This window comes from Salmo salar, chromosome ssa12 (genome assembly GCF_905237065.1).
Source record: "Salmo salar chromosome ssa12, Ssal_v3.1, whole genome shotgun sequence".
Lineage (NCBI taxonomy): Eukaryota > Metazoa > Chordata > Actinopteri > Salmoniformes > Salmonidae > Salmo > Salmo salar.
In genome coordinates, this window is record NC_059453.1 from 86,110,694 (window position 1) to 86,181,863 (window position 71,170).

The window sequence follows — 71,170 nt, forward strand, 5'->3', positions numbered from 1 at the left end:
CCACCCTCTATCAGCCTATTGCGGACATTCTGAGCACTGATGGAGGGTTTGTGCGTTCCTGGTGTAACTCGGGCAGTTGTTGTTGCCATCCTGTACCTGTCCCGCAGGTGTGATGTTCGGATGTACCGATCCTGTGCAGATGTTGTTACACGTGGTCTGCCACTGCGAGGACGATCAGCTGTCCGTCCTGTCTCCCTGTAGTGCTGTCTTAGGCGTCTCACAGTACGGACATTGCAATTTATTGCCCTGGCCACATCTGCAGTCCTCATGCCTCCTTGCAGCATGCCTAAGGCACGTTCATGCAGATGAGCAGGGACCCTGGGCATCTTTCTTTTGGTGTTTTTCAGAGTCAGTAGAAGGCCTCTTTAGTGTCCTAAGTTTTCATAACTGTGACCTTAATTACCTACCGTCTGTAAGCTATTAGAGTCTTAACGACCGTTCCACAGAGGTGCATGTTCATTAATTGTTTATGGTTCATTGAACAAGCATGGGAAACAGTGTTTAGAAACTTTACAATGAAGATCTGTGAAGTTATTTGGATTTTCACGAATTGTCTTTGAAAGACAGGATCCTGAAACAGGAACTTTTCTTTTTTTGCTGAGTTAATTTTTTTATTCATTTTTTTTCATTTCTGGATAGCCAGGGGCACACTCCAACACTCAGACATAATTTACAAAAGATGCATTTGTGTTTAGTGAGTCCGCCAGATCAGAGGCAAAAGGGATGACGATGTGTTGTCTTGATAACTGAGTGAATTGGACAATTTTCCTGTCCTGCTAAGTACTTTTGGGTGTCAGGTAAAATGTATGGAGTAAAAATTACATTCTTTACTTTAGGAATGTAGTGGAGTAAAAATGGTCAAAAATATAAATAGTAAAGTACAGATACCCCAAAAAACGACTTAAGTAGTACATTAAAGTATTTTTACTTTAGTACTTTACACCACTGGATTTCTGTTGGTTTGGTTGACATTTCCTTTAGGGCTTTGACTCATTTGACACTACATTGCAATCTCTTTCAGGAAGAATTTGGTGAGTGCTTCTTTTACAAATTGATGTGCTTTCATAAGTGTTGGCAGTCACACAGTGCCTCTTCTCAAATGTAAATTGAAAGTACATAAAGCTGCCATGCATTACATAAGTCACATTTCTTGTGGTTCTTAGATTATCCTGCTTGTAAATTGGGTTTTTGTGCAAGAGAATGGCAAATGCAGGACTTTTATTGGCATAATTTTTTTATGATTGCAACTTCTATTCATATTTTGAAAAGTAGAAAAATGCAAAAACTGAATCACTTGAAAAATACACGAGTAATTATATAAATTAATAGGAAATGTAGAATAACCATTGTATTGGAAATACACATGTTGTTTTGTAAACTACTGGCTTGGGGTAATTGACGCATTTTTATACAGGGTACAGACTGAAAATAACAGTCAGCTCAGCTGTCACTAAACGCATGTGTGCTGTAGGATGTTATTCTGTCTGTTATCTTAAAAAAAATGTCAAATGGAATAATGTGCAATATATTCCTTCCAACGGAGGCCAGGGTGGCGCTAAAGAATCCCATTGGGTCTCACTGGGTGAACAGCGTCACATGCGATGTTATTCTACCCAGATTTTGTTGATAATTCACCTCATTCCCGAGTGTCATATAATTCCGTAACTAGAGCATTATTATAGAGATTGTTATTTAAAGTGGCGTATGGAGCGAAATAGCTGTTAAATCTGCCATTGGTTTCCGGAAAAATCAGCAGTTGAACCATTTTGCATAGTATGTTTACAGTGGGCAAGATGTCCCTTATCGCAATGGCTCTGCTGGTGATCACCGTCCTTCTCTCCGCCTGGCAGGGTAAGTATTGACAATGCTGCTTGGTTTTTCTAACAGGCCGCACTAGGCTACATTTCTTGATACATTCTTGAAACATGTGTAAAATGTATCCATCCATACATTGTAGCGGTCGAATCCACTCGACACCTAGGGCTAAAATGGATCCAGATGATGTCTGAACGTTCCAAGGGGTGTCCAAACATAGAAATAATATACATTCATTCTATTTCTATGGTCCAGACAGTATTAAAGCATTTTTTGTTTTCCGCCTGTTTTACTAATATTTATTATCGACCTTTTGATTTTTTTTATTAAATGAATGTGGATTTTTGTATTTAAGAATTGCTATCAAGATATGGTGGTCTCAAATATGAAACGCACGATAGCCAAATATTCCCTAGCCTACGAAGACAACTGTTATTCTGTTAAAGGCCTAACGTTATGTGTTATTTAATTTCGTAATTTTATCTCTAATAGACTTACCTGTTTATTGAAAATTATTTATGTGAAATTTATGAATCACAAAATAATCTGTAAATCAAACAATATTAGAACCCATTGGTGTCAACAATACATCATTGGCAGAAATTATCAGGGGAACACATCTAATTTTAATTTGATTGGATGAAATCAACTGATCAATCAATTAACTATTTAATACATTTTATTTTTATTTATTTGATTTATTTCACCTTTATTTAACCAGGTAGGCAAGTTGAGAACAAGTTCTCATTTACAATTGCGACCTGGCCAAGATAAAGTAAAGCAGTTCGACAACATACAACAACACAGAGTCACACATGGAGTAAAACAAATATACAGTCAATAATACAGTAGAAAAATAAGTATGTACAATGTGAGCAAATGAGGTGAGATAAGGGAGGTAAAGGCAAAAAAGTTCATGGTGGCAGAGTAAATACAATATAGCAAGTAAAACACTGGAATGGTAAATTTGTAGTAGAAGAAAGTGCAAAGTAGAAATAGAGATAATGGGGTGCAAAGGAGCAAAATAAAATAAATAAATACAGTAGGGGAAGAGGTAGTTGTTTGGGCTAAATTATAGATGGGCTATGTACAGGTCCAGTAATCTGTGAGCTGCTCTGACAGCTGGTGCTTAAAGCTAGTGAGGGAGATAAGTGTTTCCAGTTTCAGAGATTTTTGTAGTTCGTTCCAGTCATTGGCAGCAGAGAACTGGAAAGAGAGACGGCCAAAGGAGGAATTGGCTTTGGGGGTGACCAGGGAGATATACCTGCTGGAGCTTGTGCTACAGGTGGGTGCTGCTATGGGGACCAGTGAGCGGAGATAAGGGGGGACTTTACCTAGCAAGGTCTTGTAGATGACCTGGAGCCAGTGGGTTTGGCGACGATTATGAAGCAATGGCTAGCCAACGAGAGCGTACAGGTCGCAGTGGTGGGCAGTATATGGGGCTTTGGTGACAAAACGGATGGCACTGTGATAGACTGCATCCAGTTTGTTGAGTAGGGTATTGGAGGCTATTTTGTAAATGACATCGCCAAAGTCGAGGATTGGTAGGATGGTCAGTTTTACGAGCGTATGTTTGGCAGCATGAGTGAAGGATGCTTTGTTGCGAAATAGGAAGCCAATTCTTGATTTAACTTTGGATTGGAGATGTGAGTCTGGAAGGAGAGTTTACAGTCTAACCAGACACCTAGGTATTTGTAGTTGTCCACATATTCTAAGTCAGAACCATCCAGAGTAGTGATGCAGGACAGGCGGGCAGGTGCAGGCAGCGATCGGTTGAAGAGCATGCATTTAGTTTTACTTGTATTTAGGAGCAGTTGGAGGCCACGGAAGGAGAGTTGTATGGCATTGAAGCTCATCTGGAGGGTTGTTAACACAGTGTCCAAAGAAGGGCCAGAAGTATACAGAATGGTGTCGTCTGCGTAGAGGTGGATCAGAGACTCACCAGCAGCAAGAGCGACATCATTGATGTATACAGAGAAAAGAGTTGGCCCAAGAATTGAACCCTGTGGCACCCCCATAGAGACTGCCAGAGGTCCGGACAACAGGCCCTCCGATTTGACACACTGAGCTCTATCAGAGAAGTAGTTGGTGAACCAGGCGATGCAATCATTAGAGAAACCAAGGCTATTGAGTCTGCCGATTAGGATGTGGTGATTGACAGAGTCGAAAGCTTTGGCCAGGTCAATGAAAACGGCAGCACAGTATTGTTTCTTATCGATGGCGGTTATGATATCGTTTAGGACCTTGAGCGTGGCTGAGGTGCACCCATGACCAGCTCTGAAACCAGATTGCATAGCGGAGAAGGTGCGGTGGGATTCGAAATGGTCGGTAATCTGTTTGTTGACTTGGCTTTCGAAGACCTTAGAAAGTCAGGGTAGGATGGATATAGGTCTATAGCAATTTGGGTCAAGAGGTCCCCTCCTTTGAAGAGGGGGATGACAGCAGCTGCTTTCCAATCTATGGGAATCTCAGACGACACGAAAGAGAGGTTGAACAGGCTAGTAATAGGGGTTGCAATAATTTCGGCAGATCATTTTAGAAAGAAAGGGTCCAGATTGTCTAGCCCGGCTGATTTGTAGGGGTCCAGATTTTGCAGCTCTTTCAGAACATCAGCTGAATGGATTTGGGAGAAGGAGAAATGGGGAAGGCTTCGGCGAGTAGCTGTGGGGGGTGCAGTGTTGTTGACTGCAGTAGGGGTAGCCAGGTGGAAAGCATGGCCAGCCGTAGAAAAATGCTTATTGAAATTCTCAATTATAGTGGATTTATCGGAGGTGACAGAGTTTCCTATCCTCAGTGCAGTGGGCAGTTGGGAGGAGGTGTTCTTATTCTCCATGGACTTTACAATGTCCCAGAACTTTTTTGAATTTGTGTTGCAGGAAGCAAATTTCTGCTTGGAAAAGCTAGCCTTGGCTTTTCTAACTGCCTGTGTATATTGGTTTCTAACTTCCCTGAAAAGTTGCATATCACGGGGGCTGTTTGATGCTAATGCAGAATGCCATAGGATGTTTTTGTGTTGGTTAAGGGCAGTCAGGTCTGGAGAGAACCAAGGGCTATATCTGTTCCTGGTTCTAAATTTCTTGAATGGGGCATGCTTATTTAAGATGGTGAGGAAGGCATTTAAAAAAAATAACCAGGCATCCTCTACTGACGGGATGAGGTCAATATCCTTCCAGGATACCAGGGCCAGGTCGATTAGAAAGGCCTGCTCACTGAAGTGTTTCAGGGAGTGTTTGACAGTGATGAGTGGAGGTCGTTTGACCGTAGACCCATTACGGATGCAGGCAATGAGGCAGTGATCGCTGAGATCCTGGTTGAAAACAGCAGAGGTGTATTTAGAGGGCAAGTTGGTTAGGATGATATCTATGAGGGTGCCAGTGTTTACGGCTTTGGGGTGGTACCTGGTGTGTCATTAATAATTTGACATTATATATACATAAATGACATTATATATACAGTATATTGCACTAAAAGTGGATTGACTTAATTCAATTCACATGGTTTCATATGACATGGGCTCAAAGAGATTAATCTGTAGTCCCTTGGGCCAGAAGGAAATTACATTAATGAAGGAGGAATTTATTAATATGGGTTTGGAGGGACCTATATGCAGAACCTCTGAACATTTTTACTGTGTCATTCTCCAACCTTCTATTTCAAGTGTAATTACACAGTAGTTATTCGGTGAGATGTAGAAGATGGGCTGTTTGGTGTCTAACTAAATCTATTAACACCCCTGAGTGGTCTCAGGGCGAGTGTAATCAGCTTTCTATTGCCTCTGTAAGCCCACCCTTCTAAGTGTGTCTGTCTGTCTCTGCAGTGGGTGCCATTGATGACTGCTTGTGGTACGTGGATAAAAATGGCACTTGGCACAACGGGGTCCCCTGTCCCCTCATGACCTTCTGTTGTGGGAACTGCCACAAGCGCTACTGTTGCTTGGATGGCCTCAAGAGGATCACTGAGAGGGAGCAGAAGCGCTGCATGCTCTTCCAGTTCAGGTGTGTGTGTGTGACTGACTCCGTTCAGATGTTATTTTTCTAGCTGTTGCGTGTTAGTTATATTTTGCTAATTGACTCTACATTACTCCCCTCAAACCATATAAACTCATAGCAACTCATATAAACTCACAGCAACCCACAGAAATGCATAGAAACTAGGATTAGGTCCCCACTGTCCATATACCTTCATTTATTATGATCTAAAAGGCAAATCCGATACTCTGAGAAGATTTGTGAATAGCTGAGCTGTGGCAGAGATGGGACTTCAAAGCTGTTCATAAACCCTGAAACTTTGGGCTCACAGAGTTCCTCTGGAGGAAGACAGTTGGTAGTTGGAACACTGATACTTCTCTACTTAATGTTAGAATGAGGTAAAACATTTCTTGCTATTACTCTGAGTGTTTTTAGAAAGAATCAAACGTCTTCCCATCCATCCCTCCCTCCCTCTCCTAGCCCTACCACCATCGCCGGCATGGCTTCGTCCATCCTGCTCTTCGTGGCTATCATTGCTACCATGGTGAGCTGCTTCATGTGCTCCTGCTGTTACCTCTACCAGCAGCGACAGCAGCGTGGCAGGACGCACTATGATGGTAACATGTTGGGTTGATATTAGCACAATGTGTTGATGTGATGAAGTACTGTATATAGTATATTGCAGTTGGGTGTGTGTGGAGTTGCAGTTGGGTGTGGAGTTGCAGTTGGGTGTGGAGTTGCAGTTGGGTGTGGAGTTGCAGTTGGGTGTGGGTGTGGAGTTGCAGTTGGGTGTGGAGTTGCAGTTGGGTGTGGAGTTGCAGTGTGGGTGTGGAGTTGCAGTGTGGGTGTGGAGTTGCAGTGTGGGTGTGGAGTTGCAGTTGGGTGTGGGTGTGGAGTTGCAGTTGGGTGTGGGTGTGGAGTTGCAGTTGGGTGTGGAGTTGCAGTGTGGGTGTGGAGTTGCAGTGTGGGTGTGGAGTTGCAGTTGGGTGTGGAGTTGCAGTTGGGTGTGGAGTTGCAATTGGGTGTGGAGTTGCAGTTGGGTGTGGAGTTGCAGTGGAGTTGCAGTTGCAGTTGGGTGTGGAGTTGCAGTGGAGTTGCAGTTGCAGTTGGGTGTGGAGTTGCAGTGGAGTTGCAGTTGCAGTTGGGTGTGGAGTTGCAGTTGGGTGTGGAGTTGCAATTGGGTGTGGAGTTGCAGTTGGGGGTGGAGTTGCAGTGGAGTTGCAGTTGGGTGTGGAGTTGCAGTTGGGGGTGGGTGTAATTATAATGTCAGGCGTAGTTATGTGAAAAGGATTTGAGAAAAAGTGAAAATGGGGGTGGGGATTCATTGAATTAGTGAGATCCCAGTGTACTGTATTTCCATATTGACTCACTGATAAGGAAGCTCACTACAACCTTTATGCTTCAACCTCAGCCCAGCACATCCCTATGGCCCCCTACCCCGTGGAGCCCATGTATGACGCTTACGGCAAGCCGCTGGTGATGGGACATCCTGATTATCCACACTCTGGTTACCCAATGGCACCTCAGTACCCTGGCATGCCACAGCCGTACCCCATGATGTACCCCGGGCCGTACACCCCGTACCCCATGGCAGACCCTGGCTACCCTCAGGGAGGTAAGAGGACAACCACACTCTGTTATTAATACTGACTGACATAATTTTTGATTGGTTGATTGATTTTTAGACTAATGCAATATCAATGTCTGAAGTTTACGCAAAATCATGAGGCTAATATTGATATGGGTTGTATTCATAAAGATCTAGAGCCAGATATTGTATTTTATTTAACCAATAAGGCCTGAGGGGGTGTGGTATATGGCCAATATACCACGGCTAAGGGCTCTTCTTAGGCACGACACAACCACAGCTAAGGACACAGCCCTTAGCCGTGGTTTATTGGCCATATATCACAAACCCCAGAGCTGACTTATTGCTATTATAAACTGTTTACCAATGTAGTCAGAGCAGTAAAAATACATGTTTTGTCATACTTGTGGTATATTTATTTTTTATTTTTAAATCGTCTGATATACCACGGCTATCAGCCAATCAGAATTCAGGGCTCGAACCACCCAGTTTATAAATAATAATTGACCTTTTTACTGTTGTGTGTTACAGCACCCCCTCCTTACTCCCCACCCCAGTACACCCCCCACCCCAGTCACTGATGGGATGATAACATGTACATGGTGGGAGATGAGAGGAGAAAGACAAAGGAAGGACTGCGTCAGAAAGAGAAGGCGACCACGAGACAACTCGGCTCTCCTAGTGGTTGTCCAGTGAAAGATAACCAGAGGCACTTTCCTTTATTTACTACATCCTTCAATGGAACAGAGCATGTGTTGAGTTGGGTTTTCCTGTCAGTCCTGACACTGAACTTGATTCCTACTGACAGTCTGGACAATGTCACACCAAGTGAAGTAACCATCCTGCATCCATGCACTCACTCTCACATCCATCCATCACAATTAGGGTAACCCATTCTATAAAGTCACACACTACCGTTTGTTTGACATTCATTCTCTGTTGAAGACGTTTGACTTGAGCAATGGTCAACATCTATTTTCACAGTCTGGCCACTACCAGATTAAAGCCAACATGAGGTCATACCTGCCTGCAGATAACACTGTGTGTGGGAGCTGATTGTAGAGTCGTATGTTGAATAAAAGTCAGAATGCTCAGAGTTGATTGCTCCTCTCGCTCTATCGGATCCCTTTAGCCAGCTCTTACTGCAGGTTCACATTCTGTGGGGATTTCTTTGCCCTCTCACGCTTAGCTTGTCTTTCCAAATAGAATATCATTAACTCTATTCATATTAGAGAGTCAGTTATCCAGGTTCTGCTACGTCCCAAGGTGTCATTGTAATCAGTTGTCAGAAAGTTTATTTATTAGTGGCATCTGTGTAAATGTTTTTCCTGTAATATATCAGGTCAATGTATATTTAATAACTTAAATAACAAATCTGAGCCTTATGTCATCGTGAATTCAAGATAAACAATTTCAATACGTATTTTGTAAAATATATTTTATGTTTGAAGGTTTACATATGAACAAATAATGATCGTTTTAACATACTATCGCAACTTTTAAAAACATTGTACCATTAAATGGTTTGAGCATTTGTTTTACAGGTTATATTTCTGGTTATTACATTTCTCTCTGAGCCATCGTTGTGCACCTTGTGTGATGTTAGAGCTGCACAGTAGGACATGACGTGTAGGACATTATTACCAGCAGGTGAATGGCTCATCCAGGTCAAATGTGTTGGATAAGGTGACATTCTATTTTACCATCACTGAGATTCTTGATACATTTTTCCATTGAAAACACGAGTTGTTTCAAAGCACACTGAGAATCTTGGCATGAAAAAGGTGGAACAATTATGCAAAATATCTAGTGATTCAGCTACTGTTTATGTGTCAATGTAAAACAATGACATACTATTATTTATAACCACTATTGTTACTAGGTCACAATTTGAATGACTTGATTACTTTGGTATTTATTGTCAACATGTAAAGTAATATGCACACCACAATACATACTTGACTTTATACTGGGTTTGCTGATGGGTTTGCTTAATGAATGCACTTATTTTATTGTGTACATTTAACATTTTTACCAGCGTGTAAATCAAATCTGTTACTAGTAGAACGGTTACCAGATATTACTTGTTGGTTGTTTAATGGATGTTGTAATATATAATAAGTGCTGTTTTTTCTAATAACATAAATTATAACTTTAGAATGTAAAATGCTGTAATAGCTGTCTTTAATTGCATTTCAAATACTCATAGTTAAAAAAATAACATTTTTTATTCATTGCCTTGCAATCAATGATATCATTACCTTCATTGTGTAAAACTTTAGTTTACTAGAAGGTTTTGTTGATGACGCCATCAAGGCGGTTTCTGATTGGAAGGCAGAAAAGTAAATATGTTAAGCAGGGGCGATTTTAGAATATAAATCTTGGTAGGGCAAATAATTAGTAAAAAAATATATAAAAAATGTATGCATGCCAGCAAAGCCACAACGCTCAACAATACATTAATTGCACTATAACGGTGACCACGAACTGTTAGGGCCTACATTTAAAAAATAAATCTTTTTTTTTTTGATTTTATTTAACTAAGCAAGTCAGTTAAGAACAAATTCTTATTTACAATGACAGCCTACCTCAGCCAAACCCGGACGACGCTGGGCCAATTGTACGCCACCCTACGGAACTCCCAATCACGGCCAGATGTGATTCCACCTGGATTTGAACCAGCAACTGTAGGGTCACCTCTTGCACTGAGATGCAGTGCCTTAGATCGCTGTGCCACTCAGGAGCCAATAAAGCTGTCCCAACAACAGTCCGGATACCTTACCAATGCTATACCTGGCTATCAGCGGAGTAATTACATATTACATCATTTGGCATATTACATCATCAGCAGCATACAATATATTTTTGGACTCACCTTGTGCTGTGCTCAGTTGAACAGGAAGGTAGCACGACGGTCCTTCGTGGGCAAATTTTGTCATCAAAGTCTGGCATTCTCTGTATTTATGGTGCTTTCAAGACAACTGGTAACTTGGAAAAAAATCAGGGTCGAATCATGATGAATTCAGTGATCTTCAGGTCGGAGCTCTAGAAAGAGGCCTGAGTTCCTGACTTACAATTCCGAGTTGGATGACTGTTCAAAATGTATTTTCCCAGTCGGAGCTCGTTTTTTCCCCAGAGTTCCCAGTTGTCCTGAACTCAGATTTCCTTGTTCCGAGTTTCGAGTTGTTTTGAGTGCGGCAGAATTCATGCTGGATTGACAGCATGGCCAATATTGAATGTTTATCCTTTTAAGCTTGGAAAAGAGACCCTTAAACCCAGACTTGAGACCACACACCCACTCCACTGAATAGCAGGCTAGTGATTGCTTTGCAATGCTTGCAGTTAGCCACTGATTCCTTCCAAACCACTCATTGTTGAATTTGTGATTTCCAACTTGTTGTGTAATGTTAATGTCCAATGGCCGATGAGCACCAATATGTTTTATGTATATTTTCAATTAGTTATTTCTCTTCATATGACAACGATTAAAAATGATTTGCCAGTAGATTGTCGACTTGATTTATGATGACTGCTAGCTAAGATTTTGAAACTATGATGTTGACATGATCAGTCAAATCAAAGCTACTGTAGATATAATGTCATTTTACGTCCTTGTATCTGTGGCCAATGACCTTGAGCCTTCTTGGATGTGCACTTCTAATAAACTATATGGCAGCATCCAAGGGGCTTGAATTTTTGAGCTCAACCCTTAGATTGGGCGGTGACGTAGTATCCCCATGAGTGACGAACACTGAGCCAATCACGGTGCAACTAGAGAACATTACCAACCCTTATGCTCCGTATTTTCCGCTGGTTGCCCCACCACCGCAGAAAGCACTGAGCTAGGCTGAAACACCTGCATTTTGGAGCTGCCTTACTCAAGCTTTATTATGTCAATGATTATTTATTATCTTTTTACACTGTTTGCAAACTGATATGTGACACGTATTAATGCCAAAATAACATTCCAAACAGGCCACAAATGATATTTGTTTTTCTTTAAGATAAAAAGGTGGGCAGCCCCGCCCTGAATTACGGGTTGCCACTGATGTTAAGTCAATCTATCACTGAATGTATGAAAGGGGTCATGATAATGATGGTAGTGTACTATTGTGACCAGTAGATGTCCTCAATTTGTTACTTTTCCACCAAGTGAAATATCCCTCTTCTTTTAGTTCAAAATGCGATTTTTGAATGTACAGTATTTCAGCACAGTGTTAGACTTTTCGTGTTGGAACAATGTTTCATATGTGTTTTTCTAGTCATTAGCTCGTTATTAGTTATCTCATGAAACTATGTAATAAAACACCTCAATAGCATGGACACATCGCATAATACAAATTCAACTTTACAAGTTTGTTTTCATGAAGTCTGTGTTGATTAAACACAGAACCCTCTTGAAGTAATGCTGTAATCATGAAAGAGGAAGTAGCTCTGTGTTATACTATGCTTTGGCATTTCTGTAAACCACCGCCCTTCCCTTTGCCTTTAAAGGACTATGTACCCTACACTAAATATGGACATGCAGTTTCACAGGATTTCAAAGAATGTCCCAGCCTCACACACCAACTTTCATCATAGGCTAACACTCCATACTGGTACCTGACTGCAAGCTGAGTCTCTAGTCCTCCCTCTTAGCACCAGAATTGATGCCTCTGGTGGCGTCTCAGTGAGAGAGACACCACCTTCGGCCCATGGGGATATTCTGCAAGCTCCTACACTAGGAAAGAACAATATTCTAAAGGAGATACCATACAACTCGTAGGCTACAAACCCTTTACATCTGTTCTGCTCCGAGGGTATTTTCTTTGAGTGTTCTCCAGCCAGAGGTAACCATGTCCAGGAGGAAGGTTAGGGGACTGACGCGAACGGGCCGGCAGGTGAGCGAGGACCCTGATCTGGACAACCTGCTGTCCAACCTGTCCCCTGAGGAGATGGAGGAGTTGGAGAAGGAGGTGTTGGTGATCCCGGACCTGGATCCCAACGAGGGAATAGTCATAGAACAGCCTGCCACTAACGCTGTCCGGGACCGGGATGCTAAGCTGGACAGCCGAGAGCGTCCAGGGAAGCTCAGCCAAAGGGAACAGTCTATTGAGGTATGATAACTGAACATCAAGTCAGTGGAACCCCCACAGTTAATGTTTATTATGTGTGAGACTGAGATGGTCTAACGTCTGCCTTCTGAGATGCTTTACTGACACAATCTGTCACTTTAGGTGTTTATCCTATGTTTATCTACCTGGTTTATCCCTTAACTGATAAATCTGTTGAATCTCAGCGATGTTGACAAAACTGATAGTGGTGGAAGTTGATCACATCCTTTCAGATCGAGACTACTTTCAACCCCCTCACATCAGCTCCACCCGTTTCACGTAACTGTTATACTATAATACTATAATAAAACACATTTTGGTTAATAGGACTGGCTGTTGGAAGCCAGAGAAACAAATTACAATTCACAAATGTCTAATAGTTCATTTAGGTTAGTGTTTCTTGAACAGGTATTTTGATGATACTTCTGACATTTACTCCCCTGCCAACGGGACCTTGGAAAAGATTCCAGCAGCTCATGCTCCACATAAATCATCCTCCACTGCTGCTAGTTCTAATGCCAGAAAAAACATTATTGTATACCCCTCAGAGGCTTTCACATTCTTCGCTCAAGTCTCTTTTGGTAAACAGAGGAAATGCTTAAAGATACAGAGATGTCAGATTGTAGTAGCTTTGTAGTTTATAGGTCAAATATTTGTTGTTTTTGTAGCTGACAGCTTTAATGTTTCCCCTACCAGGTAGGGGGAAACCGAGCCATGAGGTTGGAAGTGTATAAAAAATGGGCACTTCAGATGATTGAGCCTGGGCTCTGTGGAGCTTCTTAATCCCGGCCTGATAGAATTCCTTGGTTGATTGTTCCTTACCGCCTTTTAAGGACACATCTGCCAGGGCCGCAGCCTTGCACAGCAAAACAGATGGAGCAAGGCTCACAAATCAAACACTTAGCTGCTCTGCAAATGTATTCTGCACTATAAAAAGGCTCCCCCATGCACACTGTAAACACATGGTATATAATGTCAAGTTTACTTTACATGCTGTGGGATTATATCATAGTTTATGTCATACTGTGCTCTCAGGGAGCCAATATGTTATTCTTCATAAATAGCCTTGAAATAAAACTAGACTGGTATTACCAAGACTCGTTTTAATATTTAATATTAATATTTCTAGAGAACATGAATGAGCAAATGCATGTTTTTGTGTAAATCATTGGTAAACAAAGGCTTACAGGGTTACATAATCAAGGATACAGACTGATTTGGATTTGGAGCTGGAGCTGGAGGACAGGCCTGTGATTAATCATCTTAATAGGGCTGTTGCTGGTTGACATCATAGAATGGTGGCCATGCGGGGATGACCATAACAGGCAAGGCACATTGGCAAATTAAACACACATGAAACACAATATCTTGATTCGAATTGGATGATACCGTAGAAACAATTAAGAAAAATGTACTGAGTTATAGTTCATAGCAGGAAATCGGTCAATTGAAATAAAATCATTAGGCCCTAATCTATGGATTTCACATGACTGGGTATACAGATATGCATCTGTTGGTCACAGATACCTTTAAAAAGAAGGTAGGGGCGTAGATCAGAAAACCAGTCAGTATCCGGTGTGACCACCATTTGCCTCATGCAATGCGACATCTCCTTCGCATAGAGTTGATCAGGCTGTTAATTGTGGCCTGTAGAATGTTGTCCCACTCTTCAATGGCTGTGCAAAGTTGTTGGATATTCCCAGGAACAGGAACCCGCTGTCGCACACGTCAATCCAGAGCATCCCAAACATGCTCAATGAGTGACATGTCTGGTTTGTACGCAGGCCATGGAAGAACTGGGATATTTTCAGCTTCCAGGAATTGTGTACAGATCCTTGCAACATGGGGCAGTGCCTCAAGACCATTGATAAAATGCAATTGTATTCATTGTCCGTAGCTTATGCCTGCCCATACCATAACCCACCGCCACCATGGGGCACTCTGTTCACAATGTTGACATCAGCAAACCACTCGCCCACACGACGCCATACACGTGGTCTGCGGTTATGAGGCCAGTTGGATGTACTGCCAATTCCACTAAAACGACGTTGGAGGCAGCTTATGGTAGAGAAATGAACATTAAATTATTTGGCGACAGCTCTGGTGGACATTCCTGCAGTCAACATGCCAATTGCACTCTCCCTCAAAACTTAAGACATCTGTGGCATTGTGTTGTGTGACAAAACTGCACATTTTTAGTGGCCTTTTATTGGCACCAGCACAAGGTGCACCTGTGTAATGATCATGCTGTTTAATCAGCTTCTTGATATGCCACATCTTTCCGGTGGATGGATTATCTTGGCAAGAAGAAATGCTCACTAACAGGGATGTAAACAAATTTGTTCTCCAAGTGTGGGAGAAATAATCTTTTTGTGCGTATGGAACATTTCTGGGATATTTTATTTCTGCTCATGAAACATGGGACCAACATTTTAATGATGTGTTTATATTTTTGTTCAGTATATTACTGTTTGGATTGTTGTGTGGATTCTTGAAAGTCTTGTCAATGTGTACAGTATACTGTTCAGATTAATTTCATTGTGGAAACATCCCTATGTAATGTTTCTTCTCCTGCAGGGAGAACCCAAGAAGGAGAGCCGGAAACAAGAGTACCTGAGGAAGATGGGCCTGAGTCAGGAGGGGAAGGAAGGAGGAGGGATCAGGAGGCAATCAAGTATCTCCACTGAACGAGAGAACAAGATGGTGGAGAGAAATAACAAAGGTCCGGACTGTACTAAAGAGGACAGAGCCAGCCTGTCTAGTAGATACAGGAGAGAGGAGAGCAAACAAAAAGACGTGAAAGAGACCACTAGAGAAAGCTTCAAAAGAGTTGAGAGTAGCGACGCTGACGTGAAAGATACAACTAGAGACAGATTCGGGAGAGGGGAGAGTAGGGACATTGTAGAGAAAGAGGATGCCAAAGAAAGAGAGAAAATTGAGGATAGCAAGCTTAAGGAGAAAAGAGACAATAGATTGAGCACCAGTAATAAGACAAAAGAAATGATCTCGAAGTTACAGGAGAAAAAGGAAAAAGAGGAGATCAAGGAGAAAGAAAGAAAGGAGGAGAGTAGGAAAAGAGGTGAAAACAAGACAAGGGGACTTGTGTCAAAGTTGGTGGAAAAGCAAAGTCACGTTGAAGAGAGTAAACCAGAAGATAAGAAAGCCAGAGTGGAAGAGAAGGACAAGCCCAATAAAGACAAGTTTGACTTGAAACTTGAGCGTCAAAAGTTGCCAAAAGAGGAGGAGAGCGGAAGTGAGAAGCAAGTGGAGAAGGAAGATCCTAAGGTGAAAGTGAAAGAAGATGGTAAGGATAATGAGAAAGACATGGTGTTAAAACGCAAGGACAGTATGAAAGCGAAAGATAGGAGTATCACAGATAAGGAAACAGAAGAGAAACAGGGAAAAGATTTGAATGAAGGACTAAAATCCATCAAGGGTGATGAACAACGTGGGAACTCTGTGGCGAACAAGAGCACACCTAGCAATCCCAAAGTAGAGGAGGAAGAAGACGAGGACTCCAGCATGTTCGATGACCTCATGGAGCAGGTTCGCAGCAACGACCCCACCATGACCGAGCTCAACGTCAACAACTCTGAGGTCATCAAGGCTAAAACACTCATCCAGTTTGCAGAGGCCTTGAATAAAAACACCCACATTAAGACATTCGCCTTGGCCAACTGCCGTGCTGACGACCACGTGGCCTATGCCATCGCGGGCACCTTGCGCAGCAACACGTCTATCACAAGCATCAACCTGGACTCAAACCTTCTCACCCCCAAGGGTATAATGGCCCTGATCCAGGCCTTGCAGAAAAACACTACACTCACCGAGCTGCGCTTCCACAACCAGAGGCACATCTGTGGGGGAAAGACAGAAATGGAAATGACCAAGATATTGAAAGACAACACCACCCTCCTGAAGCTGGGCTATGGCTTTGAGCTTGCCGGCCCACGCATGACCATGACCAACATCCTGAGCCGCAACATGGACAAGCAGCGACAGCGGCGCCTACAGGAGCAGAAGCTGGCCCAGGCCAATGGTGAGAAGAAAGGGGCACTAGAGGTCCCCAAAACTGCTGGAGGATTCCTCCGGGGTTCCCCCAAGGCTTCCCCTAAACCCTCCCCACATCCCTCACCAATGGCCTCGCCAAAGTTGACTCCTAAAAAAGGACCAGGAGTGGGACCTCCTCCACCCCCTCCTCCTGGAGGACCACCCCCACCTCCACCCCCCATGCTGGACATAGACTCCCTACGCAACTCCCTGACGCCTGCATCACAGAGGAAGATGGATGATAAGGCCAACAAAACCGGTGTTAACTCCAGGGACCAACTGCTGGACTCCATTAGGAATGCCAATATGAAGAAACTGAAGAAGGTAAGATGGGGAAAGGATCAATTGCTGATAGACAGAAAGAGTTGTAACACATGTATATATTTATATGCCTATCCATACACCATCCCCTCTCTTCCTACAGGTTGCGGTACCAAAGCTGTTGCAGTAGTCCTCTGGAATCGAGACCATAACCGAAGAAATAGGAACCACACAGGTGGTCTTGAACGTGGATCAAAACTCCTACACATCCCATGCATAGACAGACACACAGTCTGACCACTGTGCTGCGAGGTTGATAAGGCAGGCAAGCAGAGAATGAACAGATGATTTCTATTGGATGCACGGCTTCCACTGTGCCGTGAGTTCTCTCCTTAAGCTATACACTGGACTGCAGGGACCCTGTGGAGCGAGTTTTTCAGCAGGACGTGCCCTGAGGTCCTATATGTCTGCCTTTGTCTGTGTTGATACTTTGCCTGTTATTTGCACTAGATTATGAAGTCGTTCATATGGTATGTTGACAAGCATATGTGGCATGATGTGTACAGTATAATGTGTGGGCGTGGTAACTGATAAGCAGGTCAAACAGTTTTCTGTAAATTCTATACAAATCTACTTTAACATTCATTGAAAAATTGGACTGTAATTTGACAGTTTATTTATTTGTGGAGGGAATCACCTCGTGGCTTGTGACATAGAATTTTGACAAAACTGCTGATTCTCCATGGTATATTATCAGGGAATTAAAATGGGGTTAGACTTCGAAAATTCACAGGGGGAGGAGAGAAGGTGGTTTGTAATGTGTGTCATTGCCAAATCTCAAGACTGACATCTCAGGCAAAGTTTTCACATAAAAAGCAACCTATAATCCCAGTCTTCTTTGAACGATTCAGTAAGGAAGTTCAGTCTTATTTGGATGTAAGTATGGTCGCCCTTTTAGTAATAACAACGTTATGTATAAAGTTATTTTCATACATTTTGCTTAAAGTGCAAAAAATTATAATTCTAACAGAAGAAAAAAAACGACACTGTCAAAAGCAAAGAGAACAAATCACAGAATACTATTTACAGCAACAACAATGCAAATATATTCTAGGCTGGGCGTCTTACGATTAAGGATGTCAAAACAGTTTATTTTATTAACATGTCAGAGCAGCCTTGTTGAGCTATGCAATACTAGCTCCTGAGTGGTGCAGCGGTCTAAGGCACTGCATCTCAGTGCTAGAGGTGTCACTACAGACCCTGGTTCGATCCTGGGCTGTATCACAACCGGCTGTGATCGGGAGTCCCATAGGGCGGCGCACAAGTGGCCCAGCGTCGTCCGGGTTAGGGGAGGGTTTGGCTGGGGTATTCTGTCATTGTAAATAAGAATGTGTTCTTAACTGACTTGCCTGGTTAAATAGAATACAAAATAATAATACATTTTAAAAAATAATAATAATTGGATGTGTTGTTGTACAGAGTGTCTCACTGCTCTAAAAGTGACTATTGACTATTTGTATGCATAATGTGGTTTCTCTGTCATATTAGACTTCACTAACTTTACTTACAGAGCTTGTATACCTTTAATAAAAAGTACTGATATGTTTGCAATTGAAAGTGTAATATAATAAACTTTATTTTAACAACTTTGCAATGAAGTACAAAAAGAATAAAGGTAAAAATACATTGTCTAATAATAAGATACAGGATGAGGTAATATCTGTCCATTATTTGATAGTACAGTACTGATACAAAGAAAATGCTAGGGATACGTTTACTGTATTTTGTTTTAATGTTAAACATCTATTAAAAAAATATTTTCCTTTCAGGGGGACATTCCCATTTTTTAATCTTAATACAATTTCTTCTGCTTGAGAAGTATTCAGTAGGCTATGTCTGTCTATTGCTTGGTTGACAGAATCAGGAATAATGTCCAGCATCTATATAAGATATGTTGTCTTGGTAGAGCCCTGTAACCTGCAATGATATCGAAGCTTTGTGACCGAATGGACCATTCTGTGTGCCATGCCGAGTATACAATGTCAAATGGATCCTAATAAAATGTTTGTGTACACACACAGAGAGCACTGAAGTGTTCCTTGGGAACAGAAAGCTAATGATCTAATGCGCTGTTGTGTGTATACTGTAAAGTCAATCTGATTTCCATTTCTGTACACATGGCTGGCGGACAAGACTAAATGGAATGTGAACTTTAGCTGGAGAGTACAGTACAGTATACTCTACAAGTTCTCTCCCACAAGATCATGTCCTTCACACAACCAACAAAAGAGAGAGGACTGTCTACTACCAGTGATTGACTTGGGTGGGAGCTCACTGGAGCGGAGTACCGGCACCTCAATGTTTCTAATGCTAGAGCTCCTGCACCTCTTATAGAATATTAGCTCAAAAGTGCCTAAATATAAACAGTAACGGCAACCCGAAGGAGTACCCGGCACCTATTTCAGTCCAAGTCAAGCACTGCTACTAGTTCTGACAACATTTGAGAAGTTGTGAGATGGCTCCTTTAAGGACATCATGTTCAAGGCAGTGGAAAAGCATTGCTCTCTCTGGCCAGTGCACTTGGGGTTGAGAGGGATAGCAACAGGTCAGTTTACATCTCGACTGCCTGGCCTAAACCTCTGCATCCATGAAATGCCTATATTTGGTCATTTCTCAATGAGGAGTTGCACTGTGATTCATTCCTTTCTCGTTCCTAATAATGGGAAGTGGGCCAGCGGTCTGTCTGGCTCTCCCCATGAACGCTGGTCTGATGGGGAGTGGGGTAGGGAGGAATCTGAAAATTATCAGCTTGTGTAATAGCCCAAACAGTGGGCTATTCCTGAAATGATCAGCTTGTGTAATTACACTTTATAACTTGGGCCATGAGTTTTTCCATATGATCTGACAAGATTGACATTTTAGCAGACGCTCTTATCCAGAGTGAATAGAGCCTTACTCAAGGGCATGTTGACAGATTGTTCACCTAGTCTTCCTGGGGATTTGAACCAGCAACCTTTTGGTTACTGCTCTTAACCGCAAGGCTACCTGCCACCCCAGATTGGATGGAAAATCTGACCTGTAGGCCTAGAGTCTTTGATGTGATTTGACCGTTTTTTCCTGGTCAGGTCACATGCTCAGGAAAAACTTGGGGTACTAATAATTGAAATTAGATTATAAAGAAAGAGTTTGGTCTTTGGGGAGTCTTTAACCAAAAATAGTATTTGGACAGCTAGATGACAAACTAGTTTCCAGAAAATCTATTAAAATCTTAAAGGGCCAAGAGTTTTTTCTGACCATAATAGGGCCCAGAGTTTGTCTTGACTTTCTATTTTAGTGAAGAGTTATCGACGAAGATAAAACTACAGACAGTACAGTATGAAGCTAGAAACTGCTTCTCCAATTGAAATCCCCGATCGCGATTTCATGGCAACGTCACGTTGGCTAGCTAAACTCATGCGAAGAAAACGTAGTCGGGTCTAACCATGGACTGTGGCCGTGTTCGAGAGCATACAAGCCATAATGTATCACGGGTAAATTGTGACTGACAGAATGATCTACAAATATTAATGAGTAATTATTTATGACGCAAGGTGATTTGCAGATCAGTCAGCCGGCAGCCGCCTGCACTGTCGGCTGCAATGTCGAACAAGCCAATTAAAAAGGGTCTAATGGTTGTTCCGCGCCGAACTGCGCAAGTGCAAGTTGTCAAATCAAAGGCACTCCTTCGATATAAAGTTGTTTTTTATGAAAAATGTAAACGTGTCAGTTTGTCATGTTCACAAGATCAAATCAAATCAAACTTTATTTCTCACGTGCTCCAAATACAACAGGTGTAGACCGTACCGTGAAATGCTCACTTACAAGCCCTTAACCAACAGTGCAGTTCAAGAAGAATTTAAGAAAATATTTACCAAATAAATAAAGTTAAAAATAATAAAAATATAATAAAAAGTAACAGAATAACATAACAATAACGAGGCTATATACAGGGGATACCAGTACCGAGTCAGTGTGCAGGGTACAGGTTAGTTGAGGTAATTTGTACATGTAGGTAGGGGTGAAATGACTATGCATAGATAATAAACAGCGAATAGCAGCAGAGTACAAAACAAATGGAGGGGGGGCATTTGATTAATTGTTCAGCAGTCTTATGGTTTGGGGATAGAAGCTGTTAAGGAGCCTTTGGTCCTAGACTTGGCGCTCTGGTACTGCTTGCAGTGTGGTAGCAGAGAAAACACTCTATAACTTGGGTGACTGGAGTCTCTGACAATTTTATGGGCTTTCCTCTGACACCGCCTATTATGTAGGTCCTGGATGGCAGGAAGCTTGGTCCCAGTGGGCTATACGCACTACCCTCTGTAGTGCCTTACGGTCAGATGCCGAGCAGTTGCCATACCAGGCGGTGATGCAACTGGTCAGGATGCTCCCAATGGTGCAGCTGTATAACTTTTTGAGGATCAGGGGACCCATGCCAAATCTTTTCAGTCTCCTGAGGGGGAAAAGGTTTTGTCGTGCCCTCTTCACGACTGTCTTGGTGTGTTTGGACACCAAGGAACTTGAAACTCTCGATCCGCTCCACTACAGCCCTGTTGATGTTAATGGGGGCCTGTTCGGCCTGCCTTTTCCTGTAGTCCACGATCAGCTCCTTTGTCTTGCTCACAGTGAGGGAAAGGTTGTTGTCCTGGCACCACACTGCCAGTTCTCTGACTTCCTCCCTATAGCTTGCCTCGTCGTTGATCAGGCCTACCACTGTTGTGTCATCAGCAAACTTAATGATAGTGTTGGAGTCGTGTTTGGCCACGCAGTCGTGGATGTACAGGGAGTACAGGAGGGGATGAAGTACACACCCCTGAGGTGCCCCAGTGTTGAGGATCAACGTGGCAGACGTGTTGTTGCCTACCCTTACCACCTGGGGGCGACCCGTCAGGAAATCCTGGATCCAGTTATAGAGGGAGGTGTTAAGTCCCAGGATCCTTAGTTTAGTGATGCGTGGGCACTATGGTGTTGAGCGCTGAGCATTATTGGAGTAATAGTATGTTAAACTACATAAGACATTGTCTCAAATCTAAGTTGTGCATTTAGATTTTGAGAAAATGAACAACTGGGAAGCATTTTTCACTTCTCTGATTCGCCTTGTTTGACATTGCAGCTGACAGTGCAGGTGACTGCCGACTGACTGATCTACAAATCACCTCGCATCATAAATAATGACTCATTATTATTTGTAGATCAGTCAGTCATAATTTAACCATGATACATCACGGGTTTGATGCTATCCCTCTCGGAACAGTAGAGTGACTTCTCAAACCCATGCCTGGTCTGCTTAGTCTGCTTCGCAAGCGTTCCTGGATGTTTTGCGATGTTGCACTTCTGGGTTTATAAACTCTGTGATAAAACATTAAATTAAAATGTAATAATGCAATAGCTACATTATTTATTTAGTGATGACGTAGTCGTTTCTCCGGTTGTTGTTGGCAGTTACATCAGGGGGAACACACAGACACAAAGTCAAAAGTGGCTATATAGTAAAACATTTATTTTTGGTTTTAATTTAAGGTTAGGGTTAGGCATAAGGTTAGTAGTGTGGTTAAGGTTATGGTTAAAATCCCATTTTATGAAGAGAAATGGTAGAAATGGGCGGGGTTTATGACTTTGTGGCTGTAGTAACTAGTGACGGAGGACCATTGAAATAACAAAATGGAGGAATACGCACGGGAGCCATGGTGAGTCTTGGTAGCTAGCTAGCTAAAGTACAAGACAGCTTTACCGGTCTTGTTATTATGGTGTCCTAACATCATATATAAGCTGTTAAAATATACAATCAATATATTGTTCATCAAAACGAATATTTTAAACCCCCAAATCCGAAGATATTCAGCTAAGCTAACGATGCTAGCTAATTAAATTAGTTATCTAGCTAACGCAGCTAGCAAGCAAGCCGTGTTCGTTGTTGGGAAGCACTCTTCAATGACCTTGTTGAACGTTTAAATGTTGGTGGTGGTAACGACGTTAAAATCGTATAATTTCACGCATACGTTGTGTGAGCAACACTATTCACCACAAATGAGTTGCTTTAGATATTTCCCACGTTCACGGTTCACAAGTAACTAGCTAGCCCTGCTACGTGACTAGCCTGCTAACTATGGATTGTGGTTGCTCAATCATTTCATAGTGTGTGATGTAATGTCTGCATGTTCCATCCACATGAGAAACCATAGCTACCTAATATATTAATATATCATATTAAGGGTAATAGTAACTAACTAGCTATCTCACTAACGTTATTCTACTCGTTAAGGTAGCCTAGTGGGGCGGCAGGGAGCCTAACGTTAGTGGTTAAAGGTTGCTGGATATAATCCCCGAGCTGACAAGGTAAAAATATGTCGTTATGCCCCTGAACAAGGCAGTTAACCTACGGTTCCCCGGTAGGCCGTCAATGTAAATAAGAATTTGTTCTTAACTGACTTGCCTAGTTAAAGCTGAAAAAAATGTGATATGCCAGCTAGCAATTGTAAGGGATAGCTAGCTATTAGTAGTTTGTAAGGTATGTGCTGCTAGCACAGCTTAGCTACGTTTCAAGCAACTACATTAGCTTAATCAAATACAATGTATTGGTCACATACACATATTTAGCATATGTTATTGCGGGTGTAGCAAAATGCTTGTGTTCCTAGCTCCAACCGTGCAGTAGTATAACAATACACAAATCTAAAAAGTAAAAGTGGAATTAAGAAATATTTAAATATTAGGACGAGCAATGTCGGAGTGGTATTGACTAAATAGAATACAGTATATACTATGAGATGAGTAAAGCAGTATGTATCTATGGTTAGCCTACCGGTATCTACTCAGTGTGGCAATCAAAACATTTTTCATGCATTTTAAATGCACTCTAGCTTCGATCCAATAGTTTTTAGAGTTTTTACATTGTGCTGGACTCTCCAGCACAGTGTAAAAACTATCTTGGTTGCATCAAAGTTAAATGCACCCATGACCCTGAAGGAAAAACTGGTAGAGATCTGTGGTGTGGTTATCTGTGTTTATTGAACACTGTGTTTTTGCAGTCCGTGGAGAATTGTGGACGACTGTGGAGGTGCTTTCACCATGGGGGCCATTGGAGGAGGGATCTTCCAGGCAGTCAAGGGCTTCAGAAATTCACCTTCAGTATGTAAAGCCATGTAAATAAATTCACCCATGTGAAAAATTAAGTTGACAGCTATGTTTGATACAGCCTTTGTAATTTGAAGGAACAGTTACATTTTAACTTATGAAAATACCTGTCAATTACAGCCCTTGTTTGACTAATAATTTGGCACTTTGCTGAATGAGTTGGACATAGTGAGGCGTGACTCTGGAGAACCCAAGGTGGTATACAGTAGAGGTCGATCGATTATGATTTTTCAACGCCGATACCGATTATTGGAGGACCAAAAAAGCAGATGCCTATTAATCGGCCAATTTTATTTATTTATTTGTAATAATGACAATTACAACAATACTGAATGAACACTTATTTTAACTTAATATAATACATCAATAAAATCAATTTAGCCTCAAATAAATAATGAAACATGTTTAAATAATGCAAAAACAAAGTGTTGGAGAAGAAAGTAAAAGTGCAATATGTGCCATGTAAGAAAGCTAACGTTTAAGTTCCTTGCTCAGAACATGAGAACATATGAAAGCTGGTGGTTCCTTTTAACATGAGTCTTCAATATTCCCAGGTAAGAAGTTTTAGGTTGTAGTTATTATAGGAATTATAGGACTATTTCTCTCTGTACGATATGTATTTCATATACCTTTGACTATTGGATGTTCTTATAGGCACTTTAGTATTGCCAGTGTAACAGTATAGCTTCCGTCCCTCTCCTTGCTCCTACCTGGGCTCGAACCAGGAACACATTGACAACAGCCACCCTCGAAGCAGCGTTACCCATGCAGAGCAAGGGGAACAACGACTCCAAGTCTCAGAGCGAGTGACGTTTGAAACGCTATTAGCGCGCACCCCGCTAACTAGCTAGCCATTTCACATCGGTTACACCAGCCTAATCTTGGTAGTTGATAGGCTTGAAGTCATAAACAGCGCAATGCTTGAAGCACAGCGAAGAGCTGCTGGCAAAACGCACGAAAGTGCTGTTTGAATGAATGCGTACGAGCCTGCTGGTGCCTACCACCGCTCAGTCAGACTGCTCTATCAAATCATAGACTTAATTATAATATAATAAACACACAGAAATATGAGCCTTAGGTCATTAATATGGTCGAATCCGGAAACTATCATCTCGAAAACAAAATGTTTTTCCTTTCAGTGAAATACGGAACCGTTCCGTATTTTATCTAACGGGTGGCATCCCTAAGTCTAAATATTCCTGTTACATTGCACAACCTTCAATGTTATGTCATAATTACGTAAACTTCTGGCAAATTAGTTCGCAACGAGCCAGGCGGCCCAAACTGTTGCATATACCCTGACTCTGCGTGCAATGAACGCAAGAGAACTGACACAATTTCACCTGGTTAATATTGCCTGCTAACCTGGATTTCTTTTAGCTAAATATGCAGGTTTAAAAATATATACTTCTGTGTATTGATTTTAAGAACGGCATTGATGTTTATGGTTAGGTACAGTCGTGCAACGATTGTGCTTTTTTCGCAAATGCACTTTTGTTAAATCATCCCCCATTTGGCGAAGTCGGCTGTCTTTGTTAGGAGGAAATAGTCTTCACAGTTCGCAACGAGCCAGGCGGCCCAAACTGCTGCATATACCCTGACTCTGTTGCAAGAGAAGTGACACATTTTCCCAAGTTAAAAGAAATTCACGTTAGCAGGCAATATTAACAAAATATGCAGGTTTAAAAATATATACTTGTGTATTGATTTTAAGAAAGGCATTGATGTTTATGGTTGGAGCAACATGTACCGAAGCGATTATATGCAACGCAGGACAGGCTAGATAAACTAGTAATATCATCAACCATGTGTAGTTAACTAGTGATTATGATTGATTTGTTGTTTTTTATAAGATAAGTTTCATGCTAGCTAGCAACTTACCTTGGCTTCTTACTGCATTCGCGTAACAGGCAGGCTCCTCGTGGAGTGCAATGTAAAGCAGGTGGTTAGAGCGTTGGACTAGTTAACCGTAAGGTTGCAAGATTGAATCTCCGAGCTGACAAGGTAAAAATCTGTCGTTCTGCCTCTGAACAAGGCAGTTAACCCACCGTTCCTAGGCCGTCATTGAAAATAATTATGTGTTCTTAACTGACTTGCCTAGTTAAATAAAGGTGTAAAAAAAAAACGCCGTCCAAAAATAACAATTTCCGATTGTTATGAAAACTTGAAATCGGCCCTAATTAATCGGCCATTCCGATTAATCGGTCGACCTCTAGTATACAGTCGTTCCCCGTCTTGGGTTTTCTGGTGATGGTTGGTTTGGAGGACAGCTGGCTCCAAGTGAACTACAATCCCAACTCATTATTTTGACATTTAGAAACATTGTTAATCCGTGCTAAAGTTACGCTTTGGAAATCTTTGGAACTTTCATATAAGCGAGAAAGAATGTTTCAAATACAAAAGATATACATACTTTGCGCAGTTTAGCAAAGTTGCACCCGACTGTTACACTATGACACATCCTCTCACCTTGCGCTTGCATTTCTATTGTTCCATTCCACTTTTCTGTGTTTTTTAAAATACAGCCGGGTGCAACGTTCCTAAACTGCTTACAGTAAGTGTGCCTTTTGTATTTCACATTTTGTTTCTCGCTTATATGAGTTAAGTTCCACATTTTTCCTAAACGGTATTGCACATTAGTTCTATTTGCGTTTTAAACAGAGCATTTGTGCAGCCTTCTGTCATTTGCCACACATGGCTAATGGAGACCTCTAATGGTTCAATGGAATGAAATTGGAGTCATGAAAAGGGGTTAGGTGAGGCGTGATGAATGAGGAGTTTTGATGCATCTTCTTTCTGTTCTCAGGGGATGAGCCACCGATTGAAAGGTAGCATGACTGCCATCAAAACCAGAGCCCCACAGTTGGGGGGTGAGTGCACATTCAAATTGAAACGTATTTGCCATATTAGGTCCTTATTTTATTTTCTGAGTGTAATGCATTGTTGCTTTCTCTGTCTGAAACCATGTGGATTCTGTTTTTATTGTAGGTAGCTTTGCAGTATGGGGAGGACTCTTCTCCATGATTGACTGTGGGTTGGTAAAGGTAAGGGAGAAAGAGGACCCCTGGAACTCCATCACAAGCGGGGCCATGACTGGAGCTATCCTCGCAGCAAGAAGTGAGTGACCCCAGCAAAGATCACTTTTTATCTGACTTACATTTATCTGCATGTCCAGCCCTTATATTTAGACTCCCAATTAAGTGTTTTACCATTTTCTTTACAGGACAACCAGGGCTACAAGTAGAACACAAAACAATTTTACATATATAATTGCATTCATGAGTTTTATTAACAAGTGTCAATAAAAAAAACAAGGTCAACCAAAGCAAAAACCTGATAAAAATGAATTTATATGAATGCTGTAAGTACAGAAATTGTTTGCTCACTGGGAAATTAATATCCAACTAGTCAGTGACAAATTGTAGGAGTTTGTGACGGCAACTGTGAGTTTATTACAGTATTATAGACACTAATATGATCTTTTATGTAGATGAACCCCTTCTAATGACTCTTGTGTAGTGTGTGAGCGTCATAGAGCAAAACATGTCTCTTCTTTTCATAGCTAGATTTTAATAGTTTGTGGCTCAAACCATTCAGACTCTACAGAAATGTTTGTAAAAAGACCCGGCTTTGGGATCCGCCCTTGTCTCACAAACACTGCTCTAGCTCAGCTGCCGTTAATCACACAGACTTACGCCGGCATAATGGTGGGACTCATTTGGTTAATAATTCTCATTTCAAGTCCACAAGCGACAGCATTGCTGTGAAGGACCTTCATATTTTTCTCCATCCCACATCATACTCGCAACAAAACGCCCCCGTACTGTATCTTATAAGAACATTTGCACCGTTTGTTCCTTGTTTAACACAGCTATGTATTTTCCCATGCTTATTCCCCTCTCAAATATACCCACTACCCACAATATGTGCATTTCAATTCTGAACATTTGCGTAGGCATAGTGTTTTTTCACTCAATGTGCATTCAGAAAGTATTTGGGCGCATTGACTTTTTCCAAAGTTTGTTACGTTACAGCCTTATTCTAAAATGTATTAACACTTTTGTTTCTCATCAATCTACACTCAATACCCTATAACGACGAAGCAAAAATCTGGTTTTTAGAAAATTATGCTAATTTATAATATATATATATATATATATATATATATAAAAAAATATATATATATGACATTTACATAAGTATTCAGACCCTTTACTCAGTATTTTGAAGCACCTTTGGCAGCGATTGCAGCCTCGAGTCTTCTTGGGAATGACGCTACAAGCTTGGCACACCTGTATTTGGGATGTTTCTCCCATTCTTCTCTGCAGATCCTCTCAAGCTCTGTCAGGTTGGAAGGGGAGTGTCGCTGCACATCTATTTTCAGGTCATTCCAAAGATGTTTGATCGGGTTCAAGTCTGGGTTTTGGCTGGGCCATTCAAGGACATTCAGAGACTTGTCCCGAAGCCACTCCTGCATTATCTTGGCTGTGTGCTTAGGATCGTTGTCCTGTTGGAAGGAGAACCTTCACCCCAGTCAGGTCCTGAGCACTCTAGAGCAAGTTTTTATCGTGGATCTCTCTGTACTTTGCTCTGTTCATCTTTCCCTCGATCCTGACTAGTCTCCCAGTCCCTGCCGCTGAAAAACATCCCCATAGCATGATGCTGCCACCACCATGCTTCAACGTAGGGATGGTGCCAGGTTTTCTACAGACGTGACGCTTGGCATTCATGCCAAAGATTTCAATCTTGGTTTCATCAGACCAGAGAATCTTGTTTCTCATGGTCTGAGAGTCTGAGGTGCCTTTTGGCAAACTCCAAACGGGCTGTCGTGCCTTTTACTGAGGAGTGGCTTCTGTCTGGCCACTCTACCATAAAGGCCTGATTGGTGGAGTGCTGCAGAGATGGTTGTCCTTCTGGAAGGTTCTTCCATCTCCACAGAGGAACTCTGGAGCTCTGTCATTGACCATCGTGTTCTTGGTCACCTCCTGACCAAGGCCCTTCTCCCCCAATTGCTCAGTTTGGCTGGGCGGCCAGCTCTAGGAAGAGTCTTGGTGGTTCCAAACTTCTTCCATTTAAGAATGATGGAGGCCACTGTGTTGTTGGGATCCTTCAATGCTGCAGACATTTTTTGGTACCCTTCCCCAGATCTGTGCCTCGACACAATCCTGTCTCGGAGCTCTGCGGACAATTCCTTCGACCTCACTGTCAACTGTGGGGTCTCATATAGACCGGTGTGTGCCTTTCCAAATCATGTCCAATGAATTTAATTTACCACCGCTGAACTCCAACCAAGTTGTAGCAACAGCTCAAGGATCATCAATGGAAACAGGATGCACCGGAGCTCTATTTCGAGTCTCATAGCAAATGATCTGAATACTTCTGGTTTTTGGTTTTAATACATTTGCGAACATTCGCTTTATCATTATGGGGTATTGTGTGTAGATAAGAAAAAGATTGAATCCATTTTTAGAATCAGGCTGTAACGTTACAAAATGTGGAAAAAGGGAACAGGGTCTGATTTGCACTGTAAATGTTGTGTTTTGGTTTACTGTCAAGGCTAGTCTGTTTTTCTGATTTCTCTACTGTTCTCTTCAGATGGACCTGTGGCCATGGTGGGCTCTGCAGCAATGGGAGGTATACTGCTGGCGTTGATAGAGGGTGCTGGGATCCTGCTCACTAGATTTGCTTCATCACAGTTCCCAACTGGTGAGTGTCACTGAGCTATGCTATAGATGATTCTCAGGGCTGCAATGAAGGCTTATAGAGAATGCAAATGACTGCCCAGTTGTCTTTTCAATAGACTATCCCTGATCTCAACTCTTCTCCTCTTTATACAGGTCCCCAGTTTGCTGAGGAGCCAGCCCCCATGCCTGCCCCTTCCTTTGGAGGAGACTACAGACAGTACCAGTGAGAGGTCCCTCTCAGTCTCTAGGCCTTTTTGAATTCCTTGCTGAAGTTACACTGGGGAAATGGAGGACAAATACTACACAATACGCACTTGCACCTAACATTATGGACTGGGTCAGAACTAAATGGCAAATTCACCCCCCCCCCGGAGCCTGTACAGATTTGCCTTTTACCATCCTCAGCCTTGTCAGTTGTGCGTAGTTCACCCTACATTGGTTAAAATATCTGAACTGGAGACGAGGGAAAAGTTTGTGGTTGGTACAATCATACATGCATGTAATACCCTACCCTGCAAGTGTGCCAGATACACTGGAGCTGATGTTGAGCCAAGGGCACTGCCATGGTTATGTCAATATCAAGTCAAAGATGGACTCTTCCAAACTTGTATCATGTTTTTCGTATGTGTGTATATATAGGCTTTCCTGCATGCATTTGACATGTTTTGCTTATTTGCCTTGTTGTTCATCATATCCTGTGCTTGTGCTCGCCATTTTATAAATTTAAAATGTAAGTGGGCATTTTATGAATTGCCTTTATTGAATGGTATAAAAGGCAAACAATTCATTATGCTGTCCCTGAAATCTTAAGTTTTATAGTGACTTATTTATTTTTTTAGTAGTTGATAATTATATGCTTTTATAAATTTACACCGAGGCACAAATTACTGCTGGCAAATGATATTTGAGACAGAAGGATGATGAACAGGACAAACCTCACCAATTACTCAATGGTCCTCATGCAAGGGGTTGATACAACGTATCTGTATGACAGATTGAATTAAACAAGAATAAAATTGGTCAAATACAATTATTTTGTAGCTTTAATTTAACCTTCAAATTATCACGCAGTGCAACTTCATGCGTATGCTCATCGTGTGGATTGTGCGGCTATTCTTCCTGGGGTCCATACAAATCATCAGTAGTGTCTAGGCTCAGTTACATATAGTATACACTGGGTGTACAAAAAATTTGACATCTGCTCTATGAGACTGACCAGGTGAAAGCTATGATCCCTTATTGATGTCACTTGTTAAATCCACTTTAATCAGTGTAGATGAAGGGGAGGAGACAGGTTAAAGAAGGATTTTTAAGCCTCGACAATTGAGACATGGATTGTGTATGTGTGCCATTGAGGGCGATCGACAATCGATTTAAGTGCCTTTCGACGGGTATGGTAGTAAGTGCCAGGCGCGCTGGTTTGTGTCAAGAACTGCAACGCTGCTGGGTTTTTCATGCTCAACAGTTTCCCTTGCGTATCAAGAATGGTCCACCACCCAAAGGACATCCAGCTGACTTGACACAATTGTGGGAAGCATTGGAGTCAACATGGGCCAGCATCCCTGTGGAATGCTTTCGACACCTTGTAGAGTCCATGTCTTCATGAATTGAGTCTGTTCTGACGGCAATACTAGGAAGGTGAACTTAATGTTTTGTACACTCAGTATATATGTCAATATACACAAAATATTTAGGTCAAATAGGGGATTGCATTGTGCCGTGAGGTGTTGCTTTATCTGTTTTTGAAAGCCAGGTTTGCTGTTCACTTGAGCAATCTGAGATGGGAGTTCCATGCAATCATGGCTCTATATAATACTGTACGTACGTTATGGACTGTGTAAAGAACCCTGGTGGCATGTCTTGTGTGTCAGTGTTGTAAGTTGACTGCAAACTATTTGGAATTTTCAACACTTTGTTTCTTAGAAAAACAAAGAAGCGATGCATTCAGCCTATATACTTTTAGCCAAGAGAGATTGGCATGCATAGTATTGATATTGGCCTTCTGATTACAATGAAGACCAAGACATGCTGCTCTGTTCTGGGCCAGCAAACAGTTTGCTAGGTCTTTCTTTGCAGCACCTGACCATATGACTAGGCAATAATCAAGATAAGATAAAACTAGAGCCTGCAAAACTTGATTTGTGGTGTCAAAAAAGCAAAGCATCTCTTTATCAAGGACAGACTTCTCCCCATCTTTACAACCATTGAATCAATATGTTTTGACCATGACAGTTTACATTCCAAGGTAACACCAAGTAATTTAGTCTCCTCAACTTGCTCAACAGTCACATTATTCATTATGAGATTCAGATGAGGTCTAGAACTTAGGGAATGTTTTGTACCAAATACAGTGTTTTAGAGATGTCCAGGACCAGTTTATTACTGGCCACCCAGTCTAAAACTGACTGCAACTCTTTGTTTAGGGTTGCAGTGATTTCACTAGTCGTGGTTGCTGACGTGTACAATAATTAATCATCAGCATCCATAGACATACACGCTTTACTTATTAAGGCTAGTGGTAGGTCATTAGTAAAAATAGAGAACATTAGAGGGCCAAGAGAGCTCACCTGCAGTACACCACGCTTTACATGTTTAACATTAGAGACGCTTCCATTAAAGAAAACTCTATGTTCTATTAGATAGATAGCTCTGAATCCACGATATGGCAGAGGTTGAAAAGCCATAACACATACTGTACGTTTTTTCAATAACAGGTTATGGTCAATAATATCAAAGGCTGCACTGAAATCTAACAGTACAGCTCCCAAAATCTTCTTAATATCAATTTATTCCAACCAATCATCAGCCATTTGTGTCAGTGCAGTACATGGTTTACAGTGAAATGGTATTGTATCTGGTCAAACAAAGGTAAAGGGTGCTTTACCATTCTTAGGTAGCAGAATGACTTTTGCTTCCCTCCAGGACTCAGATTAAAGATATGCCAAATAGGAGTGGCAATATAGTCCGCTATCATCCTCAGTAGCTTTTCATCTAAGTTTTCAATACTAGGTGGTGGCCACCCTCACCATACCACTTGATCTTATGTAACCTCAGTGTGTATTTTTTACACCATTTGCTTTGGTGTTGTGTTGCTTATGTTATTCAAGAGACTGCTGTCTCAGCCTGGAGAACTCTCAAGGCATAAAACCATAAAACCTAAAACATGTCACCCTCTAGAGGGCAGTATACACTAGATATCCTGAAAGAGTTGTCCATGTCTCACAGTTTTCTTTTCAGTGAACATTGACTACCAGGGGTTGTTGGAGACTAACTCATGTGAGCATTTTTCTTCCTTCATTTACACAAAACACAAACCTGTCCTCAGCTACAGGAAATCTGAAATGGGGTTCTGTAAAGGCAATGCAGCCCAATAACAGTTGGAAAAAAATGTTTCTGTTCTTGGAGGAGCATGATAGAAAGTTGTCAGTCACCGTTGTCACATGCCATCTCCATTCTCTCAAAAACTTTTAACATGCATCTGCACACAATGTGTGGGTGTGCCTCTAACTCTTGCACCAATTTGACTCTATTGTCAATGTTCAAAACGAGCTTGGTTCACACAGTCAGTTACATAGGTGCCGTGACCCAGTCTGTGAGGAGGAAGTCAAAGGAGGGTCAAATTAACAGAGATGGTTTGATAATAAGGTTGACATATTTGCTTAAATGCTTTTTGCCGAGTTTACTGATTGGGTTTGCCAGGGACTGTCATGGGCCAAGGGGCCATGTTGATTATAAAAAAAGATACGTTTTTGTTCCTTATATGGCACATACACTGCTACCACAAACGGAACACGTGCAACATTTCACATTTCCATTATAAGAAAACCGAGAAATAGATAGGAATGACGTCTCCTGCGCACCGGGGCCGTACCGGGGATATCAGAGACGCAAAAGGAAGCGAGACATCCCACTTTCTCATTTATTGTTTCAATGGAAGTCAATGACAGCAAGTACACGTTGGTTTCTATGGAAGAGACACCCCTTTAAGTAGACAGGAACTGACACATTTTTTACCTATGGTAAATGGCCTGAGTGAGCCATCTTCATTTATCCAACGTCTTTGGATATACACAGACTGGCGGAGTGGAGCGAGAAACGGTGAGAGTAAAAAGGCTTACTTTATTTGGCCGTAAAAAAAGCCACTTGCGTAAAAAATGTCGGTGCAACAATTTTATGTAAGTTAGAAAGAAAAACATGACACATTGTCAGTGAATATGCTGCATTTAGCTACTGAGATGAGGAATTTAAACGCCCACTAGAAGCTGTATGCAGTGCACTCCCATTTTAGTCAAGGCCAGGCGGAAGGGCAGGTAGCTAACAGTCAGAAGGCTAGCTAACTATAGGGTTGTGGAAAACATATGTTACTAGATAAGATAGCTAACAAACGTGGAATGTATTTAAAATAGAATAACTTTATCCAAAGATGTGTACTATATTTTGTATTGTGTACAGAGGCACAGGAATGCAGGGAGATACAGTTAGCTACGTTAACTCGTGAAGCGTCGACCAATCATCAGTCGCGTGCTAGTTTGCTAACTATTAGCGTACTAGCAAGCTATTACTAAGCTAGTTAGGTAACATTAGCTGGCATTTGTATTTTGAATTCGTTTTAGACCTACTTGAAGGCTACGATACAAGTGTGCTTGCTAGTTACCGTATGTATAGCTAACGTTCGTTATGTATTAATTTGAGTTAATCAAGTTTATTCTAAATAGTTAGGTACCGTTAGTTTGACTTGCGAACAGTTGACGCTAGCTAGAGAAATTACCTTGTTAGTCTGTAGTACTTGACTTGTTAGTTATCTGTTTGTCCGCTCATGGGATGTTAACTGACCACGGTGCAAGAGGCCAGATCATAGCATCATAACAATTATGTTTAGGTTGACATGTGGATGTCTGTTGGTTCTCCTGATGTAGCCAAGATACTCGCTGCTGTAAAACAGCTAGGTGGGTGTCACTGGCAGGGATTACAGTAGGGAAGTCAATGAATGGGCTGCTGCACGGTCCCTTTGGAAAACTCTTTCTAGAGCGCATTATTTCAACATCTCTAAATGGTTAAACTAGGGAGAAATGTGTCAATATTGAACAAATCTGTACGTTTACTTGATTTACTATCATGTTAAGTAAAGATTAATTAGAAAAAAATTCAATGTATAGTATAGGCTACTTTTACCCCGCTAACCCGGACGACCCTGGGCCAATTGTGCGCCGCCCTATGGGACTCACGGTCACGGCCGGTTGTGACACAGCCTGGGATCGATCCTGGGTCTGTAGTGACGCCTCAAGCACTGCGATGCTACGCCTTAGAGCGCTGCGCCACTCGGGAGGCAGGAGATGTGATAGTTTTAACAGGACATACAACCTCATCTCCCCATCTCAAACAATTGATTTCAACTTGATAATCGATGAGTGAATGACAAGAGTGTTGCATTTCTCTCTCTGTTTTGAGGATCTCTGTATCTAAATTTTTTGCTGACTGTGTTCTACAGGTTGTCCTCTAACCAGTGATGTACAAATATGTCAAATTTCCATGTGGGTTTTGTGTTGTGGTAGTTTCAACTGGCAGTTTCACTCAGTCAGTGATTGCATCAGCAGTTTGCTTAGACCCTGACTCAACTCACAAGTTTACTTCCAACAGTTGTTGCAGCTTTGGTTTAAATTCAATTAATGACTTGCTGTTAGCCAGAAGATAGTCACCACATTAGAATGTAGCCGAGACGACAGAGAAGGACATCTGGGCTAACGCTTCAGGCAAATGTTTCAATGTTAATTTATGCTAATCCCATTTTTCACAGGATTACCATGGGACTCTTCTCTTGTCAAAAACAAAGGGCCAGTATGGAATTGTGCAAATAAAAACTAGCTCATAATAGGATAAATTCTCTGCTCATCTAACCTTGTGATTTTGTCTCTCTGGTTGCTGCTGACTGTGTGGGGTATTTTTCTGTAATTTCCTGACATCTTAGTAGGGGGATTTCAGGGTGAAGTTGTTTGAATGAGTAATAATGGAAGACGTGACCTTATCGTGGCAATTTGAATAATATCAGTTTGTAGATTTTGCCCATTCTTTAGCACCATTAATTCCTGAACCACAAGTGGTTGACCATAATTCTTCTGACTCCAACCGTATTCAGTGCTAGCTTTGCTAGCAGAGGGTAAAAGGGGAGTGTAATGAACAGATACTTGCTATGTAAGTGCAAAGTGGTGCCTCAAATTATAGGAGTGTGGTTTCTGCTGGTCTGGAGAGAAAGAGGAACCTGCCAGTCAGTGTGCTGCTGAGTCAGGCGCAGTGACAGCTTCACTATCATTGTCACTGGATTACCAGCAACATCATAGGAAATCCCCCCCACTCCAAATAGCCTGCTGAAGTCTAGGCTAAATGTCAGAGTACCTATCTACTACTACAGTGTGGCTATTAATGAAATTTGAATTGTGTCCACCAATAATTTGTATACTGTTTTGACTAATTTGTGACATAGCTAAGACATTGTCTGTGCAACTCGTCTTCCCAGTTTAAGCCTTGCATGGAGATGTACCTCTGTCCATAGAGTGAGTTATATGTTGGTGATGTCATGGTTTCAGCATGTTTGTGGTGCGTGGCTCACTCTCCTTATTTCTTAGTTACTGTGAGGGGAAAGACTGTTAAGCAGTGGAGGCTGCTGAGGGGATGACGGCTCATAATGATGTCTGGAACAGCGTGAATGGCATGGAGACCATGTGTTTGATGTATTTGATACCATTCCACCTATTCCGCTCCAGTCATTACCACCAGTCAGTCCTCCCCAATTAAGGTGCCACCAACCACCTGTGCTCTTTAGGCTATTTGTTTTGTGATGAGAGATATATTGAGGACGAGTAGAGAGAGAGAGAGATTGAGGTTGTTAAATAGATGTCCTTACATGGCCTGCAGTGCACGTGTATGCAGTTGAGGGACTTCAGTAGGTCGTCCCAGTATGAAAGCTGGGAGTGGAGTCAGTAGGTCGTCCCAGTATGAAAGCTGGGAGTGGAGTCAGTAGGTCGTCCCAGTATGAAAGCTGGGAGTGGAGTCAGTAGGTCGTCCCAGTATGAAAGCTGGGAGTGCAGTCAGGAAGCATCAGTACTGGAGGAGACTTTCTTATGATTATCTATGCATAGTGACTTTACCCCTACCTACATGTACATATTACCTCGACTAACCTTTACCCCCGCACATTGACTCGGTACCTGTACCCCCAGTATATAGCCTCATTATTGTTGTTTTTTTACTGTAATTTATTTCGTTTATATTTTCTTGACACTTATTTTTCTTAACTGCATTGTTGGTTAAGGGCATGTAAGCATTTCACGTTAAGGTCTACACCTTTTGTATTAGGGCGAATTATGTGACGAATGAAATTTTATTTTATTTGGTCTCATCTATTTGAAAGTAGGCCTAGTGTTAGTTGACAGTTTTTCACACATCATTTGAACTGAAAAGTGTATTACGCTACCAGTGACATTAAATCCACATCTTCAGCATGCCTCAGCGATAATAATCCTAATAGCTAAGTCTCTGTCCCCCTCTGCTTTTATAAGGATTACAGTTTTCGCATGGCTCATGAGGACTACGATGTGTGGAACAGAAACTCCACTGACGGGTAGACTGTTTCTTCTCAGAAGAGCGTAGGTGTGTGCGCTTTCCCTTGTTCTCGCCCCCCCCCCCCAAAATAACGTACCTCCTGTAGGGGGAGGAGGATTTAGTATATCCTTAAATGATTGATTGGTCGCATATCCAATGAGACTGTGTCGGGTGCTGAAGGTCAAGGAGCTCCCCTCCCCTCAGTGTTTAGTCCTAGAGGGCTTGTGCTGTCAAAAGAAGGACACGAGGAGCAACCCAGATGGGTGGTGTTGCGCTTCTACATTGACAATAATTAAGTATTCATTTATTATTATTCATTTATTATTCATTTATTATTGCGCACACAAGGCCCAACCGAAACTTAACTTTCGCTTTTAACCCAACCCCTCTGAATTGGAGAGGTGCAGGGGCTGTCACGTTGGATGCCCGGGGAGCTGCTGTTGTGGGCGGTTAAGTGCCTTGCTAAAGGGCAGAACTAAAGATTTTTCACCTTGTTAGCTCGGGATTCAAACTAGCAGCCTTTCAGTTACTGGCCCAACGCTCGACTATCTGCCAACAGATTTTGCCAGCTAGCCTCTTCGCTTTACTTTAGCAGAAATATAGGCCTGCATATAGACCCAGTTGTCAAGCCCATGTGACGTACGGCAATGGATTTCAGTTACTGTATTCATAAACTGAATCTTACGGGGTGTGCTGCCTGCATGCATAACGGCCAGATGGTTGTGTCATAGGAGCAGGCGGCCTAAAACCCAAGCATTTCCATTCACACCCACAGCTGGTTTGTGTTAGCTAAAGGGTGGGGTCATCTGGGGTCATATACTCCTCACCACCTCCGCTCTGGAGCTCCACTAATGGATGTTCCCATTGTTATGTTGCTACTTGTCCCAACCATACTAAAACCAATGCCTACGATCTTACTAGGGAAAACTCTGTTTTACAATACTTCTCTGTCTTTTTCTCTTGTCTGTGCAGACTGTTGGGCTGTCCCGTGAAGAGATACCGCCATGCGTGAATACAAGCTAGTGGTGCTAGGCTCGGGAGGCGTGGGCAAGTCCGCTCTGGTGAGTATTTTACTCTGGGCCCGACCACTCTGTTCCTGCTACTGTTGCCGCGATACAACGATACCAGATTTTCCTTGGTAAAAAAGAAAGCATAAAGCAGACTTAACTCTATGGTCTTTTGAAAACCCACTGTGTGCTATAGCTAAACAGATGTGAGTCTGGGTGACAGCATAAAGCTGTCTGCTTAGTGCTCAGTCCAGCTGTCTGTCTTTTATTTGTGTACCAACTAGCTACCGAGTGGCGCAGAGGTCTAAGGCACTGCATCTCGGTGCAAGAGGCGTCACTACAGTCCTTGGTTCTAATCCAGGCTGTACCACATCCGGCCGTGATTGGGAGTCCCATAGGGCGACGCACAATTGGCCCAGCGTCATCCGGGTTTGGCCGGGGTCAGGCCGTCATTGTAAATAAATAAGAATTTGTTCTTAACCTCTCTGGGGTATGTGGGACGCTAACAACAAAAATCTCATAATTCAAATTTCTCAAACATACAACTATTATATCCCATTTTAAAGATACACTTCTCGTTAATCCAACCACCATGTCCGATTTCAAAAAGGCTTTACAGCGAAAGCATAACATTAGATTATGTTAGGACAGCACTTAAACAAGAAAAACCACACAGCCATTTTCCAAGCAAGGAGAGGCGTCACAAAAACCAGAAATACAGCTAAAATTAATCACTAACCTTTGATCTTCATCAGATGGCACTCATAGGACTTCATGTTACACAATAAATGTATGTTTTGCTCGATAAAGTTCATATTTATATCCAAAAACCCCATTTTACATTGGCGTGTAATGTTCAGAAATGTTTTGCCTTCCAAAACTTCCGGTGAATGAGCACATCAATTTACAGAAATACTCATCATAAACGTTGATAAAATATTCAACAGTTATTTAAAGAATTATAGATACGCTTCTCCTTAATGCAACCGCTGTGTCAGATTTCAAAAAAGCTTTACGGCGAAAGCAAATTTTGCAATCTGAGTACAGCGTTCAGACACGAAACCAAACCCGCCATTTTGTGGAGTCAATAAAACTCTGAAATAATATTATAAATATTCACTTACCTTTGATGATCTTCATCAGAATGCACTCCCAGGAATCCCAGGTCCACAATAAATGTTTGTTTTGTTCGATAAAGTCCATTTATGTCCAAATACCTCCTTTTGTTCGCGCGTTCAGTCCACTACTCCAAATGCAGGAAGCGCGCGCAAATGTCACGACGAAAAGTCAAAAAAAGTTATATTTACGTTTGTAGAAATATGTCAAATGATGTATAGCATCAATCTTTAGAACGTTTTTAACATAAATCTTCAGTAATATTCCAACCGGACAATTCCAATGTCTTCAGAAAAGAAAAGGAACACAGCTAACTCTCACGTGAGTGCGCGCCTCTGAGCTCATGTAACTTTCTCACTCATCAACTTCCAGGCCCTCTTGTTCGCTCCATATTCACAGTAGAAGCATGAAACAACGTTCTAAAGACTGTTGACATCTAGTGGAAGCCTTAGGAAGTGTAAAATTAACCCTAAGTCACTGTATACTGGATAGGGAATCACTTGAAAAACTACAAACCTCAGATTTCCACACTTCCTGGTTGGATTTTTCTCAGGTTTTTGCCTGCCATATGAGTTCTGTACTCAGACATCATTCAAACAGTTTTAGAAACGTCAGAGTGTTTTCTATCCAAATCTACTAATAATATGCATATCCTACCTTCTGAGCCTGAGTAGCAGGCAGTTTAATTTGGGCACGCCTTTCATCCGGACGTCAAAATACTGCCCCCTATCCTAGAGAAGTTAACTGACTTGCCTGGTTAAATAAAGGTTAAATAAGTAAATAAAAGCACAAGCCAGGGTAATTCAAATCTAGGCCTGAAGGTCCACAGCATCATGACTGCATATTCCTGCGCTAGTGATGGGTTGTGATTTGTTGATCTGACTTGTTGTGGCCCGTGTCCTCTCTTACAGACAGTCCAGTTTGTGCAGGGAATCTTTGTGGAAAAGTACGACCCAACAATAGAAGACTCCTACAGAAAGGTATGTGTCCCGTAAGGGAGGAAGGGCCAGGAATAAGCTGATTGCTAGCAGCTGGTCTTTGCGTCAAAAACATGTTGTGTTGGGCTTTCTCTGTAATATAATAATATCGTATTTTCTTCTCCTCTGCAGCAAGTGGAAGTAGATGGACAGCAGTGCATGCTTGAAATCCTTGACACAGCTGGCACAGTAAGTGACTGTTTCTCAGTCTGTGTTTTTATTAATAATTTCTCAGAACTACCAAGACTAGATAAAATTATCAGCAGCTGATAAATTAATTTATAGAAAGGCATCACTTATGGTGAAATGAAGAGGCTTTGAGAGGAGGATAGAGACGTGTTGAACTATAATGACAGGGTGGAGCTTATGGTGTGTCTGTCCGTCCTACAGGAGCAGTTCACTGCCATGAGAGATCTGTACATGAAGAACGGACAGGGTTTTGCACTGGTATACTCCATCACAGCACAGTCCACGTTCAATGACCTGCAGGACCTGAGGGAACAGATCTTGAGAGTCAAGGACACAGAAGATGTGAGTATCTACAGGAGATGACGTAGCATATCACCCAGTGTTCCCCTTGGTTTATAACAAGGACCTAGCTTTTTTCCTAATCAGGCCAGATGATCAGTAAAAACTCCTGCCGCTAGTTAAAACCAACCAGTATAGTTGCCACAGCACGATATACCATTTTCCCATGAACTAGTCTTTGCGGTGTAATCACAACTGAGCTCATACAGAAAGAATGAGAAAAGGAAATATAATACAATTATTATTGCAACCCCTCCACATTAACCACAGTCCCATGTCTTGGTATTACCTCCTTGTGTTTGGAGTAGCATAGTGAGAGAACTGGCCTCAACAGATACTCTCTCAGGAGGAGGATGCCCTTTTTTGGTGATCTGTAGGATCCCTTTCCTCTCTTGCTCTCTTTTCCTCTCTCTCTTTCCTGTTCCCTCTCTCCCTCTGGGGGCGGGACTAAACTTTGTGTGTGCCAATAGGGTCCCTGGACTTTGTTGTGATTGACTCTCTTCATCGCCTTTTGCTCTTTGTTTCCCCCCTGGCTTGCTGTTCCGTGTGGTCTGGCCCGAGGCTTTGTTTCCCCCCTGTCTTGCTGTTCCGTGTGGTCTGGCCCGAGGCTTTGTTCCCAACTGGCTTGCTGTTCCGTGTGGTCTGGCCCGAGGCTTTGTTCCCAACTGGCTTGCTGTTCCGTGTGGTCTGGCCCGAGGCTTTGTTCCCAACTGGCTTGCTGTTCTGTGTGGTCTGGCCCGAGGCTTTGTTCCCAACTGGCTTGCTGTTCTGTGTGGTCTGGCCCGAGGCTTTGTTCCCAACTGGCTTGCTGTTCCGTGTGGTCTGGCCCGAGGCTTTGTTCCCAACTGGCTTGCTGTTCCGTGTGGTCTGGCCCGAGGCTTTGTTCCCAACTGGCTTGCTGTTCTGTGTGGTCTGGCCCGAGGCTTTGTTCCCAACTGGCTTGCTGTTCTGTGTGGTCTGGCCCGAGGCTTTGTTCCCAACTGGCTTGCTGTTCCTTGTGGTCTGGCCCGAGGCTTTGTTCTCAACTGGTTTGCTGTTCCTTGTGGTCTGGCCCGAGGCTTTGTTTCCCCCCTGGCTTGCTGTACCTTGTGGTCTGGCCCGAGGCTTTGTTTCCCAACTGGCTTGCTGTACCTTGTGGTCTGGCCCGAGGCTTTGTTTCCCCCCTGGCTTGCTGTACCTTGTGGTCTGGCCCGAGGCTTTGTTTCCCCCCTGGCTTGCTGTTCCTTGTGGTCTGGCCCGAGGCTTTGTTTCCCAACTGGCTTGCTGTACCTTGTGGTCTGGCCCGAGGCTTTGTTTCCCAACTGGCTTGCTGTACCTTGTCGTCTGGCCCGAGGCTTTGTTTCCCCCCTGGCTTGCTGTTCCGTGTGGTCTGGCCTTGGGGGTGTGGTTCGATGTGGCAGTTACTGATGTTTGTCCCACATGAGACCATAGGAACAAAGCCAGTATCACTTCCTCAAACTAGTCAGAATGAATCCAACATAACTCAAGGAATCTGTAATAAATTGACATTTTTGACAAGGTTTTATTCACACAGTTTTACATCTACCTAAGGTGTTTAGTGCAGTATTTATCAAGTAAAAAAAAAAAAATCCAATCCGCTGGGCAGGGCCCGTTTTCTCTAAAGCGTCTTAAGACTAACAGCATTATTAAAGAGCCACTGAGCCACTTAAAGAGCCACTTTCTAATGTTGCTCATTAGAAAAAAACTGATTTCAGTCTTGGTGTGTTTGCTGATCGATTCCCATTTGGATTGTCCTCCATATGACACTGTAGACGCGGAAGCCTAATTCACTTCCTCAAAATCCACAGGATGAATCTAAGATGACTCAAGAAATCTGTAATTTTGACAAGGAAGTTTACTGTTTTAGTTGTGCAATTTTCTACCTAACTGAGGTGTTTGGTGCTGTGTTTCTCAAGTAAAAAAATGTGCGACATGTTGTCTTATGTAAACAGTCGGAGCTGCTGGGCAGGTCTGTCTCACTGTCTATGCTACTGAATTGAGAGCTCTCACAGCAGCTGTTAGCCCTATGTTAGTGGACAAATGGACATCGTCAAATCAAAACCCAACCTTCATTTATGATGTTCCAAAGTTAGTTTTAGATGAGACTGGCTTTATGACCAATTGTCCTATTTACATTTTGTAGTCAACATTTACACAAATCGCTGTTTCTGACTTGTATCGATGCCACACAGGCATTTTTTTTAAAGGGATTTGTGTTTTTTAAAGGCAGTCGCTCTTTAACGTTGCACTTAAAAACGCTCATAATCTAACACCTGCTTCAGACCACTCGTAGAACACCTAAGTTCTACGAGACGCATGTGGCAGGGTCTACTGGAAATTACGGACTACAAAAATAAATCCAACCACGTCACGGACACCGACGTCACGCTTCCAGACAAACTAAACACCTTATTTGTCGCTTTGAGGATAATACTGTGCCACTGTCGCGGCCCGCTAACAAGGACCCCCCCCCATCCTTCTCCATGGTTGACGTGAGTAAAACATTTTAAACGTGTTAACCCTCGCAAGGCTGCTGCCCCAGACGACATTCCTAGCCGCGTCCTCAAAGACGACCTGACGCAATCGCCATCACACTGCCCTATCCCATCTGGATAAGAGGAATACCTATGTAAGAATGCTCTTCATTGTCTACAGCTCAGCATTCAACACCAATATACCCTTCAAGCTCATCATCAAGCTGGAGGCCCTGGGCCTCAACCCTGCCCTGTGCAATTGGGTCCTGGACTTTCTGACGGGCCACCCCAGGTGGTGAAGGTAGGAAACATCATCTCCACTTCGCTGACCCTCAACACTGGGGCCCCACAAGGGTGCATGCTCAGCCCCCTCCTGTACTCCCTGTTCACCCACGACTGCGTGGCCATGCACACCTCCAACTCAATCATCTACTGTTGTGTCGTCTACGAACTTGTAGGCTTGATTACCAACAACGACGAGACAGCCTACAGGGAGGAGGTGAGAGCATTTAGAGTGTGGTGTCAGAAACAACCTCTCACTCAACGTCAACAAAACAAAGGAGATGATCATGGACTTCAGGAAACAGTAGAGGGAGCACCCCCCCCTATCCACATCAAAGGGACAGCAGTGGAGAAAGTGGAAAGTTAAGTTCCTCGGCATACACATCACAGACAAACTGAAATGGTCCACTAACACAGACAGACAGTGTGGTGAAGAAGGCGCAACAGCACCTCTTCAACCTCAGGAGGCTGAAGAAATGTTGCTTGTCACCCAAAACCCTGACAAACTTTTACTGATGCACAATCGAGAGCATCCTGTTGGGCTGTATCACAGCCTGGTACAGCAACTGCACCGCCCTCAACCACAAGGCTCTCCAGAGGGTGGTGCGGTCTGCACAACGCATCACCGGGGGCCAACTACCTGTCCTCCATGACACCTACAGCACCTGATGTAGGACATCAACCACCCGAGCCACTGCCTGTTCACACCGCTACCATCCAGAAGGCGAGGTCAGTACAGGTGCATAAAAGCTGGGACAGAGACTGAAAAACAGCTTCTATCTCAAGGCCATCAGACTGCTAAAGAGCAATTACTAACTCAGAGGCTGCTGCCTACATTGAGAGCCAATCACTGGCCACTTTAATAAATGGATAACTCGTCACTTTATACAATGCACTCTAAATAATGCCACTTTAATAATGTTTACATATCTTACATTACTCATATCACATGTACAGTTCAAGTCGGAAGTTTATATACACCTTAGCCAACTACATTTAAACTCAGTTTTTCACAATTCCTGACATTTAATCCTAGTAAAAATGCCCTGTTAGGATCAGTTAGGATCACCACTTTATTTTTATTTTGGCCTTCCCTGTGGCTCAGTTGGTAGAGCATGGTGTTTGCAACGTCAGCATGGTGTGTGTGCAATGCCAGGGTTGTGGGTTCGATTCCCACGGGGGACCAATACTAAAAAAAAATATATAATTATGAAATGTATGCACTCACTACTGTAAGTCGCTCTGGATAAGAGCGTCTGCTAAATGACTAAAATGTAAATGTACATTTTAAGAATGTGAAATGTCAGAATAATAGTAGAGATAATGACTTATTTCAGCTTTTATTTCTTTCATCACATTCCCAGTGGGTCAGAAGTTTACATACACTCAATTAGTATTTGGTAGCATTGCCTTCATATTGTTTAACCTCTTACATCTAGACGTTCTGCTAGCGGAACACCTGCTCCAATATCCAATGATGGGCGTGGCGCGAAATACAAAGTCCTCGAAAATCCGAAAACTTCAATTTTTCAAACATATGACTATTTTACACCATTTTAAAGACAAGACTCTCCTTTATCTAACCACACTGTCTGATTTCAAAAAGGCTTTACAACGAAAGCAAAACATTACATTATGTCAGCAGAGTACTCAGCCAGAAATAATCAGACACCCATTTTTCAAGCTAGCATATGTCACAAAAAACAAAACCACAGCTAAATGCAGCACTAACCTTTGATCTTCATCAGATGACACTCCTAGGACATTATGTTATACAATGCATGCATGTTTTGTTCAATCAAGTTCATATTTATATCAAAAACCAGCTTTTTACATTAGCATGTGACGTTCAGAACTAGCATACCCACCGAAAACTTCCGGTGAATTTACTAAATTACTCAGAAAAACGTTCACAAAAAACATAATTATTTTAAGAATTATAGATACTGAACTCCTTTATGCAATCGAGGTGTCCGATTTTAAAATAGCTTTTCGGTGAAAGCACATTTTGCAATATTCTGAGTAGATATCTCGCCATCACGGGCTAGCTATTTTGACACCCACCAAGTTTGGCCCTCACCAAACTCAGATTTACTATAAGAAAAATTGGATTACCTTTGCTGTTCTTCGTCAGAATGCACTCCCAGGCCTTCTACTACAATAACAAATGTTGGTTTGGTTCCAAATAATCCATAGTAATATCCAAATAGCGGCGTTTTGTTCGTGCGTTCAAGACACTATCCGAAGGGTGACGCACCGACGCGTTTCGTGACAAAAAAAATCAAAATATTCCATTACCGTACTTCGAAGCATGTCAACCGCTGTTTAAAATAAATGTTTATGCCATTTTTCTCGTAAAAAAGCGATAATATTCCGACCCGGGAAACCCTGTTTTCGTTCAAAGACGAAAAAATAAAAACATGGTGTCGGCTCGTGCACGCGCCCCCAGTCTCATTGTTCTCTGATCGACCACTATCCAAATGCGCTACTGTTTTTCAGCCATGGCCTGCAGAGAGTCATCATTCCCCGTTCTGGCGCCTTCTGAGAGCCTATGGGAGAAAATGTAAATGTCACGTTACAGCAGAGATCCCCTGTTTTGGATAGAGATGATCAAGAAGGCCAAGAAATGGTCAGAGAGGGCGCTTCCTGTTTGGAATCTTCTCAGGTTTTGGCCTGCCAAATGAGTTCTGTTATACTCAGACACCATTCAAACAGTTTTAGAAACTTTGGAGTGTTTTCTATTTAGTTTCTGGGCAGGAGTAATAATCAGATTAAATCGGGTACGTTTTTTATCCGGCCGTGAAAATACTGCCCCTTATCCATAAAAAGTTAACTTGGGGCAAAGGTTTCGGGTAGCCTTCCACAAGCTTCCCACAAAAAGTTGGGTGAATTTTGGCCTATTCCTCCTGACAGAGCTGGTGTAACTGAGTCAGGTTTGTAGGCCTCCTTGCTCGCACACGCTTTTTCAGTTCTGCCCACACATTTTCTATAGGATTGAGGTCAGGGCTTTGTGATGGCCACTCCAATACCTTGACTTTGTTGTTCTTAAGCTATTTTTGCCACAACTTTGGAAGTATGCTTGGGGTCATTGTCCATTTGGAAGACCCATTTGCGACCAAGCTTTAACTTCCAGACTGATGTCTTGAGATGTTGCTTAAATATATCCGCATAATTTCCCTACCTCATGATGCCATCTATTTTGTGAAGTGCACCAGTCCCTCCTGCAGAAAATCACCCCCACAACATGATGCTGCCACCCCCATGCTTCACAGTTGCAGTGGTGTTCTTTGACTTGCAAGCATCCCCATTTTTCCTCCAAAGATAACGATGGTCATTATGGCCAAACAGTTCTATTTTTGTTTCATCAGACCAGAGTTGCAAACTGTAGTCTGGCTTTTCTTTATGGCGGTTTTGCAGCAGTGGCTTCATCCTTGCTGAGCGGCCTTTGAAGTCGATATTACATTTACATTACATTTAAGTCATTTAGCAGACGCTCTTATCCAGAGCGACTTACAAATTGGTGCATTCACCTTATGATATCCAGTGGAACAACCACTTTACAATAGTGCATCTAAATCTTTTAAGGGGGGGGTTAGAAGGATTACTTTATCCTATCCTAGGTATTCCTTAAAGAGGTGGGGTTTCAGGTGTCTCCGGAAGGTGGTGATTGACTCCGCTGTCCTGGCGTCGTGAGGGAGCTTGTTCCACCATTGGGGTGCCAGAGCAGCGAACAGTTTTGACTGGGCTGAGCGGGAACTGTGCTTCCTTAGAGGTAGGGGGGCCAGCAGGCCAGAGGTGGATGAACGCAGTGCCCTTGTTTGGGTGTAGGGCCTGATCAGAGCCTGAAGGTATGGAGGTGCCGTTCCCTTCACAGCTCCGTAGGCAATCACCATGGTCTTGTAGCGGATGCGAGCTTCAACTGGAAGCCAGTGGAGAGAGCGGAGGAGCGGGGTGACGTGAGAGAACTTGGGAAAGTTGAACACCAGACGGGCTGCGGCGTTCTGGATGAGTTGTAGGGGTTTAATGGCACAGGCAGGGAGCCCAGCCAACAGCGAGTTGCAGTAATCCAGACGGGAGATGACAAGTGCCTGGATTAGGACCTGCGCCGCTTCCTGTGTGAGGCAGGGTCGTACTCTGCGAATGTTGTAGAGCATGAACCTACAGGATCGGGTCACCGCCTTGATGTTAGTGGAGAACGACAGGGTGTTGTCCAGGATCACGCCAAGGTTCTTAGCACTCTGGGAGGAGGACACAAGGGAGTTGTCAACCGTGATGGCGAGATCATGGAACGGGCAGTCCTTCCCCGGGAGGAAGAGCAGCTCCGTCTTGCCGAGGTTCAGCTTGAGCTGGTGATCCGTCATCCACACTGATATGTCTGACAGACATGCAGAGATGCGATTCGCTGCCTGGTTATCAGAAGGGGGAAAGGAGAAGATTAATTGTGTGTCGTCTGCATAGCAATGATAGGAGAGACCATGTGAGGATATGACAGAGCCAAGTGACTTGGTGTATAGCGAGAATAGGAGAGGGCCTAGAACAGAGCCCTGGGGGACACCAGTGGTGAGAGCGCATGGTTTGGAGACAGATTCTCGCCACGCCACCTGGTAGGAGTGACCTGTCAGGTAGGACGCAATCCAAGCGTGGGCCGCGCCGGAGATGCCCAACTCGGAGAGGAGGATCTGATGGTTCACAGTATCAAAGGCAGCAGATAGGTCTAGAAGGATGAGAGCAGAGCAGAGGAGAGAGAGTTAGCTTTAGCAGTGCGGAGAGCCTCCGTGACACAGAGAAGAGCAGTCTCAGTTGAATGCCCAGTCTTGAAACCTGACTGAATAGGATCAAGAAGGTCATTCTGAGAGAGATAGCAGGAGAGCTGGCCAAGGACGGCACGTTCAAGAGTTTTGGAGAGAAAATAAAAAAGGGATACTGGTCTGTAGTTGTTGACATCGGAGGGATCGAGTGTAGGTTTTTTCAGAAGGGGTGCAACTCTCGCTCTCTTGAAGACGGAAGGGACGTAGCCAGCAGTCAAGGATGAGTTGATGAGCGAGGTGAGGTAGGGGAGAAGGTCTCCGGAAATGGTCTGGAGTAGAGAGGAGGGGATAGGGTCAAGTGGGCAGGTTGTTGGGCGGCCGGCCGTCACAAGACGCAAGATTTCATCTGGAGAGAGAGGGGAGAAAGAGGTCAAAGCACAGGGTAGGGCAGTGTGAGCAGGACCAGCGGTGTCGTTTGACTTAGCAAACGAGGATCGGATATCGTCAACCTTCTTTTCAAAATGGTTGACGAAGTCATCTGCAGAGAGGGAGGAGGGGGGGGGGAGGGGGAGGAGGATTCAGGTGGGAGGAGAAGGTAGCAAAGAGCTTCCTAGGGTTAGAGGCAGATGCTTGGAATTTAGAGTGGTAGGAAGTGGCTTTAGCAGCAGAGACGGAAGAGGAGAATGTAGAGAGGAGGGAGTGAAAGGATGCCAGGTCCGCAGGGAGGCGAGTTTTCCTCCATTTCCGCTCGGCTGCCCGGAGCCCTGTTCTGTGAGCTCGTAGTGAGTCGTCGAGCCACGGAGCAGGAGGGGAGGACCGAGCCGGCCTGGAGGATAGGGGACAGAGAAAATCAAAGGATGCAGAAAGGGAGGAGAGGACGGTTGAGGAGGCAGAATCAGGAGATAGGTTGGAGAAGGTTTGAGCAGAGGGAAGAGATGATAGGAAGGAAGAGGAGAGAGTAGCGGGAGAGAGAGAGCGAAGGTTGGGACGGCGCAATACCATCCGAGTAGGGGCAGAGTGAGAAGTGTTGGATGAGAGCAAGAGGGAAAAGGATACAAGGTAGTGGTCGGAGATTTGGAGGGGAGTTTGGACTCGTTTTACTGTGGAGATATATACTTTTGTACCGGTTTCCTCCAGCATTTTTACAAGGTCCTTTGCTGTCGTTCTGGGATTGATTTGCACTTTTCGCTCCACAGTACATTCATCTCTAGGAGACAGAACGCGTCTCCTTCCTGAGCGGTATGACAGCTGCGTGGTCCCGTGGTGTTTATACTTGCGTACTAATGTTTGTACAGATGAACGTGGTACCTTCAGGCGTTTGGAAATTGCTCCCAAGGATGAACCAGACTTGTGGAGGCCTACCATTTTTTTTTCTGAGGTCTTGGCTGATTTCTTTTGATTTTCCCATGATGTCAAGCAAAGAGGCACTGGGTTAGAAGGTAGGCCTTGAAATACATCCACAGGTACCCCTCCCAATTGACTCAAATGATGTCAATTGACCTATCAGAAGCTTCTAAAGCCATGACATCATTTGCTGGAATTTTCCAAGCTGTTTAAAGCCACAGTCAACTTAGTGTATGTAAACTTCTGACCCACTGGAATTGTGATACAGTGAATTATAAATAATCTGTCTGTAAACAATTGTTGGAAAAATTACTTGTGTCATGCACAATGTAGATGTCCTAACCAACTTGCCAAAACTATAGTTTGTTAACAAGAAATTTGTGGTAGGTTGAAAATTGAGTTTTAATGACTGCAACCTAAGTGTATGTAAACTTCCGACTTCAACTGTATATACTGTATTTTATACCATCTGTTGCACCTTGCCTATGCCGCTCGGCCATTGCCCATCCATATACTTACATGTACATATTCTCATTCACCCGTTTAGATGTGTGTGTGTGTATTAGATTAAATGTTAGATATTTCTGCACTGTCGGAACTTGAAGCGCAAGCATTTCGCTACACTCGCATTAACATCTGCTAACCATGTGACCAATACAATTTGGTAAGTGTCATTAGATGTTGTTTTTTTTGTCCTCCTGCGTCACTTTATACACAGATTTCTGCTAAACATGGGATCCCATTGTTTATCCATCGCTATGACCTCCTATAACTTCAGAACGCAGTTGACTACAAAGTTGACTATTGGCCAGTCTGATATGGCTTTTTCTTTGCAACTCTGCCTAGAAGGCCAGCATCCCGGAGTCTCTTCTTCACTGTTGATGTTGAGACGGGTGTTTTGCGGGTACTATTTAATGAAGCTGCCAGTGAGGACTTGTGAGGCGTCTGTTTCTCAAACTAGACACTCTAATGTACTTGTCCTCTTGCTCAGTTGTGCACCGGGGCCTCCAACTCTTTCTATTCTGGTTAGAGCAGTTTGCGTTGTTCTGTGAAGGGAGTAGTACACAGCGTTGTACAGGATCTTCAGTTTCTTGGCAATTTCTCGCATGGAATAGCCTTCATTTCTCAGAACAAGAATAGACTGTGTTTCAGAAGAAAGGTCTTTGTTTCTGGCCATTTTGAGCCTGTAATTGAACCCACAAATGCTGATGCTCCAGATACTCAACTAGCCTAAAGGAGGCCAGTTATATTGCTTCTTTAATTAGCACAACAGTTTTCAGCTGTGCTAACATAATTGCAAAAATGTTTTCTAATGCTCAATTAGCCTTTAAAATGATGAACTTGGATTAGCTAACACAACATGCCATTGGAACACAGGAGTGATGGTTGCTGAAAGTGGGCCTGATAATGAGCCGTTTCTAGCTACAATAGTCATTTACAACATTAACAATGTCTACACTGTATTTCTGGTCAATTTGATGTTATTTTAATGGACAAATTTGCTTTTCTTTCAAAAACAAGCAAATCTGTAAGTGACCCCAAACTTTTGAACGGTATTGTAGGTATTCACAACTCAGTCACTCAATACTTTGTAGAAGCAACTTTTGACAGTGGTTACAGCTGTTTTTCTGGCTAAGTCTCTAAGACTTTTCCACGCCTGGATTTTGCAACATTTGCCCATTATTTCTTTAGAAAATTCTTAAAGTTCTGTCATTTGTTGTTGATTATTGCCAGACAAATACAGCAAGACCTGAAAATGGTTAAGTCACGACTGTAACCCGGCCTCTCAGGAACATTCACTGTCTTTTTGGTAAGCAACTCGTGTAGATTTGGTCTTGTGTTGCAAGTTATTGTCCTGCTGAAAGGTGAATTAATCTGTGTCTGATGAAAAGCAAATAGAATTTTGCCTGTGCTTAGCAGCATTCTGTTTTATTTTTTATCCTGAAAAACTTCCCAGTCGTTATTGATTACAAGCATACGCATAATGTGATGCAGCCACCACTTTGCTTCAAAACATGGAGCGCGGTTCTCAGTAATGTGTTATATTGGTTTGCCCCAAACAACACTTTGTATCAGGACAAAAAGTCAATTGCTTTGCCACATTTTTAGCAGTATTACTTTAGTGCCTTGTTGCAAACTGGATGTGTGTTTTGGAATATTTTGTACAGGCTTCCTGCTTTTCAATCTGTCAATTAGGTTAGTATTTTGTAGTAACTACAATGTTGATCCATCTTCAGTTTTCTCCTATCACAGTCATTAAACTCTAACTGTTTTAAAGTCACCTGTACGGTTTCCTTCCTCTCCGGCAACTGACTTAGGAAGGACACCTGTATCTTTGTAGTGACTGGGTGTATTGATACACCATCCAAAGTGTAATTAATAACTTCACCATGCTCAAAGGGATATTCAATGTCTGCTTTTTTTATTTACTCATCTACCAATAGGTGCCATTCTTTGAGGCATTGTAAAAACCTCCCTGTTCTTTGTTTGAATCTGTGTTTGAAATTCACTGCTCGACTAAGGGACCTTACAGATGTGTGTGGAGTAGAAGAGAAGGTAGTCATTTAAAAAATAATGTTAAACACTATTATTGCACACAGTGAGTCCATACACCTTATTATGTTACTTGTTAAGCACATTTTTACTCCTGAACTTATTTAGGCTTACCATAATAAAGGGGTTGAATACTTATTTACTCAAGACATTTCAGCGTTTCATTTTTAATTAATTTGTAAAAGTTTTGAGAAACATTGTTCCATGTTGACATTAATGAGTATTGTGTGTAGTTCCAGTGACGAGGACAAAATCTCAATTTAATACATTTTTAAATTCCGTCTAACAAAACAAAATGTGAAAAAAGTCAAGGGGTGTGAATACTTTCTTAAGGCACTGAATAAAAAGATGCTTCAAATGAAAACCGATACGACAGCATTAAAATATGAAAAGTTTACAGTATGCTATAGGTCAATTTTATTCTAATTGAAATACATTTCATGTTCAATAAATGTAGTTATATTTCGCTACTGTCTAATTTGTCATGATGTGTGCAATGACGTGCCAAATCGGTGATAAGGCAGCTTTAGAATAAGCTGCCTCAATATTTGCAGCCATATTGGTGGTAATATATCCATCGTCAGTATTGTGAAGTAATTCTAAGGTTAAGGTAAGATTTGAATTGAGAAAGCTGATCCGAAAGAAGCGCTGTCTTTCCCCCCCGATCCTATCAGTATCGACACATGCTCCAACAACGCACATAGCGACAGTTCTCTGTGAGCTTTTGGGAAAAGCGTGTTACATCTTCGGATGTTGTAGGAAAGATGCATCATTAAAACCTTTGCAAGCCTAAGTTCCATCGGAAAACTGGGACAAAGTCTGTTTCACTGTCGGTGTGTTCTGTGGTAGGATTGGATAGAGTTGTGTATCCTGTGTTAGTGGGAAAGTGAGCATTGTTGAAATCAAAACGCAACCCTCACGTAAGTCTCACTTACAAACCTCTGTTTTGGACGAGAGTGACTTTATGACCAAAATTCTCCTATTTACACTTTGTAGTCAATTTGACTTTTTTGGGGGGGAAACCGCAATAAATGTTTGACTAAGAACGGCCTGTGAGGCATTGATATATCAGATAAGTTGTTAATTGCTTTCAGTTGCATTTAAAGCTTTTTTTTTAGACTGTTTAATCCTTCATTGCCACTTGCAGGAATGCATGACCAACGGAAATGCTTTCTGTTTTTTCTTTTCTTCTCTCGCTCACTCTCTCTCGATGGATTCTTGGTTGAGTTTGGGCATAGTGAGTCCAGTGCTGCTCCAAGTGCTTGATGGGAATGCCACACACCATTTACTACCACAGGGTTGCAGAATGTGGAGACACTGAGGGCTCATGGTCTAGCCAGACTCGATTACAGACACTTTGTCCACAGAGAAGACACAAGCTACAAAACAGAAAGAACACAGCAAGGCTCTGAAATAGGTGCTTAGATGTCCCACTATAATAAGCTTTGAGGAGTCTTGGTAGGATTTGTTAAAGGCTAAATGTGATACAATGTAACCATACGATTTATCAAAATGCAATTGCAAGTGTTTTAATCAGTAGATAATTGACCAGTGCAAACCTGGCCACTACAATGAACCTGGACACCATAGGCCATTTCCTAACATTTAAACCAGTCTCATAAGGTGGTGAATGACGTGATGGGACCAGTGAAGGCTCTTCTCTCATTTGTATTTCCTTTGGTCACAATACTTACTTATGTAAGAGATCTTGTGACTCCTGCTGTTTAAGCCCTCGTCTGTTCAGCCGGAGTAGTAGGCTAATACCTGACTTGTGATTTCTCCATGTGTACGTCTCAGTGTGGGTCTTGGACACGGGCAGCTTAACGTGCCTGTCTCCATGCTGCTGACTGGGGACATTCTATAGCTACATTCCTCCCTCTCTGGCATTTGCTAGCCTAGAAATGCGTACCTTTGGCTCCACTCGGACTCTAGGGAAACCGTCGCTCAACAGCCCAGTCTGAGGGTTTGTTTGGATTTGAAACTTCAGCGCTACCTCTATGGAGCAAGTCCAAACATCTGCTTCCTGTCGTCTGGCCTACAGCCCTGTGGGAGAGGGCACTTTATACCACCCTGAGAAAGGGTGAAGTTGCCCCCAAACGCTGTTCTTGCATTTCTGCAACAACTGCTCCTCTAATGCTTAAAGTTAGGATCTGGGAACGAAAAACTGAACCTAGACCTATGCTTATATATAGCAACTTCTACGCAGAGCTGCTTCTTCTAGTAGAGGTGTGAAGGTTTAAACGAAATTGGGATTCTTAATGTTAAGAAAAACCCCTAACAAATTATATTTCTATTTTTTACGTAGATGGAGAAAGTAAACAGTGGGTCAGTTTCCGAAACAACTAAGAGCGTTAAAGTGCGAGGCTCAACTTCTCCACTGTTTTGGTGCCCTGGCTACCATGCTGTGAACAGCATGAAGCGAACCCGTACACATGCGCAGATACTGTGTGTGACTGGGTGACAGCCAAGTGTTGCATCTCCCTCATCTCAGTATCCTAGACTGTTCATTGATGACAGCCCCAGCTTTACTGAAGTTGCGAGACATTCCAAGCCAAGGAATTGCGTGGTACAGCCTTTGCTGATAGGCCTAGTGCACGGTTCTTTCTGTCTGCCTGCCTGGTGGCCGACCTGCCTATACTCTCCCCCTCTCTCTTCCTCGCTAGCTCGCTATGAAAGATGCAAGTGTTTAGTTGCCTTACTTCAAAGAACATAATCAGTCTCTTCATTCCAAAAATACTGAATATTAGGAGTCATCTTGACACGAATCGGAGTCGACACCGGGAGTCGACGTGCAAGGATTCGAGGAATCCATTATTTTGGAATTGACTCTCCACTACTGCGTCATCGTCATTAGCAGTTGGGAAAATGGCAGAGAAAGGCAAGCGACAGCAGTGAAGTCCTGTATGGCAACACTTTGAGAAGTTAAATGAGAAGGAAATGGCAACTTGGTGAGGTGAAAATGAGGTACAGTAATGGTAGTACAGGTGCAATGCTTCACCATCTGAAAAGGACGCACCGTGAGACCCAAACCGTTTTATATATATATATATATATACATAAAACACACACACACACACACACACACACACACACACACACACACACACACACACACACACATATATATATATAAAATATATATATATATATATATATATATATATATATATATATATATATATATATATATATATATATACAACACACACACACATATATATATATATATATATATATATATATATTTATATATGTATATATATATTATTGTATTTATATATATATATATATATATATATATATATATATATATATATATATATATATATATATATATACATACAAACAGCCTGCCATGGTATCATTCTATGCAGCAGCTGGAGCATGGAATGCAATGTAAACACAGAGAAGCAGGCAGGAAGCTGATTTCTATCCTGCGTGGGTGGGGTTGTCATAGTTTCCGCTTTTACCTACCTCCCTAGACAGCCAGAACAAACTGTCAGGATGTGTCTGAAAGAAACTCTCTCACACACACACACACACACATCCATGTGTTTTTCATCTGGTCCCAGTAAAATGCTTTAGTAACATTTTGATGTTATCCCGTTCTCTTCTCTCTGTCTCTGTCTCATCCCTGTTCTCTCCTCTCCCAGGTGCCTATGATCCTGGTGGGTAATAAGTGTGATCTGGAGGATGAGCGGGTGGTGGGCAAGGAGCAGGGTCAGAACCTGGCCAGACAGTGGAACCACTGTGCCTTTTTAGAGTCCTCCGCAAAGTCAAAGATCAACGTCCTCGACGTGAGTACTTCTAATCAAATTGCTGACCGACGATGCTAAAGGACTGGATTTATATGGCTAGATCGGGCTTTTTAATGTGTCAAAGCACTAAACAATGGTATTGCCCTGCAGATCTTCTACGACTTGGTCAGACAGATAAATAGTAAAACACCTGTGGAAAAGAAGAAGGCGAAAAAGAAATCAAACTGTGTCCTGCTCTAAAGGTCCCCTCCACCCTGCAGCAGCTCTGAGCCAGGTGAGTAGGTAACTAACACGCTCCTCTAATACCCTGACTGGTACACCTCCAGCCTTACTGCTCGGCCTCCGGCCTTGCTGCAGAGCACAAACCCCTTCTCAACTCACGATACGGACACACAGTTTGGGATTTGTTTGATCAGTACTTTATACACGCTTTATTATTACAACTCTGGCAGTACATTCTCTTGTCATTGATGGAGTTGATATGGCCCAAGAGCATTCATGGAGAGTTGACTGCTCCCTGTCATTAGAGTTGGAAGGAAACGGCTACATCTGCTGGTAGCCTGGTGTGACTGTGTCCACATGACATACTCATGTCCATATTGCTCAGTCTTTATCCAGTTTGTAGGGTAGTCGTCAAAGCAGAAAGGTCTGGGACTATGCTACAGTAACTGGAGACTGTGTTTCATTTGTTGTTCAGTCCCACAGTGAGGGGTCCCAGCCAGTCCAGCAGCCCCCAGGCAGTGTCTGTCCCCTCTGTCCTCGGCTGGCCACGCCGCCAAGAGCACTGGACTGGCACTAACGGGATTACAGACCCACTGTTCAGACTACAGGAGCTGCCAGGCTGGGGTAGAACAGCAGAGCTGGGAGGGCGGTGTCAGGCCCCGTAGCTCTCAGGCTGGTCTGAAAACAACCCCTACAGTTATCCATACCTACCCGTAGGTGTTTAAGTCTGAAGGAATTGGATTGGAGTGAGCAATATGGTAATGTCTCTGATGGGCTTGGGGAACATCTGCCATATTTCCTGTTCCTCTCTGGTCCCTTCAGTTCTGAACGCTTAGGGCAGTTGTCTCCATGTCCCTCTACTCACTAACACCTGGCCCAGCTTCTTTACCAAGCTTGCCTTGCCTCCACGCCTAATGGACTATATAGCCTCGTTATTGTTATTTCCTTTTTTATTTAGCAAATTTCTCGCTTTTTAACTCTGCATTGTTGGGAAAGGGCAGGCAACTAAGCATTTCACTGTAAAGTCTACACCTGTTGTGTTCGGCGCATGTAAAACTAGATTTGAATGAAAAGCAGAAATATGCACTGCACCAACTGGCCAGGAGAGGGCAGCACATCAAATCACATTTTATTGGACACACACACTTAGCTGATTTTATTGCGGGTGTAGTGAAATGCTTGTGTTCCTAGCTTCAACAGTACTGTAGTATCTAACAATTCACAACAATACACACATCTTAAAGTAAAAGAATGGAATTAAGTATATAAATATTAGGATGAGCAATGTCGGAGTGGCATTAACAAAAATACAGTCGAATAGAATAAAGTATATACATATGAAATGAGTAAAGCAGTATTCAAACATTATTAAAGTGACTAGTGTTCCATTATTAAGGTGACCAGTATATATGGCAGATAAATATCACTTGCTAGGTGATATAGTATAGGACATTTCCTTGAATGAAATCGAAAGTTTTATGTACTGCATTAATCCTCTCCGCCTATAGAATGCTGTAATGAAGAACTGTTGCCCAGATTGGACCGTGCCAGCATTCTGACAGCCCCGCCTCCCCCATCAGCCATAAACGGTGACGACACACAGACGCCTGCTGATTCGCTAGTATCAAGATATCAAGGCAGGACACAAGGAGAGAGAAGACTGGTGTCTATCTCACTCAGACTTCTCTGATCTGACATCAGTGAGCCCTGAAGGACAATCTTCATTTCCCACATGCTGAACCACCATAAACTCTCTGAAAGTCTCTGAAATGGAAATGTCAATGGTCTGGCCAACCGAGAGCCCCCTGCTCCTTTTTTGAGAGTTTAAAAACGATTACCTACGAAGGGAAAAAAAGACTTCAGTATTTTACATCTTTGCAATATATCATATTTGAAGACATGGAAGTTGACTTTAGTTGTATGAGTATAAATATCTGCAGACAGCATGATCACATCTGGTATTAAGTGTAGTAAGAACTTTCAAGTGGAAGTAACAACTTTTTTATAGCCGTACACCCATTTCCCCGTGCCAGTCATGTCAATGGTGGACCATATGTATTTTGGTTTCGCTTAAGTCCATGGACTTTCTCTTCTGCAAATATCTCTGTGACTTAATTTTATACTCAGTCACTGGGATTTCATAGTTCCCGTAATATATTCTAATGCCATTTTTTGCATAATAATGCTTGAGAAAGGGTATTTTATAGAAGAAATATGGGGGGGAAGGATTAATTTCTGTCTCTTGAAGCTGAAATATATACTAAACCAACTTTAATAATGCTTCTTGTGTTTTTGTCAAATGATGTTCCAGCTTTTATGGATTATTAAATTTAGTACATTTTAATTATTTTGGTCATTGTATTTTGTGGATTTAACACATCTGACTTAATAATCATACAGTGTCATGTAAAACCAACTCTATGATAATCATGGGGTTAAATCGGATGTTTACAAACTAAGTGCAAATCCTGTGTCTGCAACAACCACCAGGGGGTACTGTGTGGGTGTAAAAGGGCTGTGCCATATTGGCCTGTAAGTGCCTTCAGAAAAGTATTCACACCCCTTGACTTTTTCCACATTTAGTGTTACTGCCTGAATTTAAAATGGATTACATTTGAGTTTTTTTTTTTTGTCACTGGGATTGTTTTTTGAAATGTTTACAAATTATTTAAAAATGAAAAGTTGGATTGTCTTGAGTCAATAACCCATTTCTTATGGGATGCCTAAACATTTGCTTAACAAGTCACATAAGTTGCATGGACACACTGTGTGCAATAATATTGTTTTAAAGTGACATTTTTCAACTTCATCTTCAGCACCAGCCCAACAACGTGAAAATGGCGTGTTTCTATGTTTGTAGTAAAAAAGGAGGGAGATAAGTGTTTCTTTCCAATGACATTGTCAAACAATTAGTAGGCAATGTCTACTCATAATTGGTTAAAATCATAAGATGCACACTGATCTCATTGGAAACATCTTCCTCTTGTTTTTGCTACAAAACATTGAAACACACCATTTTCACATACACTGCTCGTCGACCATTTCATTCCAAATTCATGAGCAATAATAAGGAGTTGGTCCCCCTTTGCTGCTATAACAGCCTTCACTCTTCTGGGAAGGCTTTCCAGTAGATGTTGGAACGTTGCTGCAGGGACTTGCTTCCATCCAGCCACGAGCATTAGTGAGGTCGGGCACTGATGTTGGGAGATCAGGCCTGGCTCGCAGTCGTCATTCTAGTTCATCCCAAAGGTGTTTGATGGGATTGAGGTCAGGGCTCTGTGCAGGCAGTCAACTTCTTCCACACTTCTCGAGAAACCATTTCTGTATGGACCTCGCTTTGTGCACGGGGGCGTTGTCATGCTGAAACAGGAAAGGGCCTTCCCCAAACTGTTGCCACAAAGTAGGAAGCACAGAATCGTCTAGAATGTCATTGCTGTAGCGTTAAGATTTCCCTTCACTGGAACTAAGGGGCCTAGTCCGAACCATGAAAAACAGCCCCAGACCATTATTCCTCCTCCACCAAACTTTACACTTGCCACTATTCATTGGGGCAGGTATCGTTCTCCTGGGATCTGCCAAACCCAGATTCGTGTGTCGGACTGCCAGATGGTGAAGCGTGATTCATCACTCCAGAGAACGCATTTCCACTGCTCCAGAGTCGAATGGTGGCAAGCTTTACACCACTCCAGCCGACGCTTGGCATTGCACATGGTGATTTTAGGATTGTGTGCGGCTGCTTGGCCATGGAACCCCTTTTCATGAAGCTCCTGACAGTTATTGTACTGACGTTGCTTCCACAAGCAATTTGGAACTCTGTAGTGCATGTTGCACCTGAGGACAGACTATTTTTATGCATTTCAGCACTTAGCGTTACCTTTCTGTGAGCTTGAGTGGCCTACCACTTTGTGGCTGAGCCGTTGTTGCTCCTAGAGATCTCCACTTCACAATAACAGCACTTTTAGTTGACCAGGGTAGAAATTTGACTAACTGACTTGTTGGAAAGGTGGCATCCTATGACGATGCCACGTTGAAAGTCACTGAGGTCTTCAGTACAGGCCATTCTACTGCCAATGTTTGTGTATGGAGATTGCATGGCTGTGTACTCGATTTTTTTTTTATACATCTGTTGTCTGAAATAACCAAATCCACTAATTTGAAGGGGTGTCCACATACTTTTGACCATGTTGTTGGGGTGGTGCTGAAGGTATTTAATATGAAGTAGAACAATTTAGAAAATGTCTATTTAGCATAATTTTGAATGACTACCTCATCTTTGTACCCCACACATACAATTATCTTTAGGTCCCTCAATCGAGGAGTGAATTTAAAGTCCATGGAGGTTTTCCAGTGCCTCACAAAGAAGGGCACCTATTGGTAAATGGGAAAAATAATAGAAAAGCAGACATTAAATATCCCTTTGAGCGTGAAGTTATTAATTACGCTTTGGATGGGTTTCGCCGGGGTAGGCTGTCATTGTAAATAAGAATTTGTTCTTAATTGACTTGCCTAGTTGAAGGTAAAAAAAATAAATAATGGTGTATCAATACACCCAGTCACTACAAAGTTGCTGGTGTCCTTCCTGACCCAGTTGCCGGAGAGGAAGGAAACCGCTCAGGGATTTCACCATGAGACCATGGGGACTTTTAAACAGATACATATTTGAATAAGTGTGATAGGAGAAACATTGTAGTTACTCTACAATACTAACCTAATTGAGTGAAAAAAATGAAGCCTGTAGACAATACAAATATTTCAAAACATGAATCCTGTTTGCAACAAGGCACTAAAATAATACTGCAATAAATGTGGCAAAGCAATTAACTTCTTGTCCAGAATACAAAGTGTTATGTTTGGGGCAAATCCAATACAACACATTACTGAGTACGGATTAACACTGGTAACCGGGATCTGGGACTGTCTCTTAATATTTACTGAAAAAGTTCAATGACAACACCAGGGAAATTACATTTCCCCACAATGTTGCGCTAATGCAATTTCACAAAATACACAAAATGTGCAGCAGCAGATTGGCAAAAAACGAAATAGCACATTATCCAAACAGGAAGCCCTTAGCCTAGCGTATTTAGTTCACACAAAATCGTCATAAATTCAAAGCACACACATAATTGAGACTGCCGGACTGCACACGACCCGAAGCAGTTTAGAGTTTTCATCAGAACTGAACATTTTATCCTGGTCCGACCCAAGTCCGGTGAGCTGATGCCGGAGCCCAGACCTTGTACGACATCACAGAAATGAAATGATCCCGAACCCGAAAAAAAGCCAGATTTTTAGAAAACATGAGGCAATATTGATTTAAACTGGTGTTGAGAACAACACGGCGGGCGGCAGAGGGAGGAGACGTGGAAACAGCCATTGGGCCTAGAAAAATCTCAGAGAGAAGAAAACTCACCTTAGTTATGATCATTTGAATGATGAAAATACTGGAATAAAGTAGGCTACTGCAACTGAAGGCCTATATCAAATTCTTACTTATACTGAACTCCCAAAATTATATCCAACTGTTATACTAATTTACAGTGGCGACCCGTCATTCCGGGCAGGTGGGAAACAGACCCACCTGATTTGAGCCACACACTTTTTTTTGGGCATGTTATTTTGCCATTAATACGGGTCACATATCAGTTTGTAAACAAATCAGTTTGCAAAAAATATATATCATTGAGTTAATAAAGCCGCATACAAAGATGGTCTCTTTTTTGTATTCTTGAGTAAGGGAGCTCCAAAATGCAGATGTTTCAGCCTACTGTAGCTCAGTGCTTTCTGTGGTGGTGGGGAAAGCCAGCAGAAAATATGGAGCATTGCGCCGTGATTGGCTCAGTGTTCTGTCACTCATGGGGACACTACGTCACCACCAAGTCTAAGGGTAGCCCCTTGGGTGCTGCCATATAGTTAAATTAGAAGTGCCCATCTAAGGCTCAAGGTCATTGGCCACAGATAAAATGACATCAAATCACGTTATATCTACAGTAGCTTTGATTGGACTGATCATGTCAACATCATACCTTCAAAATCTTAGCTAGCAGTCATCACCATGAATCAAGTCGACAATCTACTCACAAATCCTTTTTAATCCTTGTCATATGGAGAAATACTGAAGAGAAATTATAGATTAATCGCATTGGTGCTCATCGGCCATTGGACATCAACATTACACAACAAGTTGGAAATCGCAAATTCAACAACGAGTGGTTTGGAAGGAATCAGTGGCTAACTATGAGTTCAAGACAACTGAGAATTGTCAATCGGGAACTTGGGCCTCTTTCTAGAGCTACTACTTGAAGATCACTGATGTCATCATGATTCTACCCCCCCACAGCCCATGTGGCCTAACTCCAATAAGTTAGGCTATTTTCACCTCTTAATTCCGCCTACTGTTCTGACTGTTCTGACTTGTAGCCTATAACCTGTTTTTGAGAAATGTAATAATCTAATATTGTAAGAGCTTTCATTGTCTGCTTATATGCCCCCTTTATTTATCCTATGGTTCTGACTTGGTGTACAGGGAGAACACTGTAAGAACGGTCCATGTTCTGAATTCTGTCGCTGTACATTTCAAAGTGGTGAACAAATAGTTATATTGACTATGTACATAATTGCTCGCTCATTAATGTCTTAATAGAAATTACGGATTGCCTCTTATCCAACGTCGTCCCCTTATGCCATAGTTTGTACATCTCAATTGTCAGTAGAAACCACATTTGTTTAAGCAAGTCATCCATATCAGCTATGTTTTTTTGTAAAAGCAGTAAATGAGGCTGAATGAACTGTTTCGCTGCCAGACAAGGCTCCGCTGATAGCCAGGTGTAGCATTGGTAAGGTGTTGGGACTCTGTTGTTAGGACAGCTTTATGTAGGCACTAACAGTTTGTGGGCACCGTTTGTCACCGTTATAGTGCAATTAATGTATTTTTTAATGTTATGCAATGGCTTTGCAATATATCACTGAAACATACCTATGTAATTTAAATAATATTAATAATACGCAATGAAAGCAATTGTGCTGATTATAGACACTTAATAGCGCGTTTTTAAGTTTAAAAAGATTGCGACCACTGTTCCTTAGTTGGCAAGGTAACAGAGGGGTGGTATCCACTGTCTGAAAGGCACTCAATGAACGTAACTGACGTGAAGTTAATCCAGTCAATCGCGCACACACACTAGCTGAATATGCAGAGCTAGCGGGCAAATATTAACTATTAAGCTAGCTAGTAATTATTCCATTTATGTGGCCTCGTCCAAGATGGAATCTTTGCTATCGTCAATTTATTCCAAGATCAGCATGCAGATGATGTAAGTTAGTGCTTCAAAGTCCCTGTGATAAGGTTAGCGATAAACTGAAGTCCAAACTGAACAGAACTACACTCTCTTCTACCATTGTCTTAAATATATTTAATGGTCTCGTTGCAAAAGCTAAATTGTCGCAAGGGAACTTTTATTTATTTATTTTATTTCACCTTTATTTTACCCGGGTAGCAAAGATTATAGCAAACACCACTGAAACGGAATTGGTGCTCGCTAGCTTTGCAAATTCAGCTATTGTTGGAAGCCAGCCAATATGAAACAAACTATTAAAATTACAAAAGGTTGTAGCATATGTTGTGTAAATGGTGAACTCATACAGCTGTCAACTCTTGTCATTTTAATCCGTTTCACATTTGCTAGGTACCTTTTAGATCGAAGCCCAAATAGAATGATAAAAGATAAGATGATAGAAGCCCATCTCCTACTGTAAAAAACCTACACACTGTGTGTGTGTAGCCAGCCAGCCAGCCAGCCAGGTAGAAAAATGGCAGAAAAATAAAAGACGGACATCAGAGTATTTTTCAGTACACCAAAACGCAAAGTAAGAACCCTAGTAGCCTAATATCTCAAAGACTAGTTGATAAAATGTTCATAAGAAAGAAATGAAATTCTAATGGAAATGTTTCACAATGATGTCATTAGGCAGAGCAGGCAACAGATGGCACACAGACAGCAGAGTTGGGGACAGATATGCAGGGACAGACTGGCAGAGACAGGGAGTCTCAGGTAAGTTTGTTGAGTCTTTGTTTGACAACATTATGAAAGGTTCTCAATTTTTTTGACTTGTAAAATAGGAACATAATTGGAAAATGCCATGGATACCCCCACTCTCAACTTAAACTGGTGACTGAACTAAGATTTGTTAAAGGCAATGGTATTGCTGTTGTGATTAGTTGTGTAGTTTTGGGTACCGGTAGTTAGGAGTACGGCAAACACCTTATTTCTTTGGTTCCTCAATATACATTTACCATGTTACAATGTAGGCTATGTGTTACAGCACTACTTTTGGTGTCCCCCTCAGGAATTGCTCTTGAGAAAATTTCATGTAATTGTCCCCTCCAAAGTTGATATCAGATTTTCGCCCCTGGTGGTCATAGAGAAATGTATAAATCATGTGATTCTATGTTTAGCGGAGATCTTCTGTGTGTAAAGTCACGCGGGAGGGCAAAAAAACATCTAACGACGCACTTAGCTGTTTGCATGACTGTAACTGCTAAATATAGTAGTTCAATCTATGGTTGTTGGTAAAGCAATGCAACATAAAACTGACACGATGCTTACTGTTTAATGTATTATTTAATGTCTCTGGATGCAGCCGTATGAAATCGCTTTCCAACTTCATCCTTTGCTGTTCATAGAGAGATAAATACAAATATTTGTGTTTACTTGGATTTTGGAAGTATTAACAAAAAAACTAAACGGACCCAGCTCTTTTTGAAGTCAGAGTCCGCTTTTGAAATTGCTGTATCATCTAAGCGTCTTACGTCTCCTAGTAAGGGGGAGTCAGGCAGCCAATCCATCTGGCAGGGCTCAGCTGTGATGTGATTACTGTATGAATCACAGCGCTCTTGTTTTTGACTTTTATCACCCAAACGGCAGCCTTGATCACAACTAATCCCTTTAGTTTTGAGAGGAGCAATAACACCAAACCCTCCTGCATGTATGATCCTCTCTAAGCTAGCTAGCTGTCATCTTAAATACCTCCCAGATTCTTCAGTTTTGCGGTATGCCGCCCGTCTCCTCGAGTATATAATACTATAGGTGGGCTTGAGAGTTAAATCTCAGCTTTCTGCACCAAAGCACATTATCCCTGCCTTATACAGTGCACAGAACCATGGGTTTGAATGTCTGAATATATCAAAAGTGCATCACAAATATATTGATGGATTATGTATTCGCTAGCTAGCACACATGAAGTACAGAAGCCTGACTTACAAGTATTAAGTCTTTTGTAGGATAGTTTAAAAATGTCAAATTTGTTGAAAAGGGACAAATGCATATATTGTTTTACAGACCGGCGCTATTCAGTTTTCTCAAACTACTGTGCAGTATTCCATTCCCCTCTTGTTGTTTGCACTGTAATCTCTCTTTAGACTGGAAACACGTGCAGACAGTGCCAACATTAAAACTGTTGGCCGGATGAATTCTGCATTTAAAGAGGAACATCTACAGTGCTAACTAAGTATCCCGCTCAAGATCCCCTAGCCCATTATAACAGATTATATATTTCTTCAGTCATAATGCCTACCATTTCCATGGCCAGATCAATTAACAGATTAGTGACAGTGCAGGATGGATTGAGGAGCCGGGTGGGGACAGAGATGTTTGGTGTGTCTAATGCATTTTCCAAAGAGAGGGCGAATATGATCCTGACTGTAGGGGGATATTGACAGGAAGTGGAGGATTAGGTGAGCCACAAGGGAACCTCTCTCTCTCTCTCTCTCTCTCTCTCTCTCTCTCTCTCTCTCTCTCTCTCTCTCTCTCTCTCTCTCTCTCTCTCTCTCTCTCTCTCTCTCTCTCTCTCTCTCTCTCTCTCTCTCTCTCTCTCTCTCTCTCTCTCTCTCTCTCTCTCTCTCTCTCTCTCTCTCTCTCTCTCTCTCTCTGAGATTTCCTCCAGATGATTCAATCCACACACATATTGGGGCTCCTGAGTGGTGCAGCTGCCTAAGGCACTGCATTTCAGTTGTTGAGGCATCACTACAGACCCTGGTTCGATTCCAGGCTCTATCACAACTGGCCGTGATTGGGAGTCCCATAGGGTGGCGTACAATTGACCCAGCGTCGTCCGGGTTAGGGTTTGGCTGGGGTAGGCTGTCATTGTAAATAAGAATTTGTTCTTAACTGACTTGCCTAGTTAAATAAAGGTTAAATAAAAACATTATAAAACAGGATACCGCATGTTGGTGAGGATTGTGGCAGAACATTGCTTCCTCTGTCTGTATTATGATGCTATTGTCTCCATGGCTACTGACTTGCTAAACTTTAAAATACTTTGTTTTGGGGTAAATTTACTGGAATTGATTTTCTTATGACACACTGCTGACCCTAGGAATGTCCATGCTCACTGTCATTCCACTGTAAGGGGAGATACTCATTAACTGCAAAGATGAATTGAACAGGGATGATGTCTTCAACCAAGATGCACTCTGAGACGGTCCTTCTGTAAATCAGCCTCCGGCCAAACCCTAACCCAGACGACGCTGGGCCAATCACAGCTGGTTGTGATACAGCCTGGAATTGAACCAGGGTCTGTAGTGATGCCTCTAGCACTGAGATGCAGTGCTTTAGATCGCTGCGCCTCTTGGGAGCCCGAGTGGCACTGCGTTTCCTTTAGCCCTGATTGGTACTAATTAGTTATGAGGTGTTAGAATGATTGATTCATTCACATGCATGGAAATCACTGTAAAAACAGTTCCTCTGTGTAATGTGCTTGATTACCTCATTTCACCTTAGTAGAGGTTTTTGGGCCAGATGTGGCGGACTTGCAGCACAGATGGCTGATCTGATGATGTGGGTTCAGGGCGTCCTGTTACATTTTGATGAGCCCCCTCTTTCCTGACAGCCATTAGGCTACGTCATTCATTGACTTGTACAATTTTTTTCTTAATTTTTGCAATATGATCCCCCTTTTCGCTTTTGCTCTTCCTCTCTCTCCCATGTCTCTCTATCTCTCTCTTTCTCTATCTCGCTCTGTCTTGTTCTCTCTTGTTATCATTCTCTCCCTCGCTCCTTTGTTGTCTCTCCCCCTCTCTGTCTTTCTGTGTCTCTGTCTCTCCCTCTCTTCTGTCTTTTTGGGGTTTTATGCACTTTTTTGTTGTGCAAATACACGCCTGACAATTTTTCAGTTTAATGGCTAGGTTTCTTTCTTCCAGTCTCTCTAAATGTCAATACCTCATTAAGAGAGGAGCTCTCGCTTCGCCTCCCGTAAACCTTTGCCATGGTTACCTCATCCTCCCATAGTCACTCCCCTTATTTATTAGTGAGGTGGTGGATGGAGGGATAGTTGAATAGAGGGATAGATGGATGGAGGGATAGATGGATGGAGGGATAGATGAATGGAGGGATAGATGGATGGAGGGATAGATGGATGGAGGGATAGATGAATGGAGGGATAGATGAATGGAGGGATAGATGGATGGAGGGATAGATGAATGGAGGGATAGTTGAATAGAGGGATAGGTGAATAGAGGGATAGATGGATGGAGGGATAGATGGATGGAATGATATATAAATGGAGGGGAGCTGGGGGATGGAGGGAGGATGGAGGGGAGCTGGGGGATGGAGGGAGGATGGAGGGGAGCTGGGGGATGGAGGGGTGTCTGTATCAATTCCTTCCAATAACGTCTGCTCTCCCTCAGAGGCCAATCTAACCTTGTGCTTTCCACTGTGATGTATGGCTCAGGCCTGTATGAGAATTTATAACGGTTTTAATGTATACATCTCAAGTCATTCCTGACACCATTCAATACTGGAGTCAGTTTAATCACTGATCACAGCAGTAGCGCAACGACAGGTGCACATTACTAATCAAATACAATTGTATTTGTCTACATAAATACTTACAAGCACAGCAATGCAGTTCAAGAAATAGAGTTAAGAAAATACTTACCAAATAAACTAAAGTAAAACATTTAATGAAAAGTAACACAATAAAATAACAATACTGAGACTATATACAGGGGGGACCGGTACCTAGTCAGTGTGCGGGGGTACAGGTTAGTTGAGGTAATTTGTACATGTACAGTTGAAGTCGGAAGTTTACATACACCTTAGCCAAATACATTTAAACTCAGTTTTTCACAATTCCTGACATTTAATCCTGGTAAAAACTTCCTGTTTTTGGTCAGTTAGGATCACCACTTTATTTTAAGAATGTAAAATCTCAGAATAATAGTAGAGAGAATTATTTATTTCAGCTTTTATTTCTTTCATCACATTCCCAGTGGGTCAGAAGTTTATGTACACTCAATTAGTATTTGGTAGCATTGCCTTTAAATTGTTTAACTTGGGTCAAACGTTTCGGGTAGCCTTTCACAAGCTTCCCACAAAAAGTTGGGTGAATTTTGGCCCATTCCTCCTGACAGAGCTGGTGTAACGGAGTCAGGTGGGTAAGCCTCCTTGCTCGCACACGCTTTTTCAGTTCTGCCTACAAATTTTCTATAGGATTGAGGTCAGGGCTTTGTGATGGCCATTCCAATACCTTGACTTTGTTGTCCTTAAGCCATTTTGCCACAACTTTGGAAGTATGCTTGGGGTCATTGTCCATTTGGAAGACCCATTTGCGACCAAGCTTTAACTTCCTGACTGATGTCTTGAGATGTTGCTTCAATGTATCCACATAATTTTCCTCCCTCATGATGCCATCTATTTTGTGAAGTGCACCAGTCCCTCCTGCAGCAAATCACCCCGACAACATGATGCTGCCACCGCCGTGCTTCATGGTTGGGATGGTGTTCTTCGGCTTGCAAGCATCCCCCTTTTTCCTCCAAACATAACGATGGTCATTATGGCCAAACAGTTTTATTTTTGTTTCATCAGACCATAGGACATTTCTCCAAAAAGTACGATCTTTGTCCCCATGTGCAGTTGCAAACCGTAGTCTGGCTTTTTTATGGCGGATTTGGAGCAGTGGCTTCTTCCATGCTGAGCAGCCTTTCAGGTTGTCGATATAGGACTCGTTTTACTGTGGATATAGATACTTTTGTACCTGTTTCCTCCAGCATCTTCACAAGGTCCTTTGCTGTTGTTCTGGGATTGATTTGCACTTTTCGCACCAAAGTACGTTCATCTCTAGGAGACAGAACGCGTCTCCTTCCTGAGCGGTATGATGGCTGCGTGGTCCCATGGTGTTTATACTTGCGTACTATTGTTTGCACAGATGAACGTGGTATCTTCAGGCGTTTGGAAATTGCTCCCAAGGATGAACCAGACTTGTGGAGGTCTACAATTTTGTTTCTGAGGTCTTGGCTGATTTATTTAGATTTCCCCATGATGTCAAGCAAAGCGGCACTGAGTTTGAAGGTAGGCCTTGAAATACATCCACAGGTACACCTCCAATTGACTCAAATGTTGTCAATTAGCCTATCAGAAGCTGCTAAAGCCATGACATAATTTTCTGGAATTTTCCAAGCTGTTTAAAGCCACAGTCAACTTAGTGTATGTAAACTTCTGACCCACTGGAATTGTGATACAGTGAATTATAAGTGAAATAATCTGTCTGTAAACAATTGTTTGAAAAATGACTTGTGTCATGCACAAAGTAGATGTCCTAACCGACTTGCCAAAACTATAGTTTGTTAACAAGAAATTTGTGGAGTGGTTGAAAAACGCGTTTTAACAACTTCAACTGTAGGTATGGGTAAAGTGACTATGCATAGATAATAAACAGCGAGTAGCAGCAGTGTAAAAACTAAGGCGGGGTCAATGTAAATAGTCCGGGTGGCCATTTGATTGTTCAGCAGTCTTATGGCTTGGGGGTAGAAGCTGTTAAGGAGCAAGTTGGACCTAGATTTGGCGCTCCAGTACCGCTTGCAGTACTGTAGCAGAGAGAACGGTCTATGACTTGGGTGACTGGAGTCTCTGACAATTTTACGGGCTTTCCTCTGACACCACCTATTATATAGGTCCTGGATGATATAGGCGCCTTACGGTCAGATGCCGAGCAGTTGCCATTACAGGAGGTGATGCAACAGGTCAGGATGCTCTCGATGGTGCAGCTGTGGAACTTTTTGATGATCTGGGGACTCATGACAGATCTTTTCAGTCTCCTCAGGGGGAAAAGGTGTTGTCATGCCCTCTTCACGACTGTCTTGGTGTGAATGGACCATGATAGTTTGTTGGTGATGTGGATATCAAGGAACTTGAAACTCTCGACCCGCTACACTACAGCCCCGTTGATGTGAATGGGGGCATGTTCGGCCCTTCTTTTCCTGTAGTCCACAATCAGCACCTTTGCCTTGCTCTCGTTGAGGGAGAGGTTGTTGTCCTGCCCCATACTGCCATGTCTCTGACCTCCTCCCTATAGGCTGTCTCGTCATTTTCAGTGATCAGGCCTACCACTGTTGTGTCAGCAAACTTAATGATGGTGTTGAGGATCAGCGTGGTAGATGTGTTGTTGCCTACCCTCCACCTGGGGGGTGACCCGTCAGGAAGTCCAGGATCCAGTTGCAGAGGGAGGTGTTTAGTCCCAGGGTCCTTAGCTTAGTGATGAGATTTGTGGGCACTTTGGTGTTGAACGCTGAGCTATAGTCAATGAACAGCATTCTCACATAGGTGTTCCTTTTGTCCAGGTGGAAAAGGGCGGTATGTAGTGCGATTGAGATTGCGTCATCTGGGGATCTGTTGGGGCGGTATGCGAATTGGAGTGGGTCTAGGGTTTCCGGGATGATAATGTTGATGTGAGCCATCACCAGCCTTTCAAAGCACTTCATGGTTACTGATGTGATTGCTCTGGGGCGGTAGTCATTTAGGCAGGTTACCTTCGCTTTCTTGGGCACAGGGACTATGGTGGTTTGCTTGAAACGTAGGTTTTACAGACTCGGTCAGGGAGAGGTTGAACATTTCAGTGAATACGCTTGCCAGTTGATTCGCGCATGCTCTGAGTACACATCC

General features: G+C 42.5%; 4 protein-coding genes across 7 annotated transcripts; all 4 read left to right on the top strand.

The window, feature by feature from the left end:
- Positions 1 to 1,577: 1,577 nt before the first annotated feature.
- On the top strand, positions 1,578 to 10,876 carry LOC106566055 (protein shisa-4). Its single transcript, XM_014133866.2, has 5 exons — positions 1,578 to 1,851; positions 5,633 to 5,810; positions 6,264 to 6,400; positions 7,195 to 7,398; positions 7,903 to 10,876. Exons 1-5 carry the CDS (start codon positions 1,776 to 1,778, stop codon positions 7,950 to 7,952), a joined length of 645 nt encoding a protein of 214 aa, XP_013989341.1. The 5' UTR covers positions 1,578 to 1,775; the 3' UTR covers positions 7,953 to 10,876.
- Positions 10,877 to 11,936: 1,060 nt separating this feature from the next.
- Positions 11,937 to 18,853, top strand: LOC106566054 (leiomodin-1). The gene is made up of 3 exons (XM_014133865.2): positions 11,937 to 12,467; positions 15,042 to 16,838; positions 16,939 to 18,853. Exons 1-3 carry the CDS (start codon positions 12,207 to 12,209, stop codon positions 16,963 to 16,965), a joined length of 2,085 nt encoding a protein of 694 aa, XP_013989340.1. The 5' UTR covers positions 11,937 to 12,206; the 3' UTR covers positions 16,966 to 18,853.
- Positions 18,854 to 22,394: 3,541 nt separating this feature from the next.
- LOC106566053 (mitochondrial import inner membrane translocase subunit Tim17-A) lies at positions 22,395 to 30,659 on the top strand. Its single transcript, XM_014133864.2, has 6 exons — positions 22,395 to 22,498; positions 23,840 to 23,939; positions 26,752 to 26,815; positions 26,934 to 27,062; positions 29,541 to 29,651; positions 29,783 to 30,659. Exons 1-6 carry the CDS (start codon positions 22,473 to 22,475, stop codon positions 29,854 to 29,856), a joined length of 504 nt encoding a protein of 167 aa, XP_013989339.1. The 5' UTR covers positions 22,395 to 22,472; the 3' UTR covers positions 29,857 to 30,659.
- A 2,823-nt stretch (positions 30,660 to 33,482) lies between these two features.
- On the top strand, positions 33,483 to 58,578 carry LOC106566052 (ras-related protein Rap-1A). 4 transcript variants are annotated; one of them, XM_014133862.2, is made up of 9 exons: positions 33,551 to 33,727; positions 37,183 to 37,273; positions 38,198 to 38,286; positions 40,260 to 40,328; positions 40,458 to 40,514; positions 40,716 to 40,856; positions 55,908 to 56,051; positions 56,163 to 56,286; positions 57,743 to 58,578. In XM_014133862.2, the coding sequence occupies exons 3-8, from the start codon at positions 38,230 to 38,232 to the stop codon at positions 56,250 to 56,252; spliced, it is 558 nt and encodes a 185-aa protein (XP_013989337.1). In that variant the 5' UTR covers positions 33,551 to 33,727; positions 37,183 to 37,273; positions 38,198 to 38,229; the 3' UTR covers positions 56,253 to 56,286; positions 57,743 to 58,578. The 4 variants fall into 4 exon arrangements, with proteins under 4 accessions (XP_013989338.1, XP_013989335.1, XP_045547840.1 ...); XM_014133863.2 differs by lacking the exon at positions 37,183 to 37,273 and having other exon boundaries at positions 33,483 to 33,727; positions 56,163 to 56,294; XM_014133860.2 differs by lacking the exon at positions 37,183 to 37,273 and having other exon boundaries at positions 33,483 to 33,727.
- The last annotated feature ends 12,592 nt before the right edge of the window (positions 58,579 to 71,170 follow it).

What these genes read in the sequence shown, in the direction of transcription:
- LOC106566053 (XM_014133864.2), top strand. Translation starts at nt 22,473, where the DNA reads ATGGAGGAATACGCACGGGAGCCATG. An exon ending in GCTTCAGAAATTCACCTTCA is followed by an intron (nt 23,940 to 26,751) that starts GTATGTAAAGCC and finishes TTCTGTTCTCAG; the next exon opens with GGGATGAGCCACCGATTGAA. An exon ending in TTCATCACAGTTCCCAACTG is followed by an intron (nt 29,652 to 29,782) that starts GTGAGTGTCACT and finishes CTCTTTATACAG; the next exon opens with GTCCCCAGTTTGCTGAGGAG.
- LOC106566052 (XM_014133863.2), top strand. Translation starts at nt 38,230, where the DNA reads ATGCGTGAATACAAGCTAGTGGTGCTAGGCTCGGGAGGCGTGGGCAAG. An exon ending in TAGAAGACTCCTACAGAAAG is followed by an intron (nt 40,329 to 40,457) that starts GTATGTGTCCCG and finishes TCTCCTCTGCAG; the next exon opens with CAAGTGGAAGTAGATGGACA. An exon ending in TCCTTGACACAGCTGGCACA is followed by an intron (nt 40,515 to 40,715) that starts GTAAGTGACTGT and finishes TCCGTCCTACAG; the next exon opens with GAGCAGTTCACTGCCATGAG.
- LOC106566055 (XM_014133866.2), top strand. Translation starts at nt 1,776, where the DNA reads ATGTTTACAGTGGGCAAGATGTCCCTTATCGCAATGGCTCTGCTGGTG. An exon ending in CCTTCTCTCCGCCTGGCAGG is followed by an intron (nt 1,852 to 5,632) that starts GTAAGTATTGAC and finishes CTGTCTCTGCAG; the next exon opens with TGGGTGCCATTGATGACTGC. An exon ending in CCCTGGCTACCCTCAGGGAG is followed by an intron (nt 7,399 to 7,902) that starts GTAAGAGGACAA and finishes TGTGTGTTACAG; the next exon opens with CACCCCCTCCTTACTCCCCA.
- LOC106566054 (XM_014133865.2), top strand. Translation starts at nt 12,207, where the DNA reads ATGTCCAGGAGGAAGGTTAGGGGACTGACGCGAACGGGCCGGCAGGTG. An exon ending in AAAGGGAACAGTCTATTGAG is followed by an intron (nt 12,468 to 15,041) that starts GTATGATAACTG and finishes CTTCTCCTGCAG; the next exon opens with GGAGAACCCAAGAAGGAGAG. An exon ending in ATATGAAGAAACTGAAGAAG is followed by an intron (nt 16,839 to 16,938) that starts GTAAGATGGGGA and finishes CTCTTCCTACAG; the next exon opens with GTTGCGGTACCAAAGCTGTT.